This window comes from Solanum verrucosum, unplaced genomic scaffold (genome assembly GCF_900185275.1).
Source record: "Solanum verrucosum unplaced genomic scaffold, falcon-dt-bn FXZP01000131.1, whole genome shotgun sequence".
NCBI lineage: Eukaryota > Viridiplantae > Streptophyta > Magnoliopsida > Solanales > Solanaceae > Solanum > Solanum verrucosum.
The window spans coordinates 1,162,299-1,234,387 of record NW_026020352.1 but is presented as its reverse complement, the minus strand read 5'-3'; the positions used below and the strand labels follow the sequence as shown (position 1 = coordinate 1,234,387).

Sequence of the window (72,089 nt, the reverse complement as noted above, 5' to 3'; positions counted from 1 at the left end):
AGAGGTTAGAATTTTAAAAATAAAAAATAAAAAAAACAAAAATAAAAATACCGACCTCCGGAGGTCAGAATTTTAAAAATACAAAAATAAAATACCGACCTCCGGAGGTCAGAATTTCAAAAATACAAAAATAAAAATACCGACCTCCGGAGGTCAGAATTTCAAAAATACAAAAATAAAAATACCGACCTCCGGAGGTCGAAATTTCAACATTACAAAAATAAAAATACCGACCTCCGGAGGTCAGAATTTCAAAAATACAAAAAATAAAAATACTGACCTCCGGAGGTCGGAATTTCAACGTTACAAAAGTAAAAAAACCGACCTCCGGAGGTCAGAATTTCAACATTACAAAAATAAAAATACCGATCTCCGGAGGTCAGAATTTCAACATTACAAAAATAAAAATACCGATCTCCGGAGGTCAGAATTTCAACATTACAAAAATAAAAATACCGACCTCCGGAGGTCAGAATTTCAAAAATATAAAAATAAAAATACCGACCTTCGGAGGTCAGAATTTCAAAAATACAAAAATAAAAATACCGACCTCCGGAGGTCGGAATTTCAACATTACAAAAATAAAAATACCGACCTCTGGAGGTCAGAATTTCAACATTACAAAAATAAAAATACCGACCTCTGGAGGTCAGAATTTCAACATTACAAAAATAAAAATACCGACCTCCGGAGGTCAGAATCTCAAAATGCAAAAATAAAAATACCGACCTCCCGAGGTCGGAATTTAAAAAAATGAATATTCCGACATAAAATAAAAACTGACCTCAAGAGGTCAGTAAATACCGACTTCCAGAGGTCGGTATTGAATAGCGACCAAGCTTTTTCCGACCTAAGCTGGGATGTCTGTTTTAGGTCGGTATTTCAGGGAATACCGACCTCCGGAGGTCGGTATTTGTAGGTCGGTATTCACTATTTTTTTAGTAGTGTATATAGGTTAATATTTTTTTGATGCAAATGAAGTTCAAACTATGACATATATGTGAAAGACTCAAATGCATATGCATATATTGCCAGGTTTTAAATCAAATAGATCATGTGAAAAATTGATTCCAGGGAAGCTGATTACAATTTACCTGTATTTCTTAGTCAATGCTGCTTCCTAGTTTGGTGTTCAGTATTTTATATTGTTTTCTTATTGAATGCTGAAACACAAGATGACGTTGAGTATAACCAGTACCAATTTCCAGGTTTATAATATGATATTTAGGATAGCATAATTGGATCAACCTTTCAAGCCTTTACCTGCGTGTAAAATTGGTTATAACCTAATTTAAAACGGTAGCAACAATTGAAGGTATGCCACTATATTTAGCAACTAAGACTAAAGAGGTTACGAAAATAGGTTTTGCTACATTAAGCAAAATCTGTTTATTCTACTCATTACAGATACATGTTTATTATAACAAGGAAGGGGTGCCGACAGAGAGTTGCAATGTTATCTTTTTTAATATAATGCGGATGGTGTTCAAATCAAAAACCTTGAGAGGAATATAGAAAGACCACTTGATCTATAATTTCACCTCACTACATAAAGATGCACTTGTGGATGGTTTTCTAAGGGTAGAAAATCCGTTCAGCCATCGTTATGGGGTATTAGTTCCATTAGAACGAGCAATATTTGATGCAAGGAGAATTACCTAAGGACTTGATGAGAGCACTAAGGAAGATCCAGATGTGTTATGTTTTGGAAAAATGATTAAAATTGTCTAATTCCAGGTTAAAATTGCTTTTACTTTTTCCTGGGTAATCATACTTACGATAGCATAATTGGATCAACCTTTGGTACTACTCTTCATCCAATAATCTGCAAATTATATACTAATTATGTCACACTGAACTAATGCCTATCTACTTTCCAAATAGTCTGTTTAGGACCAAACAAAATTTTGGCAGTTGACATACAAAGTTGTTGACATACTCACTAGTTTGTTAGTTTGTTATTAATTCTTATCAAGTTGTTAGAGTAGATTTAGATTAAGTTGTTAAAGTAGTTCCTTAGTTTTAGTCAACTTAGTTACATATTAAGTTGTTAGAACAGTTCCTTAGAATTAGTCAAGTTAGTTACATCTTACATGTATTTAAGTTGATGTTACATTTGAATAAGATTCATTCAAGTTTGCTTTGATTCTCAATCTCTTTATGGTATTAGAGCTCCTCTAAAACTCTCACGAGTCCGATCCAATTTTTTTTTCCTCTCTTTGCGTCCAAACATGCTTGTTCCTGCTACCACCAATGATAGTGTTGTTGTAGTTCCGACTACCACTCATGTGGTACAGTTCAATCCAGCTGCCCAATTACCTATCAATCTGCAAGGTAACCTCAACTTTGCCACCTGGAAGGCGCAACTAGTGATGCTACTCAATGGACACAAGCTCCTTGGGCATCTCACTGGTGCCAAATCTGCTCCGCCAACCACTATCACACAAACTGATAACACCATCTCCAATCCTGAATATGAGTTGTGGTTTTGCCAAGACCAACTAATTCAACAGGCAATGATGGCATCCGTTGACCCCACCATTGCTCCCACTGTTGCAACCGCCCCTTCGGCAAAAATAGCTTGGGATCTCCTTCATACAGCTTATGCCAATAGGAGTCACACTCGCATCTTTAGCTTACGAGATCAGTTGCAAAACATGAAAAAGGCCTCCAAGACAGTTGCTACTTACCGCTCTCCGGTGGCTGATGATGAACTAGCAGTTAAGATTTTGAGTGGCCTAGGTCATGAGTATCGTGAAATCACTACTGCTATAAGAGCGCGCCACACAGCCCTAAGCTTTGAGGAGCTGTTCCAGTAACTTACGGACCATGAACTCTTTCTCAAACATCAAGATATTGACAAGTCATCCTCCATCATCACGGCTGCAGTTGCACAAAGGACCAACTTCCAGCCCCAACATCAGAAAAATAATCGTCGCTTCCCAAATCAATCTTCAAGACCACAAGCTCCACGACAGACGGTCCCTAGAAATCAACAGAATGGGAGACTACCCAGGCAAGCAGTAAAATGCCAACTTTGCCAAAAGATCGGTCACACAACTGATGTGTGTCGCTCAAAATCGCACAACCACTTTGAAGCTAAGGTCAACTTTTTGTCAAATCATCACTTAGATGCAAATCCTTGGATCCTTGACTCTGGAGCAACTCATCATGTCACAACCGAGTCATATAATCTTGAAGAATACACTAGCAATGAGGAAGTGTCCATAAGTAACTGTAAAACTATTCCCATTACTCACACTGGTTTTACTCAAATTAAGGCTTCTAACTCCAATTTCATGCTCTCTAACACTCTTTGTGCTCCAGCTATAAAAAAGAACCTTATTTCTGTTGCTAAGTTTTGCACTGACAATCTGACCTCAATCGAATTTTTTCCACACTTTTTTCTTGTGAAGGATCTCAAAACTCGGAGACTGATGGTACAAAGTCGGAATAAACACGGACTCTATGAGTGGCCATAGAGGGATCATGTGTCACCTTCCGCCAACTTCACCTCCACCAAAGTTTCCCGTCAACTGTGGCATCGTCGCTTGGGTCACCCTTATCTGAAAATCCCAGACTTAGTACTGAATAAATTTCACTTCCCTTTTCCACCAAAGAAAAGTTTCATTTTTGTAATTCGTGCTCATCAAATAAAGCTCATCGTTTGTAATTTCAACGACTCACTTTAAATAGTAATGCACCACTTCAAACTTTGTTTAGTGATTTATGGGGTCCATCACCCATTTTATCCATTGATAAAAAGCTGTATTACTCATTTTTGTTGATCATTACACCAAATACACTTGGTTGTATACAATCAAAAACAAAAGTGAAGTCACTTCAATTTTTGCAAACTTTCATCCTTTAGTGGAAAAAATTTTCAAACACAAAATTGTCTCACTTTATACTGATGGAGGGGGTGAATACACAAGTCTTAAACAGTACCTACAATGCCATGGCATTCAACATTTGATCTCCCCAGCCTACACGCCCCAACGAGTTGCAATCGCTGAACAACGACATTGTCACATTGTCGAAACAACTCGAACTCTACTCAATGATGCATCACTACCATCTGAACTATGGTCCTTTGCCTGTCACCATGCTGTCTATCTCATAAATAGACTACCTACACCTGGCCTGAATTATGATTCTCCTTATAAAAAATTGTTTGGCGAACCGCCAAAATACTCTTCGTTGAAAATTTTTGGTTGTCTCTGTTATCCATGGCTTAAACCATATACAAAACATAAATTTCAACCTAGATCTACACCGTGTGTCTACTTAGGAGTTTCTATTGTTCATCATACACACCTCTGCTTTAATCCTGTGCACTCAAAAATTTTCGTCAGTCGTGATGTTCAATTTTGTGAAGATATTTTTCCTTTCACTCAAATGTTCTCACACTTAAAAAATAAGTTTTCTACGTTACAATGGGAAATCATAGAGTCCCAAGTCGGCAAGGATACTCATCCGGAAGTCCAATTAAATTTGGACTCCAATCTTGTTCCAACTCTTCCGCCTCCTATTCCTATCACCCTAACAGTTCCCTCTCATTCAAACACTCCAGAGTCCATAATTGAAAGGCAACTACCAGAAGTCTCCACTTCATCAGGTATGATACCTATCTCTTCCCAACCTTCTTCACTATTTAATGAAGCAGCCCACAACACCTCTCAACCATTATACTATTTCCATATGCCACCAATCAACCAACATCCACCGTAACAACCAACAATTATGTCACCAGCTGTTGTCCCTCCACCATCCGGTTGTGGTCACAAGGTCCAAATATAATATCTTCACACCAAAGAAAAAATTCAGCTTCTTGGCTCACCTTTCTCCCACTCCAAATACCTTTAAGCAAGCAGTTAAGCACATTGAATGGAAGAATGCAATGGATCTAGAATACGAAGCCTTAATGAAAAACCAAACTTGGGAACTAGTACCTAGGGACCCGATAAATAATGTTGTTGATTGTAAGTGGTTATTTCGCATTAAAAGGAAAGCTGATGGTTTTATTGACAGGTACAAGGCGCGATTAGTCGCAAAAGGTTTCACACAATGTCCAAGACTGAACTTTCATGAAACTTTTAGTCCGGTTGTCAAACCAACCACCATTACAATAGTACTTTCTATTGCAGTTAAAAATAACTGGAAAGTGCAGCAGTTTGACGTAAATAATGCATTTTTGCAAGGTAACTTACATGAGCAAGTATTCATGGCGCAGCCGAAAGGCTATGTCAACCCTGATTTCCCAATCATGTCTGCCGTCTCCAAAAGGCCATTTATGGTCTAAAACGAGCTCCTTATGCATGGTATGAAGCTCTCAAATCTCACTTGACTAAAATTGGATTTGTTAAGTCTGAATCAGATGGTTCTCTGTTTATTTTTACATCTGAAGCTGTCACGATGTATATTCTAGTGTATGTTGATGATATCCTCATTACTGGGAATTAACCAAACTTGGTCACACATGTAATCAACTCTCTAGCTTACAAGTTCTCCTTAAAGAACCTGGGTGAACTCAACTATTTTTTGGGGATCGAAGTCAAACATGTTCCAAATGGGATTGTCTTATCACAATCCAGAAACATACTTGAGATTCTCTCAGATGTGGATATGACCGACTGTAAAGGAGTTACGACACCCATGTGCTCAAGTTTACCACCCAAAGCAGCTGATGGTTCACCTTCTGCCGATGCAACCTTGTATCGACGCACCATTGGTAAATTGCAATACTTATCATTCACGAGTCCTGATATTGCCTTTGCAATTAACAAACTATCACAATTTATGCGATCCCAAAATCTGGAGAATTGGAAAGCAGTAAAAAGGGTGCTTCGATACCAAGGCATCATTAACGTAGTTCCTGCAAATCTCTAGCCTGAAACGACCCCAAAAATGCCCAAAAATGTGCTTCGAAAACACCTATAATTGTAATTTTCATATATCTCAAAATCTGTGCATGATTTCAGAAATTCGACTTCATATTCTTATTCATTGGGTCAAATTGAGTGGGAAATGAGTCTAACCCGAATTTTAGAGCAACCGTATCAAAATTCAAAAATCGCAAAAAATCGATTTGGAGGGTCAACTTTAAAGGGTGGAAGGGCCACAACCTATTAAATTAAATTTCTTTGAGTTAGCTTTCCAACGCACTTGGTTTCACCTCATTCCGAGTTAGGATGAGGGAGTTATGACCATTTTCGTAGAACTTGTCTGTGCAGATTTGCAATTTCCAGTGAGCTATTTTTTCTTTTTTTTGAGGCTAAGTGTTGGGGACGTTTTTTATAAAAAGGGGATATGTCCCATACTTAGTCATTTTTAACTTCAAAAACACTCTCTAAGCCCTCTCCAAAATTCCACCAAGATCCTCAACCAAATTCAAACATCTCAAGCTCTAATTCCAGATTCAAGACTCAATCTCAAGCTTCAATTCTCCATTCCAATCTTCATCAAGGATTCTCCAAAGTTGAGGTATGTGGGTTTGATTGTGGAAACCTTCCTTTCCACAAGTCCAACCATTTATCCTCTATTTCTACTTCAAGTTTATGGGTCCTTATGGTTATTTATGAACTCTTGAAGTATGGAATTACTACTACACACCCTATTATGGTCTATTTTGCATATTATCATGAAATGGAATTATTATGTGATGTTTATGGTTTTCATGCTTCCACGATCAAATTATGAAGGTTGATATATATATATATATATATATATATATATATATATATATATATGTTGTTGGTGGGCTGATTTGTATGGATTTTGGAATTGGTTGGACTTAGTACTCTTGAAATACATGATTTTATTTACATGCACAGTAGCCCACCATGTGTTTGATAAAATGCTCATTTATAGAATTCTTAGGAAATGGAAGGTCCAATGTACGTCCTATGAGTCGGATGGTTATATAATTACTGAAATGATGATGAAATTGACACATGTATATGATTTTCTCTATATAAGTGTTGTGAGTCGACCAAGCCTAGCTCGGGGGGTTGTAGGCCCGGGTAACCGTATCAAGGGATTGGTACCTTGGTTGCCTAGTACGGGGGGTAGTAGGCCCGTATAACCATATCGAGGGGTTTGTACCTTGGTCCCTAGCTCGGGGGGTGGTAGGCCCGGGTAACCACATTGAGGGGTTTGTACCTCTTTCGCCTCTCCAAGGGGGTGGTAGGCCTTGGAAATACTATATTGATGGTCACTCGCCACACATGTACTACGCCCCACTAAATATGATTTTTTATATAAGCATCATTATACATATCATCTCATTAATATGCTATCTATCGGGTATGATTATGCATTTTGCCTATGATGTCCATCTATTGTTACATTGCATTGCATCCCATATACTTAGTACATTCAAACGTACTAATGCATACTCTATGCCTACATGATGTCACCATGTAGGGACCGGAGCACCGCTTGACGATCCTCCTCCGCGTGGCTAATACGATTTTCTATCGTGATTATTGGTGAGTCCTTCATTTCGGGGACGTTGCTTATGATCTCTTGCTATGTATAAGACTTTTCCTTTTTTGTTATATGTTGACTATGAGGGTGAGCCCGGTAGTTTGTCTTGGCCCTCGCTAAGTAACCATGTTTAGAGGTGGTGTTAGACAAGTTGTGTATTATGCTTGAGCTTGACTCATCTATGGTATTTATGTATCATTCTCTTTTTCTCTTGCTCCCTTAGTCCCGACTTCCCCTTGATTATGCTTATCGCTTATGGTCATTTTAATTGCTTCCGCGACCAAGGATGTGTAATGATATGCTATGAGGCTTGTTTGGGGTTCCTTCGGGTTCTCCATTCGCCGGTCACGTCTAGGCCCTAGGCTTGGGTCGTGACATAGCCACTCTGATAGTAATCTGTATATGTACACCGATGTTGATTGGGCATGTGATCCCTCTGACAGAATATCCACATCTAGTTACATACTCTTCTTGGGACCAAATCCGATCTGTTGGTCCTCTAAAAAGCAACAATCAGTTGCTCGGTCCTCTACTGAAGAAGAATACAAATCGATAGCCAATGCACTCTCTGAACTTACTTGGGTACACAATCTATTGACTGAATTACGATATCAAGTCTCGCAAACGTCAAACTTTTTTTGTGATAGTATTGTTGTTTCATATCTCAGCAAGAACCCAGTCTTCCACACTAATGATAACAACATGGATAGCATGGATCGCGTAAAAGCATTAGAGGAGCTTGATGTACACAAAATCAAGAAGTACAATGTGTGGAAGGTCCATCTAAGTGAAGAGAAAGAAGAAAGAGGCCATTTGTGCAAATGGTCATCTCATAATTTCAAGAATTCACAAAAGAAGACAACCAAACAAGGCCCTTACCTCATTAAGGGTAAAATTGTCAAAGAAGTGTTTTCTTTACTTTATTTTCAAGAATTCACAAAAGAAGTCAACCAAACAAGGCCCTTGCCTCATTAAGGGTAAAATTGTCAAATAAGTGTCTTCTTTATTTTATTAGTATAAATAGTAGTCTCTTTTATTTTGGAAGATTTAGACTATATGGATTTTGAATATGAAATGAACAAACTCTTTCAAGAGTGTAGTTTAAGGGTGGAATCCCTTTAGGATAGCCTAGCTTAGTTTAGCTTAATCTAGATTAGTGATGGGTGGATTCTCATTGTTGATTTAGGACTTCTTTAACCTTGATTTCACTTGAGATTGCTCATTTGTGGTTTTCAATTTGAGTTGTTTCTTTTTGAATTCAAGTTTCTCTTCTTCCTTGGTTGATTGTTTATTCAATTGCCTTTCTTTCTTCTCTTCTCATCTCTTATTTCTCATCTATCTTACTTTTGTGTTGTTTCATTCCACATTTGATTTCAATTGGTTTCATCCCCAATTGGAACCCTTATCAACTAAGATGAGGCACATTGCAGTAGACTTTCACTACCTTCGCAACAATGTGAACTCAGGTAGAGTGGTAGTCAAATATCTTCCTGCCGGGGATCAAATTGCAGACACTCTCACAAAGCCGCTGCCCAACCAAGCCTGCCTTCTTTCGGTGTTTATTCAAGTTAGACGTTGTTGCACCACACCTAACTTGAGGGGGTGTGTTGACATACTCACTAGTTTGTTAGTTTGTTATTAATTCTTATCAAGTTGTTAGAGTAGATTTAGATTAAGTTGTTAAAGTAGTTCCTTAGTTTTAGTCAACTTAGTTACATATTAAGTTGTTAGAACAGTTCCTTAGAATTAGTCAAGTTAGTTACATCTTACATGTATTTAAGTTGATGTTACATTTGAATAAGATTCATTCAAGTTTGCTTTGATTCTCCATCTCTTTAAAAGTAAGGTACTAGACTGACCTAAGCCATTTAATATTATCAATAGTATAACTAAAAGACACGTGTATCTGCATCAAGATTCACAATTGAGAATAATTCACAGAGGCCTGAAAGTTAACAACATTATGCTAGACAAGGACATGAATCCAAAGATCATATTCCGGTTTGTATAAACTTGAAATAACATATACAATTACAAATATTAGAAGTGTAAACAGTTATACAAATTATATTATACAAATTCCAAATTATACAAAAGTTATACAAATTCCGAATTATACAAACGTGCGAATTATACAAAACTAAAAAACTGAGCCGCGTAATTATAGGTAAAAGTAGGTCATGAATTATAATTAAGACAAACCATAGTTATATTAACTAATTAACTAGTATATGTTTGCTTATACACGTAATTTTCCCTTATATTATTAGCCTACAACAGAAGGCTAAACTTTACACATTTAGCATGCAAATTATAAGAATATTAAACATATTAAGCAAAACTTTCTTTTTTATACCAAAAAATTAAGATCCCCTTAATATTTCTATTCCATTTTTTTTAGATTAAATAAGAAAATTACAACTGACTATCTTAAATTTAAAATCTAAAAATTTCTGTTTCAAAATGACCAATGTAATCCAGAACTAAAATTGTATTCTTATGAAAATATTATTTATAAATTAAATAACAAAGCAAAATTGTTTTGAGATGGCTCAAAATAATGCATAAAAATGAAAGTTTTTTTGATTCACAATTTGGTGTGACTTAACTAAATAATAAATGGTGTGGGTTTAGAGATTTATTCGTCAAGTTTATTATAAAAGCTTTAATCTTTGTAGAATATTAATGCATGAATTCATCATAACTTTAATAATATAATATTGTTAATTTCTTTCGGATATGTTTGAAATGTTGTTAAAAAGTTTACAACTTTTCAAGTACTAAATTTTTGTTTAATCAAATTTTAATTTTGTAATAGCCGATAATTAGTAAATCATATACTAATTAAAATGAATAAATTTATGCTGAAAATAATATTTTTTTATGTGAGGCGAGTTGGTGCAGGGCGGGTAGAAATTAATTTTTTTTACTATGCGGGGTGAGGCGAGGCGGGTTGAATTTTTGTGGGTTGAAGCTCAACCCGCCCCGCAACCGCTCTGACCCGCCTCATTGCCATCCCTACCTGAAATTTAACAACATTATGCTAGCTAGACAAGGACATGAATCCAAAGATCAGATTTCGGTTTGGAAAAAATATGTGAAGAGGATGACATTGGAGCCAAGACACACCGAGTTGTTGGAACATAGTAAGAACTTCCTATACTCGGTAGTATTTTGAACCTAAGAAGATGTTAACTCCTCTATTTAGAATAGTAAACCAAAAACAATAAAGTTGAAAAGAAATAAATTATCCGAGTTCACAGAACTTACTATGTGTCCTTAAGGAATTTAGTTCCCTCACTGTACCCAAGATTGTGGATTATTTTCTCCCAAAATAAAACTGATAAACTATTAAAGAAGTAGTGATACCTCAAACTTTAATAACTTCAGCAAACTCAAAAGGCAACAACAAAATCACACAAAGACTACTTTTATTTGCAAGAAAATGTATGCATAAGGAGGAAATTCAATGCAGAAAAATGAGAGAACTCCCCTCTAATTATACCCGAGGTCCCCGCCTTCTTTGCTTGAAGCTCAAGTATTCTTCCTTCACCCACTTAAGAAATTGAAGCATGTAGTCTCGCCGCTAGTATCAACAAAGGGTAGTATGAAAATGTGCTAATTGTGTCTTGTCAGAGAGGTGACAACCCTTTAGAAAAGAAACAATCTTTCGTAAAGGTCGCAATCTTCCGGAAAAGTCACAACCCATCAGGAGAGTCACAACTTTTCATTCCCCATTCACACCGTTAAAACCCAACAACCCCAATGGATTTTGTACAAAGTTATGCCCGATAAGACTTGAGGGTCGGATTGGTTTTACATTTGCAATCAAATGATGCTTCTAGTACCAAGAATTGACTGCACGGTGGTAAAGTTGGACAAGCCTAAATGGCCATGCTTTAAGTTAAATTAGGATGGCAACAAGATGCAAAATAGTCCAGTAGGGGCGGCAGGAGGTATTTGTAGAGATTATCATGGAAATATTGTCATGGCTTTCTCATTTTCATTGGGTAATGACAGTAGTTATCCGAAAGATGCACCGTGCTATGCAAATCAGATATGAAAAAGTAGTCATCGGAAAAATGGCACGGTGCTACCCAAATTAGTATGAGAAAATACTCACTCGAAGATACACTATGACCCAACTTTTGCTAATATAATCATTGACCGGATTGACGACATATATGTGTCTACATTATCACATTGAGACCCTATTCATAGACACTACATTGGACTCCTTTTCCAACTAGGACACTAATACAATCATTTTCCAAGTAGAATTGTACATATCATTCCTATTCTAAGTAAAATTATATATTATTCTTGTTCCTATTCCTATTCTAACAAAAACAATAACTAAAAATAGTAGAAACAATAAATAATACAATAATCGAATCAAAGAAAACAATATTTAATACTAATATAAAAATAAGCTAATAGGAGAGTACTAATAAAAATACAAAGAAAAAATTAGACGACACATGACTACCTACTAACCTTTTGCCATAATATTTGTCCTCCATAAACATATCTCATAGGTAGAAGTGGTTAAAATATAATCCCGAATTTGAAGATTAGAACCCATGTTGATGACATATTGTAAAGTCAACATAAAAGAGTTAGTACTATATATCAAAATATGAAAGCAAAAACAATAAGGAGATAAAGGTATGAGTTCTTATATCTCTATTTGTAGTTAGTGGCGAGACTAAAAATTTCACTAAGAAGGTTCAAAATATGATGAAGTAAACATACGAATTAGTCAATGTGGTTCAACATCTACTTTATATATATAAAATATATTTTTAACTCTATGTAAATAGTGTATTTTTCTCCAAAAGGGGTTGGGATGAACCTCCTAGCCTCAAGATGGCTATGCCCTGTTTACACCGTTACATAGAGACAAACAAAAGATGACATTAAACATATGAGATCATGAAGAAAGTGAGAGATACAGTTACATTTGAAATGGTTATTTTATTATAATACCCACATTAGTTGATGTTGAGTATTAGATCATGAAAAATGATTTGGGGAGAAAACAAAAATATTGTCATTTATTGATATGTTAAAAGTTACGAGTAAAAAGTACAAACCGAGAGAAGTGCAGAATATCGAAACGAAAAAAATACAAAAAATTTACTCTTTTTTTGTAACTGTCCGAAAAATATCAAAAAAATAATTTTTCCCCGTAAATGTCCGAAAAATATAAAAATCAAGATAAATACATCAAAACACCTCAAAAAAAATTCGAAATTGAAAAAAATATCAAAATTTTACTCTTTTTCGTAACTGTCCAAAAAATATCAAAAATATCACTTTAATATAACTAGAAACCAAAAGATATCTTGAATGTGCGCATCCGGGGAATCGAAACCCGGTCAGTAGTGGGAGGGTACTATGATACCACTACACTAGATGCGCTTCCAGTCTTCACATTTCAATTAATATTATACGTAATATAATAGATTAGGTTAGAAGCTCCTGTTCTCAGTTCTCAGTTCACAGAGAGATAAAACCCTAGCTGCAGCTGCAGCCGCAGCCATAACCACTCACCACATTTTTATTATGATATCAGTTCTAAAAAAATATAGCATGTGGTTATGTTGATTGCCGGCTGGTTTTCTTATTGAAGGTTCGAACTTTCTTTTATCTTTTCAATTCAAAATACAAATATACAATGCAGTATGTTGTTGTCGGAGTTAGTTTGAGATTGAAGATTTTTTTGGTTTATTGATTTTGTTGATACATGATTGTATAAATTACTTCCGTCTAATGAACTCTTTTATCTTGATTAGTTGTTTCAATTATCTTAAGTTTCTGATTTAAGAAAATAATATTTGGGTAGGGGAATCAAAAGTTCAGGTAGACAACCGATTGAGCTTACTAAGATTTCTTGAGCATTTACCTTCAAGATTGAGGCGTTTTTTGATGTTTATAGACTAGTTTTAATAGTTGTTGAGTTAATAATACTGAATAAGAACAAAGCTCAGGTAGGTGCAATAAACTGTTTGTAATGTAGTTAAGGTTTCATGTTTCTGTTTCTGTATTTTTTTTTTCTTTGTGTTCCTTTTATCCTGATCATTATTTGTGATTTCTTTTTTTCCTCGTGTTTAGGCATATATGATGTATATGTTATTAGTGTCTTCTGATTTTTATAAATTACCAAAAATTCCAACACTTAACTCTGCTTTGTATTTTTGATAAGCTCTTGAATCTGTACTAAAAATAGGTTTTGCATCAATGCTCATTGAATACTAGCTAAACCCCTAAGTAGCACTTTGCATTGTGGGTTTAATCAGTTGGCCAGAGCTTAATAGGTGTCTGTTTTCTTGGAATAGTGTGTTGTTCTAATACTATCGCTTGACGTCTGAAATATTCTTAATGAAGGAAAACCTTGTAGTCATGTTTGGGTATCTTAGATAATGTGGGGTATAAGGAGAGTTAATTTATACCTACTATACATACTTCTACAAATAGGTTAATCCACACCTCGGATCCGTGACTACAAGTCGCCAAAGGAGAATTTTTATTGTTGGGTCAAGGCTCTCTGCTCTCTCCCACCCTCCCTGGGGCATCTTAGATTAATAGCTTAAGAATTTCTTGAAGGTGTAATATGAAAGTCTGATGTGCTAAATGGAACCCATATAGTCTGCTGTTGATATATTGTGTGAACCTGTCCTTTGAATTGAAATGCATCTCAATACGGGAATTACCTACGTACTTCCCCTAATGTCTAATGGGATGAATTTTTCATGGTTGTTGCAATCCTCTGCTTCTAACTCTAATTGAGAGAGTGAAATTATCATCGACTGCATCATTATCTTCAATAGAATTCAAGGTTTAGTACATATAAATCCACAAAAGCGTATTCTCTTCGGGAGTAACTGAACTAACTTGACCGGCTTCTGAAATTCTTGAGGATGGCATATGAGCTAACTCTCTAGACCATACTGAGCATCGAAGACATTTGGAACTAGTGTATATCCTGTATTTTTGTGTATTGCATAATATCATACCTTGTCGTGGTTCACTGAATCTGGATTGCTATAGTTGAATAAGGTTGGGGCTTCACTCTTGTTTATTGCCTCTTGAATCTGGGTATAATTTCTTTTAGCTTCATCTTTGAGTAGTGTTGAGAGGTTTAAGTGACTTTCAGAAGTTCCATTGCATAAAAAGGTTCAGTGTCTGTTCCTCTGACTTCTGTTATATATTTTGTTGAAACTCTGAAGGCTTCTGCGCAGTAGACTTCTGTTGGTTAACCAGGATCCTGTTCCCTGCTTCTTAATGTTAATGTTTTCTGCTGGTGTGATCAGTAAAAATTGTTCTTATGTTAACTGCTCTCTGTATTGTTGCCTTAGTGTAAGGCTTATTTCCTCACTGTCCATGTTTCTCCATTTAAATTGATCTAAGGCCACCACTCTAGTTTCCTTCATCAAAATAATTCCCATTCTTGGTCACGACATAGCTGGCAAGGTATACTTTGGCCATACAATTTTTTCTCTTGGATTGTTTTCTTTCTTCGTCTTTTTCTTTAATTGGTTAAGTGCCCGTTTGGATTGACTTATTTTAGGTGCTTTTAAGCCAAAATAGCTTTTAAGCAGTTTTGAAGTGTTTGGGTAAAGTTAAAAAGTGCTTATAAGCACTTATTTTAAAGCCAAAATAACAAAAATAAGCCAAAAGCCATAAGTTAGAAATCCTAACTTATGGCTTTTGGCTTATAAGTCATAAGCCAAAAGCCAATCCAAACAGGCCCTAACTCTAATCTCTGGGGTTTCTATGGTCTGCCTTTTGAGTTAGCATGGTGTTTGTGCTTAAAGCTCTGATGATTTTTTTCAGTCTTCCCTTCCGCAAGGCATGTTTAGAGAAGGTGAAGAGCTGGCAGGAATCAACCCAAAATAGAAACCATAAACCCTGTCTCTCTCTCTGTTGCTTGAAAAACATGCCGTCATTTCCTCAACCAGGTGAAGTTACCATCTGCGAAATCAATCGAGACCTCATTACTGCAGATGAACTCTCTGATGATGCAGCTAAGGAAACTTACGGCAAGGTTCTTGGAATTATATTCAGTCCAGTTCCTTTTCAATCAGAAAATTTGTTGAGTGCACTGAGCTCTGAACAAGGTGCCGACCAGAGGAAGAGTGGCCTACTTTGGGCAGCATTGCAGGCAGTCTCTACTGGTTCGCTGAGGCACTTTTTTCACCCCATTGATGTAAAATTGTTACAAGATGTTGATTTCCATGTCCTTGATTGGCACCAGCACAAGCATATATTAGCCTTTATTTCCGGACAACATCAGGTGACAATTCGTGATTATGAAGATTCTGAGGGAGGGAGTCCTTGTGTTTTGATCAATGACTCCCAAAAAGATGTTAGAAGTCTTTCATGGCGGCCAAATGGTGGGAGGGCACTTGCTGTCGCCTGCAAGGGTGGCATTTGCATTTGGGCTGCTTCATTTCCAGGCAATACAGCTTCAGTGAGATCAGGTGTTACATTGGGTACTCTCTCTAGAGGCTCAGGAACTAAATGGACTCTTGTGGACTTCCTTCTAAGTCCTGAACATGAACAAATTACTGCCCTTTCCTGGAGCCCAAATGGGAAGTATTTGGCATCAGCTTCATTTGAGAGCTCTTCATTCATCATTTGGGATGTTGCTCAAGGAGTGGGAACACCTATTCGACGTGGCTTAGGGGGCATCTCCTTATTGAGATGGTCCCCATCAGGAGACTATTTCTTCTCTGCAAAATTTGATGGGACATTCTATCTCTGGGAGACTAATACATGGACATCAGAACCATGGTCCTCAACTAATGGTTTTGTCATGGGAGCAGCTTGGGATCCTGATGGTAGTAAAATACTCATTGCTTTCTCTGAATCTTCAACCTTGGGTTCCATTCACTTTGCAACCAGGCCACCGTCTCTAGATGCACATCTTATACCCGTTGAGTTGTCAGATATACAGTCCTTGACTGGAAGTCGAGGAATAGATAAGATAGCATGGGATGCTTCAGGAGAGCGTCTAGCCTTGTCTTATAGAGATGGGAATGACTTGTACAGGGGTCTTATAGCAATATATGATGTTAGAAGAAGTCCACTGATTTCAGCATCTTTGGTTGGGTTCATTAGGGGTCCTGGAAATGACCCCAAGCCAATAGCCTTTTCATTTCATAACAAGTTTAAGCAGGGACCATTGCTTTCTGTGTGTTGGAGTAGTGGATTTTGCTGCACCTATCCCCTTGTATTTCGCTCACATGTTCTTCCATAATCAAGGTACATTGGATGTTTTACAATCAAGTATGACATAAGAAAAACAATTTTATCCAAGATTTGGAATTGGTAGATTGAAGAAACTGATTTCCTAATTCTAGATGGATCATTTTCAACTCATTTAGAGATTGTAGGGCAGTGCATCTGGCAACCAAATCTTTATCGTAACCAAATAGAAGTTTGGGTTTCTGTTAACTCTTTATGTTTCTAATGGAGAAGTTCCTACATTTACATACCTATGTTTGGAGGGTTTAATATTACAGTTGGAAGTAAACAAAAGAAGCTCCGATGATGAAGTTGTCAAGATGTTTATATCGTTCCAATTTCTGATGCTTTTGGTCATAGACCAGAGCTATATGTGGAACTGAAGGGACAACTGAGGAGCTTGTTTGTGTTACACTCATTCATACACTAAAAAGGAGTTCGTTCATGGACATATCATTGATCTCAATCTTAAGCATAGTAATTATGGCATGTCAAAAATGAAGATTAGGTAAAATAAGACATTTGAAAACTTCTTTGTAGTAAATTTGGTTGTGACAAGCAAAATGAAATGAAGTTTAGGGTTACTCTATTTGACTGATGATCCTCTTGAAGTTGTTTTTCCTAGTTGGTAAATAATTGAGACCAGATTAAAAAATGTAATACTGTGTTTTTCACACATTTTTTTTAACTTAACCACAGGCAAGTAACAAATATTCTCATTTTAGTTTGTATTTCCTCTTTTTTTTTTTTTTTTTTTCCATTCTTCAACCATTAACCCCTTCTTGATAGTTTTTAGTAGTTAATAAGAGAGAATGTTTAACCTACTCTTACACTGTGTTGTTCAGATACTATGAAAACGTTATCACATTTGTTATTTCATCCTTCAGACATAATATGCATATTTGAAGAATTTGATATGAATACAATGGCGTTTTTTAGACATTACATACATGCGAACCTTGCACTAAAATTAGGCAAAAATTAAACAAATTAACCTGCTTTGTAACTTGATTTTGCTTAATGGCAATAGGTATTAGCTGTCATCAACTTCAAAATTAATAAATATACGAGTGAGTGATTTTAGGAGAGAATTAAAGAATGAAGAGTGGGGAGAAAAAAAGTTAGATTTGTATAAATGAATATATAAATTTGGAAATGCTTTTTTTTTCTCCTTTTCGTATACATTCGTGGTTTCATAATTAATAGTAAACTATATTAAACTATAATTACACACGGTAACTAATTCAAATTGTAACATCGTTGAATAATAAATCAATAATGTTTGCCAACTCGCATAATTTTCCCTATAATAAACCAAATAGTTTATAAACAACCTATTTGGATGAAAATTAAAATGAAATCAATACGTTATATTGGTTTCAACTTAGCAATTAATGCTTTAATGAGCGCTTAATGAAATTTTAATTCCATTTTAATTTTGACCGATTCACATGTTTTAAGACTCAATAAATCGTAGAGTTTTAAGAAGGGAAAAATCCTTTTGGCCACGAAATTTGCCCAGAATGGTAAAATAATATATTTCACACTTTGTTATTTTACCTTTTTGAACATTTTTATCCTTTTAAGTTTAATACCTTTTAATTAAAAAATGGAAAAAAGATCAGTTTATTTTAAAATAAAAAAGATATTATAGACTATTTAAATTTCTGGTCAAATTCTGACCAAATTTTTTGGCCATTTATTTAACATTACCTTTTAAGAAAAATAAATGTTCTTAGTGAATTATTATGTGAATGATTTAAATTCAAATCTTCATTAAATGCAAACAACTAGTGAATTTTTATTTAGTCATACACTTATATAATCCCGATGCTAGATGATAGGTATTCTAAAAATACATAACTATAAAATTATTAAATATCAAATATATATAATATAAGAAGAAGAAAGAAGAAAAATAATCTCTTAAAGTTGTTGATGATCGATTAGTTTCCATATACCAATTGTGAGTCGCGAACTTTACTTGTCATGACAAAGCATGGAAATAGTACAGTTACTTCCCTGGAATCATGTTACAATATATTAATTAGAGTTCATCCCAATTAATTATTTAATTATAAAAAACTTTAGAATTATAAAAATGAACTCACTCACTCTAAGTATGGGAGTGTCATATTCTTTATCAAAGAAGGATATCTCGTAACTAATTCCTTCCACTCCTTTGGATCAATCCGTCCATCACCATTTAGATCTGCCTCTTCAATTGTCTGCACAAAATCATACTATAACATTCATTCCCATCTATGAAATTATATACTAATAAATCTTTTTAACCTTATGGACGATTGCTTCAATGGCATCATTTGCAAGTGTCAATTTTGATTCTTCGAGAACAGCCAATACCATGTCCTTCAGCTACAACATTACACATCCATCCGTGAAAATTTAAAATTTTGAGTTCCTCCGATCCAACTTGTGATGAATCCAATCTTATTTAGAGTGAGTTAAGTTCTAAACATTTTTTTTTACAGCTATCACATCATTAAATTAGCGTCGAAAATAATATTTTCAATTGAAAAGGAACGCGAAGATAACTAATTAATCAACTATATAAATCATTTGGATTGGTTGCGCTCAATTTAGGTCTATATATTAAATTAATCCACATATCGATGCTCAATATTACTCCCAATAAATATATACTCATACTCAAATGTATAAAACATACTATTTCTCAATTTGAGGTAATTGCTCAAATTATCCTCTTAAAAGAGGTAATTGCTCTCTGAACTCATTATCTCCCAAGTCCCTTGACACAAGTTTGTGCAGTAGAGAAACACTCACATGAGCACGTCTTTCATGTCATACCTCAACATTCTCACTTTGAGTACTAAGGCAAGTGAGACTGTCACTACGAGCAATATTCATATGAGCAATATACATGTTATTGCATCTCTTTTCTATCAAGATCATCACCCGAGAGAGCAAGTTTGTGACAACACATTTTTTTATAAGAGCTTAATTTCATTTTGTTCATCACAAATCTGTGAAACACTTGAAAGAATGTACTTCAACCTATTGACATAGTACACAACTTCAAAAGAGTGTTCCACATACTTTCAAGTTCTGCCTACACCAAGAATGCCATTTCTTGCCATTACCAAAAGAGACACCTCCACCTTAAAGTGCCTTGAGAGAGAGGAGGTTTTGTTGTTTTCTTAGTCATGTGCTTTGAGCATCTACTATTCATAAACCAACACTGACTGATGCTACCTCCTCTCACTTGCATAAAAAAATTACTTGTTACCCTTGGGAACCCATTTGAGACAAAGTTCCCAGTAAGCAGATAACAGAGTGATAAGAAAATCTTTTGTCCAGTAAGGCAAACTGATTTTCTTCAACTCGGGACCAAAAGCAAGACCAGGTACCTTCTTCAGTCTATTCCTCTATTTGGAATAGTTTGACGAACTTCCTTCATATTTTTTCAAAATCGAATAACCTTTCTTAAGATGTCTATCTCGACCACAATGCACACACAATAGATTATTAACATCAAACACATTTTTACTGTGAGGATTGTATGAGGAATCTATCTTCTCACAACCCAGCCCTCTTCTACTGTTGTTGCCTTGACCAATTAGATTTGTAAGAATATTAGAGGAAGTGGTCCATTTGAGGGATTTTCCCAATTCCTCTTTACACGGACCAGGTCTCTCTCCAACACAAGATTTCTTTCTAGAGCCAGTTTCATCTTCATTTCAGCAGTGTGCAGCTTATTTTCAAGATCCAATTGCAATATGTTGGCCTCGTTCTTTCCTTTAAAAACTGCAGTAGTCACCCCTTTTATCTTTTCCTTCAGTTCTAGATTTTCAGCTTCAAAGACAACCATTTGACTTTCAATATCAGATATTTGGGCAACTAAAAGTCAAACAATTTTTCCATCTTGAGAGATGTCTAGGCTATTATTCATGAGATCATTCTCAGTTGTTAGCTCACTTATCAAATCAAGTAATGCAACATTTAGCTTTCTCAATTTACTAGTAGAAAAGGTATTCAAGTTTTGCTTGAAATATGATAGAGTTACCTTTTCATCAACATTTTCCTCATCTGACTTTGCCATGAAAATATCATCAAAGTGTTCAGAATCATCTGAATCACTTGAGGAATTTTCCCATGCAGTCAGATCCTTCTTCACCGCTTGATAAGCAACTTCTCTTCTTCTTGACTTGTCACAGACCTGGTTCCCCTCTTTGTCTTTACCTTTTCCAGTCTTGACATATTCCCCGTGGTTAGCTTTTTGCATAGGACAGTCTCTAATGGAGTGACCTGGTTGATCACACTTGTAACACACGTCACTTGAGCTCGTAGCCCTGCCATGATTTTCTTTCTTCACGAAACCTCCATGTTCTCTCACGATTCTTTGAAGTCTTTGAGTGAAATAGCCTATGTTCTCATCTATTTCATGGATTTCACTTTGTGACACCTTGGAAGCAAGTGATTCGTCTCTCTTTGCATCTTTCTTCTGATAAGCCTCATCAATAAGATCTGTCCTCTTGTCTTTGCCCTTGAGAATGAGACCCTCCTTTTTTCTGTGCAACTCATGAACTTGAAGATGTTCAAATAGTGCATTCAGAGTCACCACGTCAGGATCCCTTGTCTCATGATCGCCAAACACAAATTCATTTGTCCAAGATCTGGGAAGAATTTCCAGTATCTTAGAGACTTGCTTGCACACAGGGACATGTTCTTCAAGGAACATAAGTTCATTGGTGATGGTAGAGAATCTGGTACGCAGTTCATGAATATATCCACCTTCTTTTATGGTGAAACTTTTAAATTGAGTAGTAAATATATCTATCTTAGATTTTCTTGTTTCCTCAGTACTCTCATACGTTGTTCTCAATAGATCCCAGATTTCCTTGGCTGATTCACAAGATGAGATCAGATCGTATTCATTTATACTAATCCCACTCATCAGTAGCTTCCTAGTTTTGTGGTTTTTCTTGACTAATCTTTTGTCAGAGTCATTATATTATTGTCAAGTTTTGCGAATGGCTCTTGTGACCTCTCCATCTTTAACCTTCATAGTTGGCACATAAGGACCTTCACAAATAAAGCATGATAATAGAAATTTTATATATATGCATCATCTTCTAACATGGATGTATTGCCTCCAAAATATAGTTATGATCCATTTCTAGTTAAAACATATATAATTGTACATAACTACTTAACTGTACAAGTATTCGTCAGTTTGACAAGCCAATTGCTTCAGCAAACTCTATACAATCTGTAAATGTTGTATGCTTCAAAATGCAGATATTAGTTCATTACAATCTGCAATATACAATATTCTAATTGAAAAAAGTCCAAATTTATCTGTTAATAGTTTGAGTTCCATTTGAGATGATTGGAAGCTTGAGGGTGATTAATTTGAGCTCGAGATCATAGAGACCTACCGTTGGAGCTTTACAGTTTCGAAGATGATGGTGGTGCCACTGTCGGAATAGTGACCCTATTCTTCAAAGTTTATGGGCGAATTTGGACCATTTTACATTAGTTCAAGGATAATTTTGACCTTTTTTCCCTACGTGTTGGGAAAGGTTACGTTATTAGTCAAAATAAGGGCAAAATCTAATCCATTTTGATGATGGCAAGGGTAAATCTAACTTCAACTATCAACGTAGAGCAAATATAAACCATTTTACTAAGTTCAAGGACAACTTTGACCCTTTTCTGAATTCTAATTTACATACGGCACTTAAAGCAGCACTTATTCACTAATAAATCTTTTCTTTACGTTAAATATGTCTATTATCGACAGTGCACAAAGAGTGTACGAAATGTGAACTCAGATTAAAGGAGCAGAGTAAACGGATCGGAGGCCTATAAATTCCTCTAAGAAACAAAAGTGATATGATAGTTCCGACAACGATACGATGTTCATTTGAGTTGTTTACCTCATCGCGTTCTATGTATCCAGTGTTCTTCAAGTCGTACACTTTAAATGCAACTGCCACAAGAATATTTAATTTAAAGTTAGCAGCGAGCACTGTATTTCAATAACAAGTAGTATATGTTTTAGACATGTAGGATCCATCTAAAGTAATAACAATATATCGTACGTACATGTGATTTTATCTTGTTGAGGAGCCTTTGGATGGAATATGCTTAAGGATCGAACAAATTCTCCAAATTCAATAATTCCATTACGCTTAAGATCAAATACGTCAAACAACTGCAACAATAATGTGACAAGAAGGAATTAAATAATGGTGAAGCCACTATAGCAAAATAATTAACTCAAGGATGAATTACTTACTCTATCTGCAAAAAGATTCTGCCTATGGCTGCAGCTGAAAAGTGCTTGGAGAAACTCTTCCTGCATTGAACATTATATGGTAGCTTATTTCAACTACATTAGTTATCCATCTCTTGCTATATATGTACACAAAAGTGCTTACTTCTAATTTTCATACCTTGTGAATAAGACCATCATCAATTATGGAGCTGCTTAGTCTCTTGTATAGAATATATAAGGCCTCCACATCATTCACACTAACTGCAATACAACATCGTCTCACATGCTAAATTACACCTTAAAATAAACAACTACTTATGGATAGTAACAACAATATATCCAGTGTAATCTCACAAATGTGGTGTACGGAGGGTGGTCCCTACCTAGTGAAGGGTAGAGAGACTATTTTCGATAGACCCTAGTCTCACATAATACCGTAGATATCAACATATTCTCCATTATACTCATTATTATTTAAAGTTGGACACTATTGAACGAAACATTTCCGGTTGGATGTTCAAACTATATTCTAATTGGTGAAGTATCAAAGACGATTACACAGAACAAGTAAAAGGAGAAAATATCATAAGGACATCAAAATTATAAAAAAATTATTTAACACTAATTCAGATTTATACAGACTCAAGTGGCCTTGTTAACTCACAACAAGTTTCAGAAGCAAGAGTATCATGGGTCTCAAGCAGATGTCTAGTTTTCTTCAAACAAAAGCAGTCCTTTAGAGAATGCATAATCCAGTTGAGGACTTAAAGAACCACAGCTTCAGATCTTCACCTGTCACAATTTCAAACAGAAAAGTTAAATACTAATGTTTCCATATCCCTTTTTTGGGTATAATCACCCGGTATCCGATATCCACCGTCCCAACTAATTTGGATACGCATTACGCATGGCCTATTAAAGGGAGAAGAGCTCTGTATTGGGGATTTCTCTATTTCCAAACTCGAAACCGAAAGCTCTGGTTAATGAGTTGATCACAACCATACCACCAAATTTCTTGGTGGCACTAGTCACAACATTAGGTAAATTCAACCTCAGTAGATAGTATCATAACCCCAGTCTTATAAATGGGTTAAAAGCTTTTTTATTTTTATTTTAAGCACTTTGATAGTATTTGGATAAAATTAAATAAAAGTTTTTAAGCTCTTGATTCTAAGCCAACAACAGTAACGGTAACATATTCAGTGAAATCTTACAAGTGGTCGGTATGTGAAGAATAGAGTATACGCATACTTTATCATTATAACAACAACATATTCAGTGAAATCTTACAAGTAACCTATATGTGAAGAATAGAGTGTACGCAAACTTTACCATTATAACAACAACATATTCAGTGAAATCTTACAAATGACCGGTATGTGAAGAATAGAGTGTACGCAAACTTTACCATTGCCTCGTGAAGATACAGAGTATTTCTAAAAGACACTTGATTCTAAGCGAAAATAATGAAAATAAGTCAAAAGTTATAAGTTAAGGATTTCTAACTTAACTTTTGACTTATAAGTCATAATCCAAAAGCTAATTCAAACAGGATATCTAAGGGAACATTGTAGAATCGCACAAAGGCACAAACATGAAAGTAGAAAGTAAATTACTCGTATCTGTGCTGGTAGAAGCTAGATAGAAAGTATATATAAAATTGTTAGAGTTGTATTCAAGCAGACCTTGATAATACCATGATTATAAAAATATATTTGTAACACAAACAAATATCCATGATGATTGAGAAGCTAGATGAAGAACAAAGATTGTGAGAGATAAGAAGAAATGAACTAACCTCTTGGATGTTATATTAGTGCTTATTTGAGGTTTATTCAGTGATGAATCAAATCCTTATGTATAATCTTAAAATGTGTCTTCTGATGATGTCTTCACTATCCTTTTTTTTTTTTTAAGAAAAAATCTTTTGATAGTGGAAAAGTAAGATTCATTATTAGGTAACTGAATTCGTACAATTAGTCATCGTACATAATACCAACTAATAATCGATGCTCTTTCTAATTCCACAATGTTTAATTAATTACATTATTAGTAATATTTTATGCATTAATGTAGTTGCATTATTATTAGTATTTTATGCATTAATATAGTTACATTATTAGTAGTATTTTATGCATTAATTAATGTAGTTACATACGTGTAAGCCTCAATTGTCTCCATTTTTGACATTGTGACCCTCCAATTTCCTAAGAACAATGGTTGACATTATTAAAAGGATTACATACGTACATAGGTTAGTATCGTCAGTCTATTTTTCTTGTTCTATATAGTTTAACCCCGAAAAGAGAAGATATATATAATATATTACTTTTAGCTGGTTGAGGTGTTGGAAATCTCTTACCATATAATATAGTTGGTAATAATTTAAAGCAAATTATTTATTTCACTTTTAAGTTACGAAATTAGAATTATTCTACACAATATAATTACCTACTTGTTAGTCATTTGTTACTTGATGATTAAAAACAAGGAAACAATTGTATTATAAGGCCGGTGTACCTAAATTACCTATTTCTTTCTTTTAAGTTCCTAATTACTCTTCCAAAGGGAAATAAAATACGTACGAACAAATTAGTTGCTTTCAATAGTGATGGAGAAAACAAATCATGGTACTGCCAAACTCTTTATATTATATCATTGCTTTAACAATACTCTAATTTAAGGCTATTTTTTTAGAATTGTTGACTTTATAATTAATGCTCAATAATGAGAGATTTAATTATATTCGACCAGGACTAGGAAGAGATATAGAAATGTGTATTTTACTCCCTTTGTCCAACAATAGTTGTTCACATTGACTTGATATACATATTAAGAAGCAGTAGGAATAATTTTATTAAATCACCATTATTAAATATAAGTCATCTAAACATTGCAAAAGAATCATACTCCCTCCGTTCCTTTTTATATGTTATCCATTTCTATAAATAGTTGGACCATATTACTTGTCATTTTTTAAAATCAATGCATAAATTACCATATTCTTCCTATTATACCCTTGATAGAGTAGTTAATTAGTCTTGAAAATATATAATTTGACCAACCTAGGAAAACTAATAAGCAATTAATATTCATTGAAATACTTCATACATTGATTAATTCCTCTCTTCATTCACTATTCTATAAAATCTGATTTTGAAAATAAACTCAAAAATTTAAATAGTCATCCAAATGCATTTTAAACTACTTTAATAAACCTAAGAAATTTAAATAGTCATCCAATTCAAGCATCTGAACCTCGAATGTTGACCAAAGTCAACCCAAAGGCTAAAATTCCACAAATTTCCAACTTAGGACCTCAAATCCTCAAAAAAGACTCGAAATTTGAAACCGACAACTCTCCTAGACCAATTTACACATTTCAGGAGTGATGGAATCGACATTATTCTATTCCGACACTCGAAACTCCAAGAGGCATCAAAAACTACTTTTGTAACAACTTTAGTCTTTTGAAACCAAAAACATTCATAATTCACTACTTCCATTAAAAGTTTGAAACCAAATTTTAAAACTTAATTAGAAATCATTTCACATCAATATCCGCGGGGGTGGGGGGGGGGGGGGGAAATAGTTATTTTACAAAAAAATCTAAAAATGAACTTCTAGGTCATTACAATCATTTATGTCTATTTCTAAGACTATAGGTGAGGCTCTTTCTCTTATCTAGACTGACAACATGTTATAATTGAAGAGATGTTTGTGTTTCACTGTAGCGGTACTTGGGAGCTTTTTCCTCTATCTTTAGAAAATTAACAGTTTGTTGTCAATGGATATATATAGTGAAGGTTGGCCCCAATAGACAAATTGATCGCATAAAAGTTCTACTAGTGGCCAAGGGTTATACATATATTTTTTTGTCTTGATTATGGTGATTCTTTCTCTCATGTGGTCAAGATTGCTTCAGTTTGTCTCTTTTTATCCATGGTTGTGGTTTTTCATTGGTCTCTATGTCATTTGAATATTAAAAATGTCTTTCTTCTTGGAGATCTCGAAGATGAGGTATAAATGGAGCAACCACCTTATTTTGTTGCTTAAGGGGATTCTAGTAACGTGGTCTGCAAATTATGACAAGCACTCTATGGATTGAAAAAGCCTCCTCGAGAATGATTTGAAAAGTTTATCATGGTTATTCAGGAGTTTGGCATAGTACGATATGAAGTTGATCTGTGTTATATTGCCACTCTGCTTTAAATTTGTGCATGTATTTGATAGTGTAGGTTAATGACATAGTTATATATCACAGACAATGATGATAAAGGAATTACTAAATTGAAACATCATCTTTTTCAGCACATTCAGACTAAAAATCTTGGTCGATTGAGGTACTTTTTGGGCATTGAGATTGCTCAATCCAAATTAGGAATTACTATTTCACAAAGGAAGTATGCACTTGATCATTTCGAAAGAGATAGTGATGACATATTGAAGGCCTATTGATTCTCCAATGGATTCAAATGTTAAGCTTCTACTTGGTCAAGAGGAGTCTCTTAACGATCTAGCAATATATAGAAACTTGGTATAAAATTTAAATTATCTCACAGTGACTCGACTTGATATTACCTTTCCGGTTAGTGTCGTAAGTCAGTTCTTGAATTCTCCATGTGATAGTTATTGGAATGTAGCTATTTGCATTTTTTATACATAAAATCCACTCTAGGAAAATGATTACTATTAAGAAGATTGAGGACATGAGAAATTTATTGAATATTCAGATGTAGATTGGGCAGTGTCACCCTCTGACAAATGATCCACTTCTGGATATTTTGTTTTAGTTGGAGGGCATTTGTTTCACGACCCAGATCGTCGTGATTGACATCCACACTAACCCTCCGGTGGGAGAATCATTAATACTAATCAGCTAACCCAAGAACTAAACATTTAAAGATACAGAATCAATTTTAAATGCAGAAATCAAAATAGAGTTCCCATAAACTCCAAAGGTCTAACAACGACTATCAAAATATTGCGAAAATATTTCCTAGAATCCTAAAGTCAGTGTACCAAAACTCTAAAGTTCAACAAGTCTAAATAAAATGGGTACAACCCAATTAAACATATGAATATCTAACTAGAAATTCTGGGTCCAAAAAGAGTTGGCTAAAACATATAGAACTCATGGCAGCCTGGAAGAACTAGCTCACCCTTGAATTCGATTGATCACTGATCTCCTAGATGAGGTATGTCAGTAGCCGCCTGAAGATGCCCTGTACTCAACAAAGAAAGAGCAAGTGCAACATCAGTACACAACCACAGTGTATTGGTAGAATCACGCGACTATTCCAATAAGTGAAACATATACAAGTAGTCACACCATAATAAACACGCATATACCGAACATATACAATATCAATTATCATTTCAGGAGCAATGTACCCTTCCACATTTCCACTACTAAAAAAACAGCGTTTAGCGACGGATATTTGCAACGAACTATATTCCGTCACTATATAACGACAGATTTGCGACGAAATTACCATTTTGTTGCAAGATTAACAATTGATTTTTTTGATTTATAATATAGCGACGGATTTGCAATGAAATATTTAATTCGTCGCTAAATATTAGCGCGAAATTTTGGCGCCTAATTTTCCCTACGGATTTAGTAACAAAATAAGGGTGACGAATTAAATTAATATTTTGCGACGGAATTAGTGACGAAAAAAAGGTCGCTAAACTTTTATATATATTTTTATAAAATTTATATTATATAGTGACAAAAATATCCGTCAATATAATATTTTTTAAATATATATATATTTATTTGAAAGTGATGGATGTCATAATCCGTCACTAATTCCGTTGGAATATTTTTTAAAGTGATATATTCTTAGGGCACAAAATATTCACACTCACACTTGCACTTTTCAGAGATGAAGGTCTGAAACTCCAAGCCCTTCATCTCTGAAACTCCATTTCGATTTCAAACTCCATCTCGAAGCTGGTAACACTCGAAGCTCTGAAGCAAGTCTCCATCTAGAAAGGTAAGCGCTCAAACTCCATTTTCCCCAAATGGATTTGTTGGTTCAGATATCAAGGGGAATCAATTTCCCAAGCTAGGTTTATCAAGAACCAGTTATAAAATTAAAACCCTAGCTCCAATTTGCAGTATTTCCACATCTAGGCCAGCTTCGATTTTGATGACTTTCAACTCTTTCTCTCTGAAAAATAGGAACCTCCACTAGGAATTTCGGTCAGATTCCTGCATTAGGATATCAGATTAACTCGACATACCATTGTTTTTCAGTTTCAACTCGACATACCATTGTTTTCCAGTTGCAAAATATGAACCCTAACTAGGAATCATTTCAGTCGACCACTAAAAATAGAGATTTTAGTCGTTTGGGTGTTATGAAAATATGATATTTTAACTATGAACTCTTTCCATTTCGTTTAGCTTGAAATAAGATTGAATGTCCTGAAAATGAGGAAGAGGAAGAGTTTGAAGAAGACATAAATAGTGACTAGTGCTTGAAAAAACTATTGTATCTTCAATGTATTTTCTTTGTTTCTGATTTTTAATTTAGGATAATGTTCTTTAGTTTCTGCTTTTAACTATGTGTATTCTATTTCTTATTCTAACTCTTAATTAAATCTACTAATTGCAGCTTTAATAATTGTTATACATACTAGTTAACTATGCATTTATTAGAATTACTTACAGTTAATATAGATGATTCCTTATTAGAATTACTTACAGTTATTTACTGATTGTGATAAGTGTTTCACTTTACTTTCTGTTACTGTAATAGTTCTCATTATTATGGATAATGTTTTATTCTATTTTGTAACAGTCATGATCTAACAACAATATATATTTTATATTTGTTTACAGCTATGGCTCGAGGCAGAGGTCGTGGCAAATCCTCAGGTAGGAGTAATCCTGCTATTCGTGTAAGCATGCCAACTATTCCCATGCCCACTATAGTTTCTCCTCAACAAGGTGGTACCCCAACCATTGTAACGTCAACTCAAAGTATCAGTCCAACCATCTCTGAGGCACCTCCAGCTAAACAAAATCAGAATAACCTAATAGGTCAGGGTCTGTCTACTCAGAACAACCCATCAGATCATACCAACACAGTTGCTGCTACACCAAATCAGAGTAATGTAATAGGTCATGGTATGTCTTCTCACAGTAACCCAATAGATCATACCAAAACAGTTGCTGCTACACCAAATCAGAGTAATGTAATAGGTCAGGGTCTGTCTCCTCAGGGTAGCCCAACAGGTAATAGTCATACACGGACCCTTGTCTTTATAACTCATGCAGGGTTAGTCCATTCTTTTGCTTTTATTCTTGTAACTTGTTTCTACTTACCCTTGTCTTTCTACTTAGGCTTCTTCCCTAATTTTCTAACAAAGAAATATTGTTTCTAATATCATGTCATTTCTCCACCCTTAAGTTGCGGCTGCCTATTTTTGGAGTGTATTTGTACCTATTTTTAAAGTGTATTTGTATTCTATTTGGCTTTACATGCTTGGACCATACTGCTTTTGAAGGAATTGGTTAAGCTTTCAAGCTGGAAGCTCAAAATGCACACTACAGACGACATTTGCAGCAGCTTCAGTTTACCTACTGTAAATGAAAATTTTAAACTCAATCTATAGGTGTACATTTAGGATTTTTGTCAAGAGTCGTAGTGACGTGCTGAGAATTATTTTGTGTTGCTTCTATTGAAATGTTTTTGAACTCAATCTATATGAACAACAAATGTTTATTATGTGTTGCTTCTGTTAGAATGAACTGATCTTTCTTTACGATAGTAAGAAACTATGAAAGAGATTGGTGTGAATTTCATTGAATTTTCAGGGTTGTAGCATGTAGCCTTTGTCATTTATTGTCTTGTTGCCTAGAATACTCTCTATATACACTTCAAGTTGCAGGCTAGTTGTTGTTACTTATTCATTGTAATACCATTTGCTCTTAGTACATCCATGTATGCACCCTTAAAATTTTATTTTTAGTCAGGTGATGCATCTGCTAGGTGCCTAGCTTATTAATCTTTAGAACATTAGAACTGCTGCGCAAGATTCTCAGGTGATGCATCTGTCAAATTTGCAGATTTTTCAAGTAAAAAATTTGCAAAATTGCTGGGCAGAATTCCAAGTAAAAAATTTCCAGATCATGTGCAATCTGAAAATCAGTTTATAACTGCTAGCTTATTTTTTTGCCTATTTTACTGCTAGCTTATCAGTAATATGATTATTCATTCTGTTAGCACTGATAAATATAATGTCAGATACTAATATTATTTTTTATTTATGATAACCCTCCTAATGACCTCTTCGACTTTACACGGGTTGGAACCATCTAAATCATGCTCTAATTTCATATCCAAGTCTTTCAAAGTGAAGTTGGTCCTAATGGAATCAATTAAAAAGGTGTCTCAAATGATGTAAGAACTGCTTATTTTGGAGAATTCAAGGTTAGCTTTTCATCGTTAGTGAGTTTAGTAAGTGTATTCACATTTATAGACAGGATGTTAATGTATTACTTTCAAAATAAAAGAGGGAGGAGTTAGGCCAGGTTTTGCACCTGAACATGTGTGGGAAAGATGGATGCAACTTTGGGGAAGTGATGAGTGTATTAAGAAGGCAGAAATAAATGCAAAGAATCGTCGTGATGGCCGTGAAGTTGCTGTTGGGACTCACACGGGCGGCTCTATCTCAATTGGAGAATATCACAAGAAACCTTTGAGTATATATTTTACGAACTCTTTAACTAACATCTTTTTGTCTGGTATATGTTTGTATCTGAACACATAATATGCACTTAATATGATTATATCTAATAATTAAGTGATTTCTTTTTTATAGGCTATTGAAAAAGGTAGAGATCCAACACCGAGTGAGTTACATTTGCACGTTCACACACATGGTCATGATGGAAAATCATTTGTTGGTGAACGTTCTCGAATTGTCCATGTAAGTCAAACTTTAAAGCCTATCTAAAAATGTAAATGTCAGGTTTCATAGGTTCAAAATCATATTAGTTGCTGTTGTTTTTGTACAATCCAGGTGTTGTTTTGATGCTTGTTCGCTGCAATTTTAGTGTTGTTTTAGCGCGATCCTACTTCTGTTTTAGAGTGACTCTAATGTAGTTGTTTTTTGTGCAATTCTAGTCGTGTTTTAGAGCGTATTTGTTGCTGCTTTTTTGATATAATGCAAGTGTTGTTTTAATGCTTTTCCGTTGCAATTTTAGTGTTTTTAGTGCAATCCTACTGCTATTTTAGTATGACTCTAGTGCAGTTGTTTTATGTGCAATTCTAGTCGTGTTTTAGAGCGTATTTGTTGCTGCTTTTTTTATATAATGCAGGTGTTGTTTTAATGCTTTTCCGCTGCAATTTTAGTGTTGTTTTAGTGCGATTCTAGTGTTGTTTTAGTGTGACTTTAGTGCAGTTGTTTTTGGTGCAATTTCAGTCCTGTTTTAGAGTTAATCTGATGCTGCTTCAGGGTAATTTAGGTGCTGTTTGAGGCTTTTTTTGGTGCAATTTTAGTGTAATTCAGGTGTAAGTCATTATCCAACAAGAGTAAACTTACATTTGGCTGCCATCTTGACCATGCAATCATCTTTCTAAAATACCACTACTGGCAACCCCTGTTTAGTGGTGTTAACAGGGCTAGTAAACTCAATAGGAATATCATGTTTGGACTTATTGTGCCTTAGACGAGCAACATATGATTGAATAATCGTATAGGGAGCTGGTTTAGGGATTGAGTTAACTTTCTGTTAAAGGAAAATGGATTCAATATTGATAGAATTACAAAGGCAATAGAAAGGAGTTGCTCCAGTTAGCACATCCGCTCCACTTAAAAGATAGGAAACAGCTCACACCACTGAGAAAGGAGTTGCTAACAATAAATCAAAGGCTGGTGGTAGTAAGAAGAAAAAGTAGTTAGCATCAAGTTAAGGCTTGCAGTGAAAGTGATGGTTTCGTACCTTGGTCAATCAGGTTTCAAACGTCGCGTTTCTTTTCTTTATTTCTGTAGCTCTCGACCCTGCCCTCTTTTTCAAATTTCAATCAATGAATGTATAAATCTGGATTTTTCCTGGGCTCTCATCCTATGTGAATTGGCATTTCTGTAAGTTGCATAAGTTGCATGCACCATTTAATTCATAACACCAATCTTAATCTAAAAACAAAAAGTTCTTCTTGGTATTAGTTTGAGGAGGTTGTTGGTGATTTTGATTTCCCTGGGCTGTTCTTGTCCATTTGATGTTGGGTTCTAGTATTTGTCAACTGAGAATTTTATGTTACCAGATAAAATCACAATCTCCCCATGGGCATGGTTATGTGCATGTTGCAAAGGAGTAATATTCTTGATAATTGGTTCTTTTACACCATTGTGTAAATGAACTTCACTGTTAGTGTAAGCATCATCACAGTTATTGTTAGGAAGGGGCTTACCTAATTTCTTCTTATTGTCTTGAATTTGTTGTTCTTCAATTTTACCTTTTTGCAGCTTCGGATTATCATGTTGAGTAGGCTGGGTTCTTCGGATTATCATGTTGTCTTGAATATACGGTCTTGGATTTGAAGCACAAAATTACTATGGGCAGAATCGTTGTGGCTCATCATCATTACCACCTCCATTTTCTCAATCAACATCGACAACAAAAATGGATGAGTTTGTAAAGCAAATGATGCCTACACTTACTAGTCATCTTATTCCTATTATTGTTAAGCAGGTGCAAGCAGCGATTACTGATCCCTCTGGCAACCCATCGCTTGTGACACCCATAGTGTCTCCTACTACTAATGTGGATGAGGTTGATCCCTCAATTTCAAGTGACGATCATATCCCTTAGTCTCCCGCAACTTTAGTTTTTGATATTGTCATGTTTTTTGGAAACTACGAATTGTGTAGTAACATTTTGATGAATGTAGGTTCATTTAAGAGTACTTGATAGTTTTCTTTAGATATTTTAACCAAATGTATGTAGCAACAAATTTAGCGACTATTTGGTCGTTGCTATGTAAAGAATGTTGGCGACGGATTATTGAAGGCCTAATATGTTGAGACAGAATATGTTGCAACGGAAATTTTGTCGCAAATTTATCCAAAATGACGAAATGAATTATGAAATTAGCAACAAAACTATATAAATATAATGACGACTATGTACGTCACTAACAACGGCGACGAAAATATTTCGTCACTATTACGTCGCTAAACTTGTGAAGGAACTCATTTTTTCGTCCTAGAATTATGAAATTAGCAACAAAATTGTATAAATATAATGACGACTATGTCCGTTGCTAACTAGTGGCGATGGAAATATTTCGTCACTATGACGTCGCTAAACTAGTGACGGAACTCATATTTTCGTCACTAAGAGCTTACTAACGAGCGTAATAGCAACAGTCAATAATCCATTGCTAATCCATCACTAATCATGTTTAGTGACGGATTTTCAATGGATAGTGACGGATTTTGCCTGTCGGTAAACATAGTTTTTTTTTGTAGTGTTCTAATATAAAGTAAATACGCATATATGACAAGTCAATGGTCGTCTCATGGAACCCATACCTAAACTGTTAGTGCACCGGAACGTGATACCCAATCTCAATTAGTGTGTCGGAGTGCGACACTCGTTCCAATATGTATGTCGATACGTGACATTCGATCCCAGTTAGTGTGTTAGAGCGTAACACCCGATCCATTCAACAAGCCACACTCACAATCACAATGTATATTCTCTTAAATCATACCATCAAGTGTTGATTCATGGTATACAATCATTCATTCATACTCATTTGCACTAGATGTGATCAATAGTGCAACATTCACATACACATATACATTACAATGAAGCAGATACTAACACATCACACAAGCATGAAATCAAACAATCATCTACCTCGAAACCAAGTTTGAATCCTCATAAGAAACTTGATTCTTCCCTTTTCGGATTCTTTCTACTTGTTCTAGGTCTACAAACAATTAATTCAATACGAGGATCAATAATTAAGGTCTAATTACCCCGATTACAATCGAAATTATCAACCCTAGGCCAAACCCGAGATCCCAATACCCAACTTAGGGCATTTTACACCATTAGGTTTCATGTCAAAACCCACCCTCATTGATAATCACCCATAAATCTAAGTTCTATTGATCGAAAAATAGATTAGGGGAGTAAAATCCTTACCTTTAGCACAAAAAATAGTGAAAAACTATCAAGAAATCACCTTGGGTCGTCTCCTAGCTCTCAAGAACGAAACTTGCAGAAAATAGCATTTTGGGGTTTAATTCGCGACTTGCGCGCCATAGCGGGACCCAACCCGCCACATTGGCCCCGCCCTGGCGGAAAAAATTCTACCCTGGCGGCTTACACGGAAATAGAGAGTTAAAAGTTGAGTTTCAAACACTCATTTCACAATAGACCTTTAACCTATGACACTCAAAAACTACCCGTTCACGCTAAGATTAGTTTCAGGAGTTCTACTTGCCCGAATTCATTCTGTAAAGTTGTACGGATTCCTTAACGTCTTGGCTATCTACTCATGTGATAAAAATATCTCTCATTCATTACCAGATCTCCCTAGATCTTATTGACTCTGATTTCGTCAAAATCTGGACTAGGCTAGGAATTCTCAAGTTACTACGAAAAAGTTTTCTGACCCAATTTATTTCCCTGATGACATTTCTAGAATGACAGGAAAATGTCGTTACAATAGATACCAATTTATCCATCACTTGTCCCCGAGTGACAAACGAGAATAAACGGGCTAAAATAAGAGTAAAGTAGTACCTGAATCGACGAACAACTGGGGATACTTGTTTCGCATGTTCTTCTCGGTTTCCTTAGTAGATTCCTCAACTGGACGATGCTTCTATTGAACTTTGACGGACTTAATCTCTTTGGTCCTCAGCTTTCGTATATCACGATCAAGAATTGTAATCGGTTTCTCCTCATATTAGAGGTCTTTGTCTAATAACACAGAGTCGCATTTTATGATGTAATCCCCATCACCAAGATATCTCTTCAACATTGACACATGAAATACCGAATGAACTTCCCATAGGTTGGAAAGTAAAGCCAATCTATACGCTACTGGTCTTACACAATCAAGAATTTCAAATGGTCCAATGTATCGAGGACTAAGTTTGACCTTCTTGCCAAATCTCATCACCCCTTTCATAGGTGACACCTTAAGAAGAAATTTCTCATCAGTCTGAAATGCCATGTCTCTTACCTTGTGGTCTGCATACTTTTTCTGTCTACTCTGGCTGCTAAAAGCTTAGCTTGGATGCTTTTTACCTTATCTTGAACATCCTTCACCAAATCAACCCCCAAAGGTTTCACATCTCCAGCCTCAAACCATCCTATGGGTGATCTACATCCTCTCCCATAAAGTGCCTCAAACGGTACTATATCAATATTGAAGTGATAGCTATTATTATATGAGAACTCACACAAAGGTAGGAACTTATCACAACGTCCTCCAAAGTCAATCACACATGCCCTCAACATGTCCTCCAACACTTAAATAGTCCTCCTGACTACCCGTCCGTCCGTCTGTGGATGGAAAGCTGTACTAAAAGTGAGTTGTGTGACCAATTCATCATCTAATTTCCTCCAAAACTTGGAGGTAAACCGCGTACCACGGTCCGATATGATAAACAGGGGCACTACGTGCAACCTCACTATCTCCTTCACATAAACCTTAGCCAACTGCTGAGCATTGTAATCTATTCTGACTGGAATAAAATGGGTTGACTTAGTCAATATGTCAACCACTACCCAAATAGAATCAAAATTTCCCAAAGTTTTGGGAAGACCAACTACTCCACAGCTACCTTTCCCACTTCCATTCCGGAATTGGCATTCTCTGAAGCAAAGCTGTCGGCCTTTGATATTCATACTTTACTTGATGACAGTTTTGGCATTTAGCCACAAACTCCGCTATATCTTTCTTCATGCCCGACCACTAATATAGTCGCTTCAAGTCTCGGTACAGCTTGGTCACACCCGAATGAATAGAATATCGCAAACCATGAGATTCTGTCAACAAATTCTAAATCAAGTCATCTACTCGAGAGACACAAATCCTTTCTTTAAAACTGAGCACATCCCCTGTATCTAAGGTCGCATCTTGTGCCTTATCAGACACTGTCTTCTTTCTAAGCTCATTTAAATTCTCATTCTCAAACTGTTTGGCCTTGATCTCTTCAAGGAAGGTGGCCCTTACCTCAATGCTAGCTAATACCCCACTTTTTTCTGAGATGCCTAACTGAATGAACTTAGACTCCAAATGTTGAATTTCTTTACCCAAAGGTCGCTTGGTCGCACCTAAGCAAGCTAGACTACCCATAGTTACCGCCTTCTAGATTAATGCGTCTGCCACCACGTTAGCCTTACCCTGATGATACTGGATGGTCACATCATAATCCTTGAGTAACTCTATCCACCTTCGTTGTCTCAGATTCAGATCCTTTTGAGTGAACACATGCTGTAGACTAAAATGATCAGTAAAAACCTCACACTTGATACCATAGAGGTAATGCCCCCAGATCTTAAGAGCAAACACTACCGCTGACAACTCTAAATCATGTGTTGGGTATTTCCTCTCATGTACCTTCAGCTGCCGTGATGCATAAGCTATAACATTCTTATCATGCATTAATACAACACCCAAACCCGAATGTGAAGCATCACAATAAACAATAAAATCTTTACCTTCCACCGTAGTGCTAGAATAAGTGTTGTGGTCAAAAGAGTCTTGAACTTTTGAAAGCTCTCATCACATTTTTCGGTCCATTCGAAAGGTACCTTCTTTTTGGTCAACCTTGTCAGATGTGTGGCAATAGAAGCAAAGTTCTTCACAAATCAACGACAGTAGCTAGTGAGCCCCACAAAACTCCTAACTTCAGTCACAGAGCAAGGCCGAACCCAATTCCTAACGGCTTTAATCTTTTGGGGATTTACCATTATCCCTTCCCTTGACATTACATGCCCCAAAAAGGCAACTGAATCCAACCAAAATTTACACTTAGAGAAAATTTGGCATATAACTTTTGTCTTCCAAGAACACCCAGGACAATATGAAGATGGTCGGCATGCTCTTCCTTACTCTTTGAATAAACCAGAATATCATCAATAAAAACTGTAACAAACGAATTGAGAAATGGTTTGAATACACCCATCATCAAACTCATGAAAGCTGCAGGCGCATGTGTCAACCCAAACAACATAAAGAGAAACTCATAGTGTCCACAGTGGGTTCTAAATGTCGTCTTGGGTACATCTTCAGGCCTACTCTTTAAATGATAGTAACTAGACCTTAGATCAATCTTAGAGAAAACTGATGCACCTTGCAGCTGGTCAAAAAGCTCATCTATTTGAGGCAATGGTACTTGTTTTGAATGGTGACTCTATTCAATTGTCAATAATCTATGCACATCCTCATACTACCATCCTTTTTCTTAACAAACAAGACATGAGCACCCTACGGGGAAGCACTAGGATGGATAAAACTTTTATCAAGAAGTTCTTAGATTTGAGCCTTAAGCTCTCTCAATTCTACCAGGGCCATGCGATACAGAGGGATGGAAATGGGGCAGGTACCAGGTTCTAAATCAATGCAAAAATCTATTTCTCTATCCGGAGGCATACTAGGAAAATCAGTAGGGAGCACTTCTCTAAATTATGACACCACATGATTAGACTCAATAGAGGGAGACTCAACCTCAATATCCCAAATATGAGCCAAATATGCCAAACAACCCTGCCCCATCAGTTTTCTAGCCCGAATGAAGGATATGATCTTAGCTGGATTAGTCTTGTACACCCCTTCCACTCTAACTTTTCCCTACTCGGAATTTCTAGAGTCACATACTTAGTATTACAGTTAAGCACAACATAATAGGGGGACAACCAAGTCATGCCTAAGATTATATCAAAGTCCCTCATATCCCATATAACCAAATCAGCCCAAGTTTGGAAACCCATAAACATAATAGAACAAGCACGATAAACACATGTGACTTTGACATATAACCAAATCAGCCCAAGTTTGGAAACCCATAAACATAACAGAACAAGCACGATAAACATGGATGACTATGACAGACTCTCCAACTGGGGTAGAAACATAGATGGAGGCATCAAGTATATCACAAATCATAACAAATCCCAAGGCAAACTAAACAGACACATAAGAATAAGTAGAATCCAGATCGAATAACACATTAGCCATCTGGTCACAGACTGCGTCAGAAGACTCTGCCTCATTTTTGCCTAGGAAGGTGTAACACTGAGCCCTGTCAACTTGACGAGCGACTTCCCTGCCTGGCTACGCCGGACCTCTGCCTGCGTTAACAATTACCCAACCTCCACGACCTCATTGATTTCCTCATCACCTACCTTATGGACGTCCTCAACCAGTATTACCATTTCCCGCAGGTACCACTGCTCTAGTCTGCTGTTGTGCGGGGTCCAACATGCGTGGGTGGGGAAAATCTCTCCTCATATGCCCAGGTTCTCCACAATTATAACAAGTGCGATTAAAAGATGGCCTGCTGCCCACCGAAGGTACGTTTCGCTAACTATCCTGAATAAAATTCTGTTATAGAGTTCCTGAGTAAATACATGTTGAAGCGGGCATGACAGACTAAATCGGCTGGGCTGCAAGCGTCGGCCTACCTGAACCTCTGGAGTAAGAACCCTGAAAGTTACCTGTGCTCTTGGCTTTCTTAGCAAACACCTTAGCCTGCCTATCACGTCTAACTCCTTCTACTTTCTTCACAAAGTTAGTCACCTCATTAAAACTTTTTCCTGTAGAGGTAATATGAACAGACAATACATGTAACTCGGAGTTTAGTCCCTTGATGAATAAACGGATCCTCTCCTCCTCAGTAGTCATCAATTGAATAGTATATCTAGACAAAACATGCAACTTAGCCTCATAAGCAGCTACAAACATACCACTCTTCTATAAAGCCATGAATTCATCCTTATTGCGATCTCTCAAATTTCGGGGAACATATTTCTCCAGAAACAAAGCATGAAACTGTGTCTACGTGAGTGGGGAAAAAGCTGAAGATCTGCATTCCACATAAGCTCTCCACCATTGCTTAGCCTCACCCTGAAGCTAGAAAGTCACAAACTCTACTCCATGCTTATGGACAATACCCAACTTATGCAGCCTCTCATAACAATCCAAGATGAACTCATAGGCATCCTCACTCTCAGGACCATGAAACATGGGCGACTTCAGTTTCAGAAACTTAGTCAACATTTCATGTTGATTACCAGTCATCACAGTACCCAACAAATGATGGAAAAATATGCCATTACCTGCAGTTCCATCCACCTTGGGGGCAGTAATAGCAATAGGGGGATTGGCGGGAGTTTGAGTAGCTTGAATTGTGGGAAGAATTCCAGGACCAATCAATCCTTTCAGGAAAGACATAATCTGTTGAGCTAACACTGGGTCTAAGTGAGGAATACCTGTAGTCTCAGCCTGCACCACTTCCTCTTGTCCAATATCCTCTTCATTCTCAACCTCTATATTCTCCTGTATCTCTTCATGATGTGCAGGAGGAACCTCATTTCTGGGAGAATTCTAAACCGAAACCCTACCCGTTGTGGGTGATACCCTACCTAGGCCTCTACCCCTTGCTCTTTCTCTATCCCTGCCTTGACCGCGACCTTTTGTTGCGGACTCCTCAGCGGGCTCATTGACGGGAGCTACAGGCCTGACACCGTTGAAGCAAGTGTTAACCATCTGCGAACAGAAGAGTGAAGGAAATTAGATATCAATTCGGATTGCCAGATACCAATTGGAATCAAGTTATAGCACAAAAGAAGACAAGAGAAAACAGAGAGATTCCTAAAGTCCTATAACCTCTCGAAGAAAAGTGCAGACGTCTCTGTACCATTCTGCAAGACTCTACTAGACTCGTTTTGGTACACCCAGATCAACAAACCTAGGGCTCTGATACCAACTTTGTCAGGACCCAGACCGTCATGATTGACACCCACACTAACCCTTCGGTGGGAGAACCATTAACACTAATCAGCTAACCCAAGAGCTAAACATTGAAAGATACAGAAGCAGGTTCAAAAGCAGAAATCAAATAGAGTTCTCATAAACTCCAAAAGTCTAACAACGACTATGAAAACATTGCAAAATATTCCCTAGAATCTGAAACTCAATGTACTAAAACTCTAAAGTTCAACAAGTCTAAAGAGAATGGGTGCAACCCAATTAAACATACGAATATCTAACTAGAAAGTCTGAGTTTGAAAAGAGTGGACTAAAACATAGAGAACTTATAGCAGCCTGGAAGAACTGGCTCACCCTTGAATTCGATTGATCATTGATCTCCTAGATGAGGTCTGTCAGTAGCCGCCTGAAGATTCCATGTACTCAACAAAGAAAGAGAGAATGCATCATCAGTACACAACCACAATGTACTGGTAGGATCACACGGCTATTCCAGTAAGTGAAACATATACAAGCAGTCACACCATAATAAACACGCATATACCGAACATATACAATATCAATTATCATTTCAGGAGCAACGTACCCTTCCATATTTTTAATATAATGTAAATACGCATATATGACAAGTCAATGGTCCTCTCATGGAACCATACCCAAACTGTTAGTGCACCGGAACGTGGTACCCGATCCCAATTAGTGTGTCGGAACGTAACACCCGTTCCAATATGTATGTCGGTACGTGACATCCGATCCCAGTTAGTGTGTTAGAACGTAACACCCGGTCCATTCAACAAGCCACATTCACAATCACAATGTACATTCTCATAAATCATACCATTAAGTGTTGATTCATGGCATACAATGATTCATTCATACTCATTTGCATTTGATGTGATCAATAGTTCAACATCGCATACATATATGCATTAGAATGAGGCAAATACTAACATACATCACACAAACATGAAATCAAACCATCACCTACCTCGAAACCAAGCTTGAATCCTCCTAAGAAACTTGATTCTTTCCTTTTCGAATTCTTTTCGCTTGTTCTAGGTCTACAAACAATCAATTCAATACGAGGATCAATAATTAAGGTCTATTTACCCGGATTACAATCAAAATTATCAACCCTAGGCCAAACCCGAGATCCCAAAATCCAACTTAGGGCTTTTTCCATCATTAGTTTTCAAGTCAAAACCCTCCCTCACTGATAATCACCCATAAATCTAAGTTCTACAAGTCAAAAAATGGATTAGGGGAGTAAAATCCTTACATTTAGCACCAAAAATAGTGGAAATTGTCAAGAAATCACATGGTGTCGTCTCCTAGGTCTCAAGTTCAAAACTTGTAGAAAATAACATTTTTGGGGTTTAATTTCGACTTAATTCACGACTGGCCCTTTGTAGCGGGACCAACCCACCAGAGCGGCCCCACCCTGGTGAGAATAATTGCGCCTTGGCGGCTTTCATGGAAATAGAGAGTCAAAAGTTGAGTTTCAAACCCCTATTTCACAACACACCTTTAACCCATGATACTCAAAAACTACCCGTTCACGCTAAGATCAGTTTTGAGAGTTTTACTCACCCGAATTTGATTTCGTAAGTCATACGGGTTCCTTAACGTGCCTCGCTATCTACTCATGTGATCAAAATCATAATTAGATCTCTCATTCGTTACCAGATCTCCCTAGACCTTACTGACTCCAATTTCATTCAAATCTGGACTAGGTTAGGAATTCTCAAGTTACTACGAAAAAGTTTTCTAACCCAATTTCTTTCCCTGATGTCATTTCTATAACGACGGGAACAAGTTGTTACAATTTGGTGTCTTGAAAAAGTAAGAAACAAAATATGGTTGCTAGATCTAATGTAGAAGTAGAATATCGGGTTAGGGTGGTACAACATGTGAACTCTTATAGATCAAGCAACTATGGAAGGAATTGAAATTTAGAGTTAGAAAAGGAATGGAACTTATGTGCGGTAATCAAGTTGCACTTCACATTGTATCGAATTCAATATTTCACGAGAGGACTGAACATATAGGGATTGATTATCATTTTGTCAGAAAAAGGTACTCTAAGGAGACATAGCCACAAGGTTCATACGGTCAATAGCTCTATTTATGTAACAAGATTGATACATGTAATTTGTATGCACTAGCTTGAAGGGGAGTGTTAGAATCATATAAATATTCTATAGCATATGTGCAACTATAGTAGGTAGCTTGATTTACTCCTAGGTTTACTTTTATTTTAATTAGGTATTGATTTATATTGATTAGATACTTATTTTTTTTTTCCTTTTTAGGACATGTATAGTTAGTTATTTAAATCCCCATAGCTTGTGGGAAGAATCAAGTTGAGTTCTCTCTCAAGCTCGTGTCCTCTCAAAATTAAATAATCAGTTATAAAAAAATAAAAATTTGACTATTTGAGTATGTCTTGTAATATATTTAAAATATTTATACTCAAGACAACAACATATTAAATTCGATTAATGAAAAATAATAAGAAAAAACTAATTAAAAAAATTAATCGAAAACTTAATAAGTAAATATTAATTTAAAATTTAAAACATTCTTTTTCTAAAAAATTTCATTTGGCACATCATAAATAAGTATCAAAAATTATATTTTCAAAAATAATGATCAGAAAAGCTAACTTGATAAAGTTAAGTGAGTTTTGAAAAACAACAAATGAGAGTAATTATAGAATTAAAGAAAATGATCAAATATATCATCAAACTTTGAAAAAAAAATTACTTATCTATGTCATATGTTAAAAGTTTGGCACATTTATGCAATTTTTAAAGGTTCATCCACGTCATTATTAGTTAACTGAAATGACATAAATGAATCAATTTTTTAACGAATGGCATAGAATTTAGGGATGTACATTGACCGAGTTTGTTCAGATTTTTAACATACCAAACCATTTATGCCGGGTTCTTAAATCTATAACCAAACCAAACTAATAAAATTCAAATTTTCAAACTCGGATTTTCCAGTTTTTTCAATTTTTTTCGATTAAGTATTCTTACAGACATATAATTGACTTGTGTTTCAAATATTTCTTTAGTCTTAGTAAATGCAAAATATAATATGAGTGATGACACTAAAATATTCAACAAAAATAATAATGAAATCACATAAAATAAATATTGCAAATAATTAAGTTAAAATGAAAATGATCATAAGTTTAAAGAACTAAATCATGCCAAAATAAGTCTAATAAGTATTAATCATATGATTAAACATTAAATAAAACAAAGTAAGTTTATGTATTTTAATGATCTTGTAACGAGCCGAACCGTCGTTAATTAGGAAAAGAGAAAATTTGGGAAATTGCTGGGCCACTTGTAACGACCCGAAAGCACCCCCTAGTCGTTACCGGCGTATTCGACCTCGAAGAGGTCTTATACAACCCCTTAGAATTCGTCATATCACGTATCATAGAATAAAATCACGGAAAATTTAAAACTTTTACTTTGGAAGTTCAACTTCACTTCATATATGAAAAACAATATCTAACTTCGACACAATGTACCATCTAGACATAAAAGTATCGAAAATGAGACTTAGTCCTTACATCAATAAGAAGTCTTGAAATAGGAAAGTACAATAATGTCTTTCAACATAAGCAAAGAACTAAACATAGAAGCTAGATCATAGGGTCTTGTCCTAGGACTTGAGGACTCACCAACTTGGGGAAGCAACTCCAAGTGTCTTGAGAAGTAAGCTTGAATCCTCAATGGCCTGAACCTAAATGTTTGGGGAAAAGGGAGAAAATATGGGTTAGTACAACACACGTACTAAGTATGGCTACTATGCATAAAAACCATTGAAACATGCATAAAATGACATTTAGTCAAAACATGCTTTTTACCAAGTAAATCCAATATGCACACAAAGTAAGCATCATAGTCCAAACTAACATAATATCATCCCAACATGTAGACAACCCAAGCAATACTAGTGCAATGCAAAGAATAGAACCCCATAACCCTATTCAAAGCCAAGTATCACATTAAGCAACCGACTTCATGCATACATTCATAAGATCATATTTCATCATAACTTACCATATTCATAATGATCATTCATAACATAGATTCAACATACATAAGTCATAATTATCATAATCATAAGAGAACACCACTACAACCATCTCTTAGGATCTCATAAGTGCAATGTGCAAGAGAAGTCCCATACCATCCCTTACACTATGTAGAAACCCTTAAGAAAGCCCTAGTAAGAGTTCACACCTTTCATACCTTCATTTACTTTTACATTAGGGAAATATTGCAATAACTGACATAGACCATGAGAGCTACATGGAATCCGGTGTTCTACTCCGACACCGAAAAGAGAGGTTTAACACTTGCCTAAGGTATAACCATTCGTACATATCTATCTAGGTGGATCCACTAAGCTAGAGTCCTATGTGGGCACATAGTTAAGGGTCAAGGAGATTGCTTCTAGAAACCCTAACTTACTAAACGTGGGGGTTTCCATATCATGAGACAACACATATCGTAGGTAATCCGAACTTGCTAAACGTGAGGAAACCCATGTGGGAGCTGGACTTACTAAACGTGAGAGCCCCATCTCATTTACATGCCCTTTCAGTGCTAAGCATCTAATTCCCTTTTGTAATCATCTTTACTCATCACATAAGTTCACATTAGCCTTTACTAGACTCTTATGTAGACATCTTACCATAATAGCTCATATGTGTTCATAAGTGAGTAGCAATCCTTTCACTTTAGAAACAATTAGCAAGTGAGTAAACCTTTCGCTTTACATTACACTATAATCATGAGGACTACCTTTCAATCATATAGCAATCATACCATAACATACATACATACTTCATAAGCTAATTCAAGTGTAGAGGGTTAAAGATGAGGAAACTAAGTCATCAACACCAAAACAACACATTAGGTATAGCATCATTACAATTTAAGTAATTCACCTTTTGTACTTGAGTTCAAAGAAGAACTAATCTTCATACCTTCTTGCCATTCATGGGACATTTATACTTCAATTACCAACAATTCATAACCAATACATAATACAGGTAATTCATGAAGTAATAACATAATCAACATCAATATAAGCAATTGACATATTCCCTTCATAACCTTCAAGGCTTCATTCAAAAACTCAACCCTAATTTCATAGACATTATACATAACCTAGGGTAGAATCATCATACAAACATGAATTACATAACATCACATTCAATTCATAGCCTTTAATCAATATCCAACACAAACTAGGGTTAGAATTCGGAAAAGAAGGAGAAACATGGGTCCCATGGGGAATTCTTCAACAAACCACCTATACAACATAAATTCATCCATAATTGTTCATATAGCATCAATCAAAGTCAGTTTATAACATCAATTTCACTTTAGAAAGAAGACCCACGTTTTTGGATTGAAACCTAGAAATAGGAGATTTTGAAATTCATCTTGAAGAGGCCTCTTGGGAAAGGAATCCCAAGAGTGATAAGAAACTATACCTTATTGACGAATTAACCATGAAAATCCGAGTTGAAACCTTGGAGAGTTGGTCTTCTTCTTGAAGCTCCAATCTTTTTCAATGGAGTTCTTGAGAAGAGAGAGAGAGTAGAGAGAAGGAGGAACTTTAGGTTTAGAACTTTGGGGTTTTGTGTTTGAGTGATAAAAGTGATGTAAATTGACTTAAAAATCATTATATACACGTCCACTAAAGTACCCTAAATACCCCTCACTTAGTTGGACTCTTTAATGAAGTAAAAAATCAATTTGTGAATTTCTGCATTTTCGTCGCTGAACAAGTCCGCGATGCAGAGCTGTTCCCTGAAGATATTTGGAATTAAATTTTGAGATAGTAGAGTGTGCGACAGGACCGCGTCTTGAACTAAATTTGTTTTCCTTGGGGGAGCTAGTCCGCGACGCGAAGCTATTCCCTCCAAGTGCAATTTGCAAGCTGCCATGGCAGCTTGCTTGGCCAAGGTTGGGGTCCTCCTCGGATATCCTTAGTGTGGTTTCGGGGTGTCGTATTCGAACGTTTTGACCCTATAAACATATATTTACCTAATTTAAACCTTTTTACAAGATTTTACCATCATACGACACTCCCTAACCTGTCCAAAACCTAAGGACACACTAGACCACATTCTTCTCTAGTTTCCGAACGTCGTGGTCGTTTCTTGATGTTTAGACTTTTACTCTTCCAAACCAAGTCAATTTCATTAATTTAGGTTTAGAAACATCATTTTAACTATTTTTAAGTCATTATTCACAAGGTGAGGCTCTAACTTAAGTCATAGAATTTCCGGGGTGTTACACCACTGTCTCTCCAGGGCGGGCCAGATGCCGCTAGGGTGGCGACGCCACATCGGGGAAAGTAGTCGCCAGGGTGGGATAGGTGAGGAAGAATGTAAATAATGCGAATTTGTATTCCCTCCTTCTTTCTAAAATACCTAAATTAGTCATAAAACACCCTTGAAACCCTCCAAGAACTGCTTTGAACTTGGGAAGGATGGAGAAAGAGAATTCTATCGTGGGATGGTGATAGCTTGCGAATTTGCGGTCAAATCCATCGTCCCATCGTTCGGAAACTAGAAAATTATTTTGCAAACTCTCTACGAATGCTTGGCTCCCAGGTAGGCTAGGTTTTATGAATTGAGTAGTTATAAATATGTGCTCACTGCATAATATATGTAAATTAACGATAGGATTCGTGCATAGGCCTTCATGCACCGAACGAAATATGATTAAATCCTTGGAAAAAGCCTTAGATGATGAACTAGGGTTAAGTATGGTTGAATTAATGCTTACATGATATACGTAGATGAGTAGTTCATTGGGATGGTGGTGATTCTATGATTGTGTGTGGTGGGTTTGTTCTTGCTTCAGCACAATACGTGCATATATGTGAACGAAGCTTTTTGATCACACTTAATATAAATAAGTATGAACGAAGAACTATATTCTGTGAATCACTCTTGTTGTAAGATTGTGATGATATACATTGTGATTTTGATTGTGGATCGGGTGTTGCGTTGCGATACACTAACTTGTATCGGTGCCATGTTCCGACATAATTATGGGATGAGTTGCCACATTCTGGTAATATCTTTGGATCGGGTACCACGTTCCAGTATGCTAACAGTTTGGATTTGGGTTCCATGAGAGGATCAATGATTTGACATAATTATGTACTTGAGGATTTGAAATTGAGCGTGGTTCGTAATGATCAATGATATTGTAATTCCCAGAGTGGTCGTGTGGTTATGAGAACTTATATATGATTGTCCTTTTGTGTTGAGTGAACTTGTTGTTGTCTCGACCCAGGGGTAACCCCTAGACGTAACACGACGTACTTGACCCCGAAGGGGTCGCATACAAGACCTTAGCATATCATAAACATAAAACTCATAGGATAATGCGGAATTAAAAAATTTCTTTACAATCGAAGTCTTTCATAAAAGTGAATGGGAGTCTAGACATTGTCTCATTTAGTCGTAGTTCATGTTTCATGTTCATAGTTCATTTACATAAGAGAAACACACTATGGCTACGCTCAAGGTCTACTTGTTCCATGTATGAATAACATCCCATAATACTACTCATACTAAGTAGATCCTTTTGAGGAACCATACCACATAACTCACTTTCTTGTTCATGGAGGGAAAATAGCCTTAACCGACATAGACCATGTGAGCTACATGGAATCCGGTGTCGTGTAACCCCACACCGAGAGAAGGTGTCCTACTTGCCTAAGGTAGAACTAAATGTAGTAGTTTTTAGGTGGATCCACTAGCTAAAGACCTATGTGGGAACATAGTTATGGGATAGAGAGATTGCTTCTAGAAACACGACCTATTGTATTGACGGAGGAGCTTCCATCTCATGAGAATAATTTAGAGAACCCGGCCTATTGTATTGACGGGAGGACCTCTACTTCACTTTCCATATCCACTCGGTGCTAAGCATTATTTCCCAAAATTACTTGTTTAAGTCTTTGAATTGAATTTACATACATGCAAGAGTATCTTACCCTTTCATTCAATATAACTCATAACATAGCTCATAGATTCAATAGGTGAGAACTAACTTTCAATCTTAGAATCATCATTAGTATGTGAGAATAACTTTCACACCAAGATCATGTGTTCTCATGAGTGGACTTTCAATCAACATAATAGGATCATCATGGTCATGTACATTTCATGCATAATAATGAGTAAAGGTGCATATGAGAACTATACTTTCAATTAACACCATTGATACATCATAATCATGTTTATGCATGGAGTGTGTGTAATTGTCCTTGCAATGACACAACAACAACATTATCATCATAGACACTTCCCTCTCAAAGTGTTCATAAGCTTGTACATAATATCACAATCATGCATAATTCACATATATTGCATTCAAGGATCATAGACCATATAAATCAACACATCTAATATTCATCATAGCAGACATGGACATAATCGTAATTCAAGTAGTTCATTCATTGCATGTATAAGCTCATATACTCATATTGTAGGTCATGTGGGCAAAGTCCTTCCACAATTATACCATATACAATTCAACATGCATAATAACATTCTTCTTAAAGCCTCATCATTCATAGCTCATTCATTTTAGCTTTTACTTTTAAAGCCTTAGAAGTCATCTTCATATTATGAGCATTACTCTTAAGCAATACCTCACATGGTCATCATGTAAACCTAACTCTCAAGGTAGACTAACCACATGCTTCATTCTTACTCAATTATAGTCATATAACAGCAAGTACACTAAGTCTCAATAATACTTCAACCATAATTCATCATGTAAGACCTAATCAAGTTAGTTTATGTCTACAAGCTTTTCTCATAGGTAAATTCGTGTCTAGGTGATCTAACATAAGGCAATTCATCAATTTTAGAAGGTCACATCTAAACCCTCAACTTGCCTCTTTCATGACATAACCCTAGGCTATATCAATTTCACCCTAGAATCTTAGGTTAATCAAGAATACATGTAGAATCATACTTAAATCATGTAATTACATCATAATCAACTCACATCCAATCAATTGGATCAACTTGCAACAACATGCATTGTGTAAAGAAGAACCATAACTAGGATTGGGAAAACTCATGGATTCTTTAGGAATTCGAGTTAAAATCATATAAAATCAGTAATACATTCATAAACAAACATAATTCATCATTTAAAAACAACTTTGAAAGGAATCCATGGGGTTGAGTTGAAATCCTAGCTTTTTGGGGAATTCTAGATTTGAGATAAAAGCTTTTGAAGGGACTCCTTGAGTGATATCTACCTAAGGATAAAAAATACCATACCTCATTTAGATTTCCTCATGAATTTGAAGAGAAAAGGCTGCTCCTTGACCCCTAGACTTGACCTTCTTCTTGTTCTTCAATGGAGTTCTAGAGAAGATTTTTGGTGAGGAGAGTTGTTGGGATTTGATTTGGGGTCTTGGGTTATAATGAATTAATTAGGGTGTTTTAATGACTTAAAATACTTTATATATATATATATATATATATATATATATATATATATATATGTGTGTGTGTGTGTATAAATACAATATTAAACAGCCTCTATTTAAAACTATTTAAAAATGAATTACCTAAATGACCCCTAGATTTGGCCGAGTCTTGCACAGATTGCAGGTAGGACTCACGAAACCCCACCCACGGACCGTGGGTGGGTCCACGAGCCATGCTAGCTTTCCGTGGTTTGGGTCTACGACATGCCATCTTGGCCCTTGACATACGGAGCAAGTCCACGAAGAGTGGATGGACCTACGGAGTGTAGGTCCAATCCGTAGGTCCCCAACTTTTTGACATTTTTTGGTTTTTTGGCAGCTTTGGGGGTTAGGCTTTAGGATCCCCCTCAAGGACCCTTGGTTGGTCCTTGGGGGGTCATGCCTGAACGTTTAACCCCTAAACTCCTTAACCTAAGCTCGAGACATCACTTTACAACTTCAAACCCCATATCAAACTCAAAAATGAACTTGTTAGGCTATAGTTTTACTTACTAATTTTTCGGGTTGTTACAGTTGCGTATGTGGTTGTTGAATGAATCAGGGAGGCCAGGGTTCAAGGGTCGTAATAATAGAGAGAAAGGGATGTCCGTAGGTTATAAAGGGGATTCTTGGTCTGTAGTTGGGAAGCTTGATATAATGTACTATGAGGCAAGGGCAGGGTAATATGAAGAGAAAGTAAGGGTATGTCGTGAGTGGCTAGTCAGAGTGCTTGTAGTTGTATTTTGTGGACTCTTCGATGCGTCAGAACGGTTAAGCTATGATCAAGAACCTAGTAAGTAGGTTGACGGAGAAGGTAGTTGGTAGTAAGAGTACTTGTGAAATTATGAGATATCCAAGAAGAAGGTGAAGGTGGAGAAGCGGGTGGTTTATTGCATACTCTTGTTAGTTGATTTCCTTATGCTATGTGGTGGGCGTCAGGTTGACCGATGATGCCTACCAGTATGTGTGGATATACTGATACTATTTTTGCTATGCCTTTTTGGGCATAGTTTGGATGCAGGGTCGGTGACGTTTCATTAGAGGAAGACGAAGAAATCTCCAGTAGCTTCTATCTTTCCTTCCGCATGGTGGGAGTTGTGTCTTTTATTTACTTTGATCCGGTGTACTCTTAGTAGCTCTTGCACATGTTTAGACTAGATCCTTGGGGGTGTTAATTAGTTTGCAAGTCTTAACCAAATTGTATAAGGTTCTTATTTATAAATTTCCGTTAGTATATTTAATTTTGTTTTATTAAATTTTCACATGCTTTACCTATTGGGATAAGAGGGTTCTCCTAGTTAGGTGTTAGAGTGGGTGCCCGCACGGCCCTGTGAGTTGGGTCGTGATAGATCTAAACAAATATATAACTAAACAATATAACGTTTATTTGGCTATTCAAAATTCTAAGTCAAACTTGAAATTATATGTTAAAAATATGAAAATTATGAAAAAAGTCTAAGAAATATTTATAAATTATATCAAAGTCAATCTTTTTATGTATAAAATAATTTTTAAAAATTATATATATGATGTCAGGTTGGTTTGGTTTCGGGTTGACTTTTTAAAGTTAAAAAAAATCAACCCGATATAGTCAGTTTTTTTTTCTTCAAGACCAAACCAAGTTAAATCAAATCACTAGTCAGTTTTTTTCTCGATTTGACTCCGTTTGCGGTTCGGTGCAGTTTCCTGTCCGATTTTTGTTCACCCCTAACATAGATGAACCTTTTCTCAAAGTTCGATGACATATTTGAGCATTTTTTTCTGTAAAAATTATTTGATTAATGACATAGTCAAATCATAATTGACCACATATAAAAAATAATTTTACAAATGGAACAATTTTCAATTAATAAATAATGACATTAATGAGTTTTTTCTCAAACGAAAATGACATAAATAAATCAAACTTTTAACATATGACATAGATGAATCTCTTCTCAAAATCAATGACATATTTAAGTTTTTCCCCTATTATTCGTTCAAACTCGAGTAACCTTTCAAGCTTCTAAACTCAAAGGAATTAACTTGTAAAGCACGAGCATTCACGGATGGTCAATAAAGTAAAAGTATGCAGATCTTCGAAAACAAGGGTTCAATATCAGCAAAGTCAAAAAATATCACTAAGAGTCCATTTGGCCATGCAATATGATATCATAATACGAAATCATGAGATAAATTAAAGTTTTGTTTGGATATGCTATTTGGAATTTTTTGTTATAAGAATCTCATAAGTTGTAAAATTATTAAAATAGTTCCAAGTATTTATTCAATCTTACCAAATAAACAAAATTTATAAAATCGTATAATAAATTATTACAAAGTCATTGTGGTTAGTTTTGTTCACTAAATATAGATGAAAAACTATTTTTTAATTAAGCATTAAAGTAGTATTAATAAATTTGGTTGATAAATAAATGTGATGAAAACAATGAATTTGATGAATATAAATGACAAAGTAAGAATTGATTTAAAGTAATAATAAATTTTATGTTGATGAAAATAATAAATTTTAAAAAGTAATGATATGATTATAAATTTTATTTATGTATGAAATAAATGGCTAGTAGATATAAATGTGGGTTGTTAAACAAAATATAAACTTGTGGGTCGATTTTTGTATTTGAAAATCCCAAATCATGATATGGAATTCTCAAATCGTGATTTTAAAAAAATATGAGATTTCATCTCATGATATAAAATCATGAAATGAAATCAACATGAAATCGTATGTCCAAAAACTGATTTTATCTCACGATTTCATATCATGATATAATATCGCATGACCTAACGCCTACTAAATATACATTTTGATCATCTGCCAAAGTTTTGATGAGCGGATATTATATGATATTTATGTTGATGGAAGGTAAAAAATATCTAATAAATAATTTAAGGGCATATAAGCTATATTTCAAACATTGTCATAGTAAAATTAAAAAACAAATTATTTTTTCTATTTTATTTTATGTGGTATATACATTTTAATTTCATTTTAAATCTGTCAAGAAGTATGATACCTAGCGATTATTGAAATAGTATATAATCAACTTTTTTACTTCATTTTTAATGATCGAAACACAAATATCTATTATTTTAAATTACTACTAGTTTTTTTTTAAAAAGCTCATTTGAATATGCGATGTGAAATTAAGATATAGGGTGTGTTTGGTATGAAGGAAAATATTTTCCGGAAAATGTTTTTCAATTTTTTCATGTTTGGTTGGATAAAATGTTTTCCAAATCAACTTATTTTCCTCAAATTCAAGGAAAATGACTTCCCTTGAAAACTTAAGGAAAACATTTTCCAAAACTTTCCTCCAACTTCAAATTACAATATTTTTGTTGAAAAAATAAATTTAAAGCTTATTTTAAAAAAATATTTTTCAACTTCAATTTTTTTATTTTTTTATCCACCTTCACCCCGACCCCCCTCCCGCCATCCCCTACCCCCTCCCCCTCCAAAATAATAATTTAATGTTTGTTTTTAAAAAATATTTTCAATTTCAAAATTTTATTTTCACCCCACCCCTACCCTCGACCCTCGACCCCCCACCCCCCCCCCCAAAAAAAATAATAATAAATTTAAAATTTATTTTATAAAAAATACTTTCAATTTTAAATTTTCACCCCCACCCCATCCCTACCCTGACCCCCCCCCACTCCCCCGGTCAGCCCTACTACCAGCCTCCCCCCCCCCAAAAAAAATAAAATAATTAAAGTTTGTTTTTAAAATATATTCTCAATTTCAAATTTTTATTTTTTCACCCCCGGCCAGCTCCACTACCAGCCCCCCACCCCCACCCCAAAAAAAAATAAATATTAAAGTTTGTTTTTAAAAAATATTTCCAATTTCAAATTTTTACTTCTTCATCCCACCCCTACGCCGACCTCCCCCCGGCCCAGCCCCCCTCCCCCCCAAAAAAATAAAATTAAAGTTTGTTTTTAAAAAATATTTGCAATTTACAATTTTTATTTTTCCCCCACCACCCCGGCCAGCCCCACTACCATACTCCCCCCCATCAAAAAAAAATTAAAGTTTCAAATTATTATATTTTCACCCCCACCCTACCCCACCAAAAAAAATAAATTAAAGTTTGTTTATAAAAAGTATTTCTAATTTCAAAATTTTATTTTTTCACCCCCCGGCCTGCCCCCACTACCAACCCCCCCTCCCTAAAAAAATTACGTTTATTTTTAAAAAATATTTTTAATTTCAAATATTTATTTTTTTACCCCCATCTCACCCCTAACCCCCCCCCCCCCCCAAAAAAAAAAATTAAGTTTATTTTTAAAAAAATATTTTCAATTTCAATTCAAAAATTATTTTCTACTCTCTAGTAAAAAAAAAAGAGATATTTTATCAAAAATAATTTTCATTCAAAAATCAAACACTAAAAAATCTTTTCCGAAAAATATTTTCTACTCACCAACCAAACATGAGAAAATAAGTTAAAAATCAACTTATTTTCCAAAATATTTTCTATGGAAAACATTTTGCTTCATACCAAACACACCCATAAAGTCAAAATTTTATTTGAACATGTTATTTAAATTTCTTAAATTGTATTTTTTTTCATAAACACGAATATCTCACAAGTTGTTAAAAACTATAAAAAAAAAATATAATTCTAAATCTTACACAATCTTACAAAAAAAAACATATTTAATAAATAAGATATTAGAATATCTTAAGGCACCGCACATTGATAAATCACATATTTCTTTGTTCATTTTTTATAAATAAATATTTATAATTGTAGACTTTGAAATACACATAATTTTATAAATTATTCACTAGTCAATAATAGTAATAACTAGTAATTCTTTCATATGGAACGAACAATCTCTTCACACCGATAATCATGAATCTTTTCTTGCAAAATTTAAAATGACATGTTTTTCTTTTTCAAAAATATAAACTTATGAGTTAAGTTTTACATTTTAAAAGTTATAATCATAATTTGAAATCTCAAATTATACTCATGATCTCAACTCACATACAATGGCAGAGCCAAAATTTCAACTAAGAAGTGTCAAAATGTAAAGAAGTTAAATTGTGTAGAAGTCGAAGAGTGTCAATATATAATATATATACATAAAAATTATTTTTTTATCTAGCTATGAAGTATAATTTTCCAATTAAGGGGTGTTCGACAATTATGGCTCCGCCACTTCTCACATATTTAATTTAAACACAAAGTTAATCAAAATACTAACCCCCTCCCCCCTCCCCCACTCCCACCCCAAACCATAAAATAAAAGTTGTTCAAGTCGTAAGCATGAAAATGTATGGAGTAAAAGTACTGAAAAAGGTGAAAGTGAGAGCACTAAAATATGGGCTAAAAAATCAATAAATAGGCTTAAAAAAATAAAGTAAGGGAAGCATGGGTAGTGTAGAAGTGTAGAACATGAAAAGTGAAAAAGACAAAAGTAGGTAAGCTTAGCTTAGATTAAGAGAAGAAAGAAAAGGGGTCATGCAGATGCGATTGATGATATAACCAACATTTTCACTGCTTTTCAAAGTCACACTTCAGTTGTACTACTTCTCTGCAATTTCACATAAACAAAAATACTACTTCCACCTGCCATATTAAGTGGGTAGACATTGATATTTTTGAAACTCAACAAGATGTGTTCAATTCAAAGTAGGACTCTATAAATTATGTTCAATTCAATTTAGGATTTTTTGAGGCTACTCAACCCTATATCCTAATTTATGCCTATATAAAGGGTAATAAATTCTCTTAAAAGGCATCTCAAAAATTTCATAAAGAGATCAAGATCTCGAATATTCCACAAATTTATGAAATATTCATATTGAGGTCGAATTTAAATCATCCTAGATCGAGAAATACGCCACTAACTGCCCTCGAATCATGGATAAATATCTTATAAGAGAAGACTCAACGGAGGAACATAATTTTACGCACTATCTTGATGAATAAAATTATATTTCTTCAGATTTTATTTGTGTGATTTATTTATTTTCAATATGTTTAAAATTTGTTGTCAACAAAGTGATTTGTTAGGATTTTTTATACCGTTCAAAATAAGTGAATTATTTAAAGTTTAGAAAAATTGTTGGATTTATTTTTTTATATTTCTGATTTTTAATTACATAATTAGAAAATAATGTAACAATAACAATATATTTAATGAAATTTCATACGTAAAGTTTGAGAACAATAAGATATACACAAATTTTTTGAAGATAAATAGATTACTTCTCGACTTAAGTGCAACAAATAATCAAGTACAAAGAATATATTTTAAGAAAATTCAGTACTCCCTCTATCCCTAACTATTTGTCCACTTTTCATATTTTTAGTTGTTTCCAATTACTTTTTCATTTTAACAAATCAAGAAATGATAGTTTGTTTTTACCTATCTCAATTAATTATTTTCAAAATGGTAGAACTTTTTGAAAATCTTAAATTTTTAATTTATCAATTAATAGGAGTAAAATGATAAACTCATTGTGTCAATAATTATTTTTTTAATATGTGTATCAATTTGTGGACAAGTAATTAGGGATATAAAATTCGAAAAGAAAAAAGGAACAACTTTTGACAGAAGCTGACGGTCAACGGCGGCTTGTAAATCGCTACTAGTCGCCTTGTTGGTTCTTTCCCTTTCTTACTTTTTGTGTTTCTTTTTTCCAATTTCCCAACACTTTCAATTGCACTCCAAGAAAGGTACAAACTTGTTCTTCTCTTTACTTACTATCTAAAAAGAGTTTTTCAATTACCTCCACTATCCTAATTTGTGGTATTTGAGATTTGAATGTTGTAAATTTTGACTAATCTTTTAAAGTATATTTTTATTATCATATTAATATGAGGATAAATATAATTTGTAATATTTTTTATATTTAAAATTTAAGATATTAAGTTTAATTTATCTAATTTGATATCAAATATTTATTAAATTGACACTTAGAAAATAAAAAGTGCAATATTGTGGTGATACTGATTTGTAGGTATATATTAAATACGTGAGTCAATTGTGACGACTCAAATGCAACTTTAAATCTCCAGTTTATGTATTACAATCACTGTCATTATCAAAAATAATTTTAGAGAACTCTTATATTGATTAAGATTCTTGAGAACAAGTAAGATATACATCATATATGAAGTCGAAGGTTTTATAATTGAATAAAAAAATCAATGATTAATCATTTATTTATGATAAAAGAAATCAATCAATATTAAGAAGAAAATTATATTTAAGAACAAATGTTATTTTCTTCAATTCAAAATAAGTTATTGAGGCAATGCATATCCATTAAGAAAAAAGATTTAGGACATAAATTAAACAACACTTTCTACTTTTATCTTTTTAGTTATCCTTAAATTATTTTGAAAAATATAAACAATTCAAAGTAAAATCATAAATATGAACAATTTTCGTAGAAAATGTAAATAAGTGGTTAAAATGAAGAAAAAATAATATCTTTCAACACTTCTCTTAAAAATTCAAATTAGTATTACCTTAAATTATAAAAATACACAATATTTGAAAAAGAGGAAGTGTGATCAGAAGGATAAAATAAATCGAAGTAAACTTATAGAATCATCCTTTTGAATTTCTTGAGATATGCACATGACAATGCCAAATTTTGTGTACTTCATTTATGTAAGTTTAATAAATAAATTTTAACCCTTTATGTCCATATATATCACTAAAAGTTAATTTTTTTTGGTATATATTTTAAATCACATTAATATATTTTCATCTTATGTCAATTTTCTTCCACTACGCAGTGTAATATTCCTGTGATTTAGTTTACATAGTTTCTCAAAAAAAGAGAAAGAAAAAGCTTTTACATGATTTTTTAAATATTAAAAGAAATTATTTTACAAGTTTAATAGGATTTTTTAAGGCCACGAGAAGTGCAGACAAGTTTCCTAGTATATATTTATAAAGGAGGATATGGAAAAGTTGATGCCACATATTTCTTTGATCAAAATTTCTAATTATCTTCTTTTATCATTTTTTTTTGGAAATTTCCCCTTTATTTTAGAATTTAAAATATCATATTAAATTAATGGTGATCTATTTATATTATTCCTTATCATTACTATTGATATAAATGTAGCAATCAATGTACTAATGGTAGAAAATTGGTTGGTTTCTTCTTCATTGAAAAATAAAACGTTATTTTTTTAAAAAAAAAGACATAAAGTGATCCATGAACTTGTCACGAATTTTCAAAAAGACACATTAATTATGTGGGCATCTTATTACTCCACTAAACAATTTTAAATTGATATTATTACATCATTTTTTGTCCACCTGATATAGAGAGTGTGTGCACTCTCTCAAAGAGAGTGAACAACCTAAAATAATAATTTTACTTTTACAAATATTTTATTATAAAATATATTTTCTTATTATTTTAACTTTTTTTCCTTATTACTTTTTCTCTTTCTTCTTCGAAAATTCATTGTCATCTCCATTGAAGCTTCTCACTTTCAATGTCACCATGTTAACCATAATTTCCCCTTCCTTTTTTACTACTATTAGTTTTACTCTCTTAAATTTTAAAACTTTATCTAAATATTTTCTTACATGTCGAACAATTTGATAAACCCATTAGATTTCAAGATGATTAGGAGGTATCATATAGTTTTTTTATCCGATTTCAATCAAGTTCTTTCAATTTTCGGGAAATTCATTGATTCTTTTAAAATTGTCATTTCTAATTTTGAAGTTATATGAAAAAGAGTAATTGACGATACCTTCGAAATTTTAAATTTTCTTAGAAAAATAATTAGTTTTGTTATCAATAATTCAATAAAGTCTAGAGAATAAACATGATTCTTTTTTATAAAAAAAATCATTGAGATAAAAGAATTTGATTAGAGAAAAAGAAGAAAAAGAAAAAAAAATGGGAGAGGGATTCAACTTGACGTGAGGGGTGGGGTGAGAGTGGGAGGTGAAGAAAAATAAAGAAAATGGAGGATGGATCAGCTTGAAAGTGGGGGAGGAGGTGGATGTGGAAGATGAAGTTGAATTTAAGATGAAATCAAATTAAAATAAGTTAAAAAGTAAGAGAGAGAGAGAGATAAACAAATAAAAAATAAAGAAAAATCTTAAAATGAATTTATATATATTTAATTAAATTAACACGTGTCATGTAATGATTGGTGTGTGAACACACTTGCTTTTTAAAATCTGGGATTGATCGAAAAATGGTATAATAATATCAATTCAAATTGTTTAGTGGGGTGATAGGACGACTACAAAGTTAAGATATATTTTTGAAAATTCGGAACAACTTCAGTGGTGATTTTATGTCTTTTCTTATTTTTTTTAATTAGACCTAATTATGAGATCATCATTTATAATCAACTTTATTTTTCAAAAAAATCCACCATTGTTATTTATCTCTTCTCCAATAATTATTTTACTTTCCTTGTATTGCTTACATTTCTATAAGGAAATGTAGAAATCAATGTAGTAGTTATGAAATTTCAAAGGTAAGTTTCATTGCGAATTAATAAATGCAAAAATGTGAAAAGTCGTTATATTTAACGGCATTTACCATACGGGTTATTATGTTATACAGTTACCTCATATTTGGACATATAGATATAAGAAACATGGCAAATGATGGAGAACCCAATGTACTAATTGTATAAAATTGGTTGGTTTCTTCTTTATTGAAAAATAAAACGTTATTTTCTTTCTTTAATTAGACCTAATTATGAGACGATCATTATTTAATTAATTATTAATCAACTTTATTTTTCAAATTCACCATTTAAGATATTCTTCACCATTACTATTTGTCTCTTCTCCTAAAATTCGTTTACTTTCCTTGTATTGCTTACGTTTCTATAAGGAAAGGTAGAAATCAATGTAGTAGTTATGAAATTTCAAAGGTACGTTTCATTGCAAATTAATAAATGCAAAAATGTGAAAATTCATTATATTTAATGGCATTTTTACCATCCGTGTTATTATGTTTTGCAGTTACATCAATTATATTTAATGGTAAGAAAATCTATCTTCTTTTATTTATTTATGCATTTTCAAAAGGAAATTATTAAAATACATGAGTGTTTACGAAATGTGAATCCTGAATTATGATTTTATATTTTGCAAGAAGAAGTGTTCTCAAATCTATTTTCTTTTATATGAATATTTTTAAAGGTGGGATTATCTATTTTCATTTATATGAATTGATGGTAAAAATATCTATCTTCTTTTATTCATGCATCTTTCGAAAGGAATTTATTAAAAGACATAGTGTTTATGAAATGTGAACCCTGAATTATGATTCTATTTTTTATTGGAGGAAGTGTTACTTGAAGTCTCAAATCTATTTTCTTTTATTTGAATTAATGGTAAGAATATCTATCTTCTTTTATTTATGCATTTTCCAAACGAAATTTTTATTAAAAGGTATGAGTGTTTACGAAATGTGAACTCTGAATTATGATTTTATATTTTGCAGGAGAGAGTGTTACTTGGAGTTTCAACCTAAAAAGGTTTCTAAAAAACTCACACATTCCAAAAGAAGTGAGAATATCTATTTTCTTTTCTATATACATTTTTCAAAAATAGCAAATTAAAAGACGCGACTATCTATACAATGTGAACTATAAACTATAATTTATACTTTGTAGGAGGAAGTGTTATTTGGAATCTAAACGTAGAAGACACATTTTGAAAGTCAATAACAAAAAAAAGATTACTCAAAAATTCACACATACCAAAAGAAGTAAAAATATTTACTTTCTTTTCTATATACATTTTTCAAAAGTAACATATTAAAAGAAGTAAGTATCTATAAAATGTGAACCGTAAACTATAGTTTTATATTTTTTTAGGAACAAATGTAAATTTAAGTTCTAAGAATACGTTTTAGAAGCCAATAAACAAGAAAATGATGCTAAAAATTCACATAGGAAAAGAGGTTGTTCTTCAATGGATATGATCATTCTGAGAAAACTTAGTAGGCATTTGACCACTTTCATTGTATAATTTTTAAAAAATAATTGTTATTTTCGAAATGAAAAATAATATATGAAATTGGAGTTTTGTAATGCAAATTCTAATTATTTTTACTTTTTGTCAACAATTTGAAGTGAAAACACATTTTTATTATTTTTCAAATTTTTGAAAATTCTGAGTTGAATTTTAAAACTTCGTAGTCAAAATGTATTTTTCAAAGTTAAAATTCAGTAATAATAATAATAATAATCAAACGCCCCCCTTAGTAACTTATGATTGGATAGGCATGAGAGATGACTTTGCAAAGAAATGAGAAAATATATTAATTTTTTAAAATTATTTCTTACCATATTAATATACTTCAATTATTTTTCTACCAAAAATTTAGTTTCTTATTGTGTGTTGCTTTTCTGTTTCTTTTTTAAATTTAAATCATGAAAACTTAAATGGTAGAATGGTCAAGATGAAGGTCTAATGATAAATTGAGTTTTCACAATTCAATGATATTTGATGAAATTTTGCTCAATACCATTATTATTTTCCTTATTGCAACTGTCATGCTTCGAGCCTACACCCTGGGTGGGACTGGCACTCGAGAACCATTGTTGGTCCAAAGCGAGCTCTTGGTCTGACTTACTACTAAGCGGAAGACTTAAACACAAGAAAATAGTCTCAAATAATGAACTCATGAAATAAACTTAGAATGTCTTAAAAGAAACATTCAACTAGCCAAGATGGCAACTCAAGTCTCAAAACATAAGCGAATAACAAAATAGTGAAAAATGAACTAACTAACTGTCTATATATGAAGCCTCTAAAACTGGGAGGGATGTCGGAAAAAGACCCCTGATCATTCTAACAACTGAAAACTACTAAAGCAATGTAAATAGGGATCCTTCGGAAAGAAAGAAGGCTCACCACAAGAATCTAAATGCTCAACTGGATCAACGAAGCGTTGAATGCTGATCCTGGTTACCTGTATCTGCATCATAACAACAATGCATGCCAAATGGTGTCAATACATTGAATATATGAGCATGCGAGGGGAATACTAAAACAAGACATAAGTTTGAAAGGAACTGAAAGAACAAACGTGGTCTCAACTGAACTGAACTAAACTGAACTCATTTCAATATAAAGCAATAATATAAATGCAATATAAAGAAAAAACTTTTAAAACATGGATATCAATTCTGTGTATTTAGAAATACAATAGTAACTTTGTATGTATGCAAAGATACAATATAAACTCTGGATGTATATAAAAATACAAAATACTTCTATGTATATAATAATACAAAATATTTTTGTGGGAGTTCTCCAACCGACAACCATCATATAAGAACCATTGTGATGATACATCATTTTGCCTCACGCTGCCAGGGTTGTCCTATACCGTAACGAGGGTATAGAATCTGACTACTAAGTGGATCCACTAGTCAATGCTAAAAAGCACTAAGGAATCATCTAAAAAGTATGACCCTTTTCTACCTATGATGGCTACATGATTTATGGGGGCTGAAAGTTGTCTGAACCCTCCCCCATATCGGTGCTCAATACTACTCCAAAAATATAATTCTAGCTCTTACGTTTAAAAACATAACTTCTTTCTGTGGTTTGAGATAATTGCTCAAAACTTAGCTCAAAGGCTCTTCTTGGAAATCAAAGTTTCCTCTCTTGCTTAATTATGAAAGCATTTACTCTTTAATGAAAAACTAGCTCAAAGGCTCTTTTGGTAATCAAAGTTTCCTCTCTGGTTTAAATGTGAAAACATTTTACCCTTTGGGAAAACATAGTCACCATATACTCTTTTGAAGAAATGAACTTCAATCCTTACTCTTTACTTAACTCAAAACTCAAATCTTAAAACAAAGTTAAAACGTTTGTAAAAGACTTTTGGAAAACTCTATGAACTTCTCTTTACTTGACTCTTAACTTTCCTTGAATGGAATTATGGATTCAAGGCTCATGATCTCCTGTTATGGATGATTTCATGTTATTTTGATGTACCTTAGAGTGTAGAAATCAACAAGAAAACATAGGTACGTTTCAACAGAACTAGTACGGAAAGAAGTGGGAAAGGGTAGAGAACCTGACGTCCTTGGCGCAGGGCCCAGAGCTGAAATTACAAAACTGGGGTTGGGGTGCGTGGCTGGCGTGGCACCCCAGAGCCCACACTACAGAACACAAAGTGGGGCGCTCTGGCTGGCGCGACAGCCCACCTCTTTCCCCAGAATTTCTCTGATTTTTCTTGCTCGTTTTTCAACTCTAAATCCTCTAGATTCACTTGGTTCTTTCCCCAAACACTCAGATTCGACTACATAATCAATATATGCAAGAATCTACTCAAGAACGACATCTAATTTCATGAATCTAAATTAAGAATTCCTCAACAACTTCAACAATTAAGAACCCAATAGAAACTTCAAACAATTCCATCAAGAACTCAATTTCTTTACTTTCAAGAACACAATTTCGCTTAATAAAATCATGATTGGCGCGTGTGTGAACTAACCCAACGCTATGTGATTTCTCATACCTCATAGGGATCACCCCTTGGCGAAATCCACAAGCAACTCTTCAAGAACTTGGCTATTCCTTGCTTCTTCTTCTCTTTTCTCTTCTCTCAAAACCCTAACTTAATTTCAATAGCGTAAACTGAATCCTATCAGTTGAGACCCCAACTTAATTACAAAAAATGAATTTAATTAATTGGGTAGTGAAAAGACCATAATACCCTTCTAAAATCCGGTTGACTTTCCTTATCTAGACAACCCAACTTCAAATGGGCATATCTCCCTCATACGAACTCGAAACTGAACAATCTAGGTAGCGTTGGAAATATAATTCAAATATATTTCCTACGGTATCTTGTAGCACATCTAACACATCTTGAGCTAGGAGTTATGGTCTTTGAAGTTGACTCAAAACTCATACTTAACTTAACTTTGTCAAACTTTCCAATTTAATTATTTCCAAAAACTATTTATTTCTAATTATAAGTCTTTCTAGTAGCGGGGTGTTACAATATCTTTCCCTTGGGAACATTCATCTTCGAATGAGATTAATCGTAGCAGGTTAAGGGCGTAACATCTAACATCTGGCTCAAACACCCAACAAGCAAAATGTAAAACAGCATGCCAACTTAAAAATAAATGGCAAGAAAAAGATTAGTACCTTAATTTGGAACTTCTCCGGATTCGAAGAGATGTGGGTATCTCTTCTTCATATCCTCTTCTTCTTCCCAAGTAGCTTCCTCAACAAACTGATTTCTCCAAAGAACTTTGACTGATGCTACTTCTTTAGTTCTCAACTTGCGAACTTGGCAGTCTAGAATATGAACAGGAATCTCCTTATAAGGTAAGTTATCCTTGATACCAATATCTTCCGTTGGTATAATCAATGAAGGATCTCCCATGCACTTCTTCAACATGAAAATATGAAATACCGGATGGACCGCTGCTAACTCCTGTGGTAGCTCTAACTCATAAGCTACATTACCAATCCTTTTGGATATTCCATAAGAGCCAATATACTGGGGACTAAGTTTCCTCTTTTTACCAAACCTTATAACACCCTTCATGGGTGAAACCTTCAAGTAAACCCAATCATCTACTTCAAACTCTAAGTCTCTTCTCCTAACATCTATATAGGATTTTTGACGACTCTGTGTTGTTTTGAACCTCTCTTGAATAACTTTCACCTTCTCCATAGCTTGATGAACTAAGTTTGGTCCTATAAACCCAGCTTCACCAACTTCAAACCATCCAATAGGAGATCTGCATCTTCTCCCATAAAGAGCTTTATAAGGAGCCATCTGGATACTACAATGGTAACTATTGTTGTAAGCAAACTCAATGAGAGGTAGGTGATTATCCCAATTACCCTTAAAATCAATCACGCATTCCCTCAACATATCTTCTAAAGTCTGAATAGTGCTCTCTGCTTGACCATCTGTCTGAGGATGAAGATCAGTGCTTAAGTTCACCTTTGAACCCAAGCCTTTCTGGAATGACTTCAAAAACTGTGCAGTAAATTGCGCACCTCTGTCTGAAATAATCGAAACTGGCACCCCATGAATTCTAACTACCTCTAGAAGATACAACTTGGCATAGTCCTTTGCTGAATGAGTAGTCTTTACCAGTAAAAAGTCGGCCGATTTTTTCATTCTATCAACAATCACCCAAATAGAATCATGCTGCCTGCGAGACCGTGGCAACCCAGTAATGAAATCCATATTGATCATCTCCCATTTCCATTTTGGAAGTTTTATATTCTGAACCATACCATCGGGCCTTTGGTGCACTACTTTAACTTGTTGACAGTTCGGACATTTAGCAACAAACTCAACAATACCTTTCTTCATACTATTCCACCAATATACTTCTCTCAAGTCACGATACATCTTTGTGGAACCCGGATGGATAAAATATCTGGAGCTATGAGCTTCCTCCATGATCCTCTCTTGGAGTTCATCCACCCTTGGTACACACAACCTACCTTGATACCTCAATACACCATCTCCCCCTTGTTCAAAAGCCATTATTTTTTGCTTATAAACATTTGCCTTCAATTCAAGCAAAATGGGATCTTGGTCTTGCTTTTCTTTTACTTCTGACACTAATGATAATTCTGCCCCATTCATCACCACTACCCCTCCTTCTGTTGAATCCATTAGGTGAACTCTCAATCGTGTAAGCCTATGCACATCTTTTACTAGTTCTTTCTTTTGTTCCTCAACATGGGCAGTACTACCCATAGACAACCTACTCAAGGCATCAACAACAACATTAGCCTTACCTGGGTGATATAGGATACTCATATCATAATCCTTGAGTAACTCTAACCACCTCCTCTATCTGAGATTAAGCTCTTTCTAACTAAACACATACTGAAGACTCTTGTGATCGGTGAACACATCTACATGAACACCATAAATATAATGACGCCATATTTTCAAAGCAAAAACTACGATAGCCAACTCTAGGTCATGGGTTTGGTAATTCTTCTTGTGAACATTCAATTGTCTGGCGACATAAGTTATAACTTTGCCATTCTACATTCACACACAACCCAAACCAACTCTGGACGCATCGCAATATACAACAAAGCCTTGCGTACCTTCTAGTAAGGTCAATACTGGGGCAGTAGTCAACCTATTTTCAATTCCTGAAAGTATTTCTCATAAGCTTCAGACCATTGCAATTTCACTGTTTTCTGATTCAACTTGGTCAAAGGGGACGAAATAGATGAGAACCTCTCTACGAACCTTCTATAATAGCTAGCCAACCCCAAGAAACTCCTAATATCAACTGGAGATGTGGGTCTAGGCCAATTCTACACTACCTCTATTTTCTGAGTGTCAACTCTAATTCCATCACCGGAAACAATGTGGCCTAAGAATACCACAGACTCAAGCCAAAACCCACACTTAGAGAACTTGGCATACAACTCTCTATCCTTTAGAGTTTGGAGAACTACTCTGAGATGACTAGCACGATCTTCTTCATTCCTTGAATAGATTAATATATCATCAATGAATACGATAACAAACATATCTAAATAAGGCTTGAATACTCTATTCATAAGGTCCATGAACGCTATAGGCACATTAGTTAAACCGAACGACATGAACAGAAATTCATAATGACTATAACGGGTCCTGAAAGCTGTCTTTGGAATATCAAATTCCCTTACTCTTAACTGATGGTAGCCAGATCTGAGGTCTATCTTAGAGAAACAAGTGGCACCCTGAAGTTGATAAAAAATATCATCAATTCTCGAAAGATGATACTTATTCTTGTTGGTAACCTTGTTCAACTGACGGTAATCTATACACATCCTAAGAGAACCATTCTTCTTCCTCACAAATAAGACCGGAGCTCCCCAGGTGAGACACTTGGCCGAATAAAACCTTTCTCTAGGAGATCTTTCAACTGCTCTTCTAACTCTTTTAACTCTGCTGGTGCCATCCTATATGGTGGAATAGATATAGGACAAGTATCAGGAATAATATCTATACCGAAGTCTATTTCTCTCTCAGGAGGGACTCTGAAAAGATCATCTGGAAAGACTTCTGAAAATTCTTTTACTACTAAAACTGACTGAATAAGAGGTATCTCAACACTAGAGTTATTAACTCATACTAAATGATAGACACACCCTTTGGAAACTAACTTTCTTGCCTTAAGGTACGAAATAACACGACCCTTAGGCACTGCTGAACTACTTTTCCACTCTATAACTGGCTCAGTAGGAAACTGGAACTTGACAACTTGAGTTCTACAATCAACTGAGGCATAACATACATGAAGCCAGTCCATACCAAGAATAACATCAAAATCTACCATGTCTAACTTAACTAAATCAGCTATGGTGCTCTTGTGATTGACAGAAACAGTACAATCACGATATACTCTCTCTGCTAGAATAGACTCACCAACAGGTGTAGAAATACTAAAGGGCTCACTAAGTTTTTTAGGAAGAAAATCAAAAGTCATCGCAATATACAGAGTTACAAAGGATAAACTTGCTCCTGGATCTAGCAAAGCATAAACATCAAAGTTAATGACTTGGATCATACCAGTGACAACATCTGGAGAATCCTCTTTCTTTTGCGAACTAGTGATAGCATAAAGACGGTTTCCTCCATCGCCTACCCCTGAAGTAGCTCCTATAGATGCAGCTCTATCTAATAGAGCAATTGAAGAAGACTGGGCTCTATTGCCCCCATTATCGTTACCCTACTTGTTCTTTGGCCACTCTCTCATAAAATGACCGTTCTGGCGATACTTGAAGTAACCAGTGGAGCCATCACGACACATCCCTGAGTGGTTCCTACCACACTTAACACATACATGAGGCTTACTACCCCATTGTTCCATACTACCCTGAGAATAGGCAGATTTAGCTCTGAAATTTTGACTATTGTACTTACATTTGTTTGTTAGTGCATGTGCACTAGCTGATGATGAAGTAGGTCCCTTTTGTTTTTGTTGGAAGGAAGACCGGTTCACATTACTCTTTTGCTGTCCGGACTCATTCCCTAATGTATTAACCCTCTTATTCTTAAACTCTTCTCTATTCATCAGCTTGTCCTCCTCAACTTGTTGCACATGGATCATTAACCTTGCTTTGTCCATATCCCCTATTAGCATAGCTGCCTTGCCTTCCTTGATTGACAGGCGAGACAACCTAGCAACGAATAAACTCATCATGCTCTTCATGTCACAACCATCTCCGGGGCATAGCGGGAAGGTTGTGTGAACTTCAGACTGTACTCATGAGCGCTCAAAGAATCCTGCTTAAGAATGAGGAACTCTCGTACCTTTGCTTCTCTCAATTCTCGGGGGAAGAACGCCCCAAAAAGGCCTCCTCAAAACAAGTCCAACTCACAGGTCATGCTCCCTCATCTCGGTTCTTCTTCTATTGATCAAACCATATTCTAGCGACACCCTTCATTTGGTATGCAACTAGTTCCACCCTCTCAGTATCAGCAACATGCATGATCTCAAAAACCTTCTGAAGCTCTTCAACAAAATTTTATGGATCCTCAGTAACACTTGAACCTGTGAAGCTTGATGGATTCATCCTTAAGAACTCACGAATCCTTGAAGTGTCAGCCACTTCCTGTCGATTCCTTCTCTGTTGCCCAGCTTGGTTAGTCACAACTTGGCTCAACATCTGGATAACTTCATGAAATTCGGCTTTGGTGACCTCTCCTTGGGGTTGCACTTCTGGTGCATTAGGTACCCCTTGTTCCTGTGGTTCAACATTTCTTCTAGCAAGACGACCTCTGACAGCTCTTCGTGGAGACATGATCTGAAAGAGACGCGCAAGCACGAGTTAGAAAGAACTTTTTAGAGATAAACTATATCACACGAAATGAGTATGAAAGAAATGGAATAATTCCTAATTGTCGCAACCTCCTAATTATAGATGTGGCGCGTTTCACACCGATAACTAGGACTCTACTGACACGACTTCATAGACTCACACTCTTGAACTCTATGCTCTGATACCAAGTTTGTCACGCCCCGAGCCTACACCCTGGGCGGGACTGGCACTCAAGAACCATTGCTGGCCCCAAGCCAACCCTTGGCCTGGCTTACTACTCAGCGAAAGACTTAAACACAAGAAAATAGTCTCAATTAATGAACTCATGAAATAAACTTAGAATGTCTTAAAAGAAACATTCAACTTGCCAAGATGGAAACTCAAGTCTCAAAACATAAGCTAATAATAAAATAGTGACAAATGAACTATCTATCTATGAAGCCTCTAAAACTGGGAGGGATGTCGGGATAAGACCCCCGATCATCCTAACGGCTGAAAACTATTAAAGCAATGTAAATAGGGATCCTCCGAAAAGCAAGAAGGCTCACCACGAGACTCTGAATGCTCAATTGGATCAGCGAAGCGCTGGATGCTGATCCTGGTTACCTGTATCTGCATCATAACAACGATGCATGCCAAATGGCGTCAGTACATTGAATGTACGAGCATGCGAGGGGAATACTAAAACAAGACATAGGCTTGAAAAGAACTGAAAGAGCAAACTTGGTCTCAACTGAACTGAGCTGAACTAAACTTATTTCAATATAAAGCAATAATATAAATGCAATATAAAGAAAAGCTTTTAAAACATTGTGTATATAATAATACAAAATACTTCTGTAGGAGTTTCTCTAACCGATAACTATCACATAAGAGCTATTGTGATGATATAACGTTTTGCCTCACGCTGCCAGGGCCGTCCTATACCTTGTCGAGGGTATAAAACCTGACTACTATGGGAATCTACTAGTCTATGCTAAAAACCACTAAGGAATCATCTAAAAAGTATGACCCTTTTCTACCCATGATGGCTACATGGTTTATGGGGGATGGGAATTGTCTGAACTCTCCCTCATATCGGTGCTCAATACTACTCCCAAAATATAATACTAGCTCTTATGTTTAAAAACATAACTTATTTCTGTGGTTTGAGATAATTGCTCAAAACTTAGCTCAAATGCTCTTCTTGGAAATCAAAATTTCCTGTTTTGCTTAATTGTGAAAGCATTTACTCTTTACTAAAAAACTAGCTCAAAGGCTCTTTTGGAAATCAAAGCTTCCTCTCTTGTTTAAACGTGAAAACATTTTACCCTTTGGAAATACATAGTCCCCATATAATCTTTTGAAGAAATGAACTTCAATCCTTACTCTTTACTCAACTCAAAACTCAAGTCTTAAAACAAAGTTAAAACGTTTGTAAAAGACTTTTGGAAAACTCTATGAACTTCTCCTGACTAAACTCTTAACTTTCCTTGAATGAAATTATGGATTCAAGGCTCATGATATCATGTTATGGATGATTCCATGTTGTTTAGACGTATCTTAGAGTTTGGGAATCAACTAGAAAGCATAGGTACGTTTCAAGGGAACTAGTACAGAAAGAAGTGGGAAAGGGTAGAAAACCTGGCGTCCATGGCGCTCTGAGTGGCACGGGGCGCCAGAACTGAAATTACAGAACTGGGGTTGGGGTGCAGTGGCTGGCGTGGCGCCCCAGAGCCCACACTACAGAACACAAAGTGGGGCGCTCTGGCTGGCGTGGAGCCCCACCCCTTTCCCCAGAATTTCCCCAATTTTTCTTGCTCGTTTTTCAACTCTAAACCCTTTAGATTCACTTGGTTCTTTTCCAAACACTTCGATCAACTACATAATCAAAATATGCAAAAATCTACTCAAAACGACATATAATTTCATGAATCTAAATCATGAATTCCTCAACAACTTCAACAATCAAGAACCCAATAGAAACTTTAAACAATTCCTTGCTTCTTCTTCTCTTTTCTCTTCTCTCAAAACCCTAACTTAATTTCAATAGCGTAAACTGAATCCCATCAGTTGAGACCCCAACTTAATTACAAAAAACGAATTTAATTAATTGGGTAGTGAAAAGACCATAATACCCTTCTAAAATCCGGTTTTGACTTTCCTTAGCTAGACAACCCAACTTCAAATGGGCATATCTCTCTCATACAAACTCGAAACTGAGCAAACTAGGTGGCGTTGGAAAGATAATTCAAAGATCTTTCCTACGGTATGTTGTAGAACACCTAAATCATCCTGATCTAGGAGTTATGGTCGTTTGAAGTTGACCCAAAACTCATACTTAACTTAACTTTGTCAAACTTTCCAATTTGATTATTTCCAAAAACGATTTATTTCTAGTTCTAAGTCTTTCTAGTAGCGGGGTATTACAGCAACAAATAAGCAAGATATGTGAAGATTATCGCCAAATTTATTTCGATTACTGGAAAAGCGAAGAGACCAGCATTATGAAAAGATAAGTAATACATAACGAGGTATAATCTACTGCAGCGGAGAAAATGGATGACATTGTCAGTAAATCTTAGATTACCTTACTAATACATAACGAGGTAAATTTAGAGGAATTTTTGCATTATAAACTACATTAGGATAAATATTTGAACTTTGTTTAATGAGTGATACGGAAGAATCCTCTATTTTGTTTTTTACTATCCATGTTTTAGTAGTCTCGGGCCAATGACAAGGTTACGATTAAAAGGGAATCAGATTCAAGGGAAGTA

General features: G+C 35.0%; 4 protein-coding genes across 4 annotated transcripts; 2 read left to right on the top strand and 2 right to left on the bottom strand.

Moving 5' to 3' along the window:
* Positions 1-13,043: 13,043 nt before the first annotated feature.
* Positions 13,044-16,994, top strand: LOC125837531 (aladin). Its single transcript, XM_049516631.1, has 2 exons — positions 13,044-13,123; positions 15,328-16,994. Exon 2 carries the CDS (start codon positions 15,431-15,433, stop codon positions 16,751-16,753), a length of 1,323 nt encoding a protein of 440 aa, XP_049372588.1. The 5' UTR covers positions 13,044-13,123; positions 15,328-15,430; the 3' UTR covers positions 16,754-16,994.
* A 1,692-nt stretch (positions 16,995-18,686) lies between these two features.
* On the bottom strand, positions 18,687-23,751 carry LOC125837566 (calcineurin B-like protein 7). The gene is made up of 8 exons (XM_049516660.1): positions 23,667-23,751; positions 23,181-23,263; positions 23,024-23,083; positions 22,831-22,939; positions 22,662-22,714; positions 19,036-19,116; positions 18,856-18,968; positions 18,687-18,762 (listed from the first exon to the last, which is right to left on the bottom strand). Exons 1-8 carry the CDS (start codon positions 23,749-23,751, stop codon positions 18,687-18,689), a joined length of 660 nt encoding a protein of 219 aa, XP_049372617.1.
* Positions 23,752-29,857: 6,106 nt separating this feature from the next.
* Positions 29,858-33,833, top strand: LOC125837565 (uncharacterized). The gene is made up of 4 exons (XM_049516659.1): positions 29,858-30,251; positions 31,533-31,663; positions 31,841-31,948; positions 33,714-33,833. The coding sequence occupies exons 1-4, from the start codon at positions 29,858-29,860 to the stop codon at positions 33,831-33,833; spliced, it is 753 nt and encodes a 250-aa protein (XP_049372616.1).
* A 5,809-nt stretch (positions 33,834-39,642) lies between these two features.
* LOC125837564 (uncharacterized) lies at positions 39,643-66,037 on the bottom strand. Its single transcript, XM_049516658.1, has 6 exons — positions 65,804-66,037; positions 64,991-65,452; positions 64,688-64,918; positions 40,647-40,758; positions 40,164-40,556; positions 39,643-39,806 (listed from the first exon to the last, which is right to left on the bottom strand). The coding sequence occupies exons 1-6, from the start codon at positions 66,035-66,037 to the stop codon at positions 39,643-39,645; spliced, it is 1,596 nt and encodes a 531-aa protein (XP_049372615.1).
* Between the last annotated feature and the right edge of the window lie 6,052 nt (positions 66,038-72,089).

Bases quoted from the DNA above. Each gene is read 5' to 3' on its own strand.
- LOC125837565 (XM_049516659.1), top strand. From the start codon at position 29,858: ATGGCTCGAGGCAGAGGTCGTGGCAAATCCTCAGGTAGGAGTAATCCT. The intron at 30,252-31,532 runs GTAATAGTCATA...TCAAAATAAAAG, and splicing joins TCCTCAGGGTAGCCCAACAG to AGGGAGGAGTTAGGCCAGGT. The intron at 31,949-33,713 runs GTAAGTCAAACT...ATTGTTAAGCAG, and splicing joins AACGTTCTCGAATTGTCCAT to GTGCAAGCAGCGATTACTGA.
- LOC125837566 (XM_049516660.1), bottom strand. From the start codon at position 23,751: ATGCATTCTCTAAAGGACTGCTTTTGTTTGAAGAAAACTAGACATCTG. The intron at 18,969-19,035 runs GTTAAAAAGATT...GATTTTGTGCAG, and splicing joins TTGAAGCAATCGTCCATAAG to ACAATTGAAGAGGCAGATCT. The intron at 18,763-18,855 runs GTGAGTGAGTTC...ACATGATTCCAG, and splicing joins ATGACACTCCCATACTTAGA to GGAAGTAACTGTACTATTTC.
- LOC125837531 (XM_049516631.1), top strand. From the start codon at position 15,431: ATGCCGTCATTTCCTCAACCAGGTGAAGTTACCATCTGCGAAATCAAT.
- LOC125837564 (XM_049516658.1), bottom strand. From the start codon at position 66,037: ATGGCTTTTGAACAAGGGGGAGATGGTGTATTGAGGTATCAAGGTAGG. The intron at 40,759-64,687 runs GAAGTTCCAAAT...TTCTGTTCGCAG, and splicing joins CACATCTCTTCGAATCCGGA to ATGGTTAACACTTGCTTCAA. The intron at 39,807-40,163 runs GTATTGTCCATA...TTACCTCTACAG, and splicing joins TGAGAGGCTGCATAAGTTGG to GAAAAAGTTTTAATGAGGTG.